This window comes from Diospyros lotus, chromosome 10 (assembly GCF_014633365.1).
Source record: "Diospyros lotus cultivar Yz01 chromosome 10, ASM1463336v1, whole genome shotgun sequence".
Taxonomy (NCBI): domain Eukaryota; kingdom Viridiplantae; phylum Streptophyta; class Magnoliopsida; order Ericales; family Ebenaceae; genus Diospyros; species Diospyros lotus.
Genome location: NC_068347.1, coordinates 4,546,753 through 4,618,841, shown reverse-complemented (window position 1 = coordinate 4,618,841; position 72,089 = coordinate 4,546,753). Strand labels below are relative to the sequence as shown.

The window sequence follows — 72,089 nt, the reverse complement described above, 5'->3', positions numbered from 1 at the left end:
GGGAAAGAGAGAAAGAGAGAGATAGACCAAAAGACAGCTAAATTCTAACTAGTTTGTCATATAAGGCGAGAAGAGAAAGAGAGGGTGAGGAAAAATTTCAGACTATTTTTGTCATATAAAAAATATTAATTAAATTAGAGAAAATCTGTCATTTCTCAAATATCATTGATATTTTAACATTTTAATCAAACTTCAAGATGTTAAGTGTAACTTACCTTAATGACTATAATGATAAAAATTAAAATAAATAATTAATTTATTATAAAATACAAAATTTAAAAATTAATGGAGTCAATTATTATACCCTACAAATATGAAAGCCAAGAAAAAAATGGATCCTAAAGGCCTGGGAAACGGTCAACAAAGCATTTGAAAATTGAAAATGACATATATATATATATATATACATATATACAGAAGTGAGTGGTCAAAAGACAAAGTGACCATTCCATTCCACTCAGGTATGTTCCTTGTTGTCTTGCTTAATGTGGCCCTTCTCTTCAACACCACGAATAACGCGCATTGACTCCCCAAGTCAACTCCCCCGCCGGCCAAAAATAAAGATCTTTAGACCAAATTTATTAATTAATAAATTAAATTAATTAAAAGTTAATACGTGTTTTACCAACAATCAAAAGTCTGTATCCTAAAAAAAAAAAAAAAGAAACCCTTTAATGTAATTCCCCTTAAGTCCCGAATTATATATTTTATTCTATCATATGAGAAAATATTAAAGTGTCGTAAAATTTTGTTGATTTTTTATTTTTTAAAATATTTTTATTTTAAAGAAAGAATAAATACTACCCCCGAAGAAATTGTTTCACGAGCAAATTTACTATTGCACTAAAGCATGAACTCATTTAAAATTTTTCTAAAACGAAATAAATGAAACTAAATTGCAACGAGTAAGTGCTACTTGATGAGTTTTTATTTAAATATTTTTTATTTGTCATATACCTTTCAAGTTTTCATAAGGACGAGAACAACAATAATCACATGCGTTAATCTTAAAGATGGGTAAGTTACATAAATTTTAGAATTTGTTTAGATTTTCGTAGATCTGTACCTAATTATATTATCTTAAAGTCATTATATAATACGTTATGTTTCGAACTTATTCTTTTATTATAATATACTAACATAGTTTTTGGGGCTTGTTTGGTTACTAAGGAATTAAATATTTTTAGGGCGAATGAATTAAGTGATATATGATGTTAGATGGACGTGGGTGATAATTAAATTACTTATATTTTAGGTACTTAAATTAGAGTTATATATTAACTCATTATAAGTCCTTGGGAGTTGGCTAGTCACGTAGGCATGACAAGCATAGATTAAACCTTAATTATTATATTATATAAAGCTTAATTACTAATTTATCAAGCATATATATATATGTGGGGATTTAATCAACAAGACATGAAACCATGAATTGGGTCTTGGGTATTAGTAAAATAACATTTTGGGCTTTGGCCCATTGGTCCACTGAATAATGGCCCATTAGCTGATTGTCATGCATCAAAATTTAAGTATAACCCATTTGAGCTCGTACCTTAGTAATTGGAGTAAGTACGATCCATTCTACTAATTGGAGTAAGTACGATCCATTCTACCGTGAGTATATGAGATCGTGTGTTGGAGTCCATTGAATCTCGTAATTGGTCAAATAATCATATGTCATACATTTCATGATAAGGAAATTAAATTATCCTACAAATTACTAAGAATAGATCCTAAATAGAGTATAATGATGACCTCGTGACGCACCGATAGTTGAGTTCCTATATCTTTGAGTAACTTCGAAAAATTATTAAGAAGTGTACATAAAGGAAGACTTAAAAAATGGGTTTCCAAAGAGTTGGCCCAAATAATAGGTCTCCAATGGGTTGCAAATGTGGGTTGTGGGCTGATCAACACTAGCATCACTGTCAAATCCCACATGTCTATCACTTCTTCTACCATTGTCACTCTCATTATCAACAATTATTTTTAGGGTAAATTTCATTCAAATTTTATTTCATATTATGTAGACATTTTATGATTTATGTTTAGTATTGCAAGATCTTGGGGCTACAACCATGACCATGAAACTTTATGAGCATCTGACACAGATAAAGGCCCCGTCCAAGGCAGCCTCTCCAAGTCAAGCCTTGGCCAAGACTGGGTCCCCGGAACAACCAACCTGTCATCCACCCGGGCACCTCCAACCCAGCTGCTGCATGCCAGCCCAATTAATTTGTTTCACTTTAAATTAACCCTTTTAACATTTTTAAATAAAAAATCAACAATTAAATTATTACAATTAATTTATTTCAATATATAATTTTTAATAGACACCATCGTCAATCTATTAGTATAAATTCACTAATAATAGAGGGATAACAAATATTGAAATATATATACAAAATTAATTAATAATTTAAGGGTTAATAAAAAAATAAAAAATATACCTGATAAGTCATATAACGGAATGATGGGGACGAAAATAAAATCGCTAAAGAGAAGACATAGTTGTGAAATCGATTGAATTGAGGACATACGCTTGTACAAATTGATGGTAGATGTCGATGACAATTGATGGATAAAAAATTGAGAATGAAAGAAATTGAAGAAGACGATGAAGTTGCGACTAGTGCCAGGTGCATGAAAATAGTCACTACAAAAAAATTAATTTTTTGCGAAGATTTTTTTGCGACTGTTTTAAAAATCGATTTTAGCAACGGTTTTGAGAAATCGCCTCTAAATTTAAAAATAATTAAATAATTTAAAATTAAATTAAATTAACATTTGACACAATTTTGAAAAATCGCCACAAAATTCATTAAAAATTGAATTTAGCAACAGTTTTTGAGAAACCATTGTTAAATTAAAAAATAATTAAATAATTAAAAATTAAAATTAAATTAACATTTGCGATGATTTTGAAAATTCGTTGCAAAATTCATTAAAAATTTGAATTTTACATAAGAAAATAATTAAAAATTAAATTAATTAATAAAAATAAAAATAAAAATAAAATATTAAAAATAAATTTTAATTTAAATTTAAATTAATCGCAAAATTAATTAAAATTTTTTATTTCAAAAAAATAAAAATAAAAAGTTATTTAACAAAATTTAATACATAAAATTTTAAAAAATATATAGAATCTTTTTTTTAATCAATTAATTTTTTAATTAATTTATTTCTAATTTATTCCTTTATTCTTTTAAAAAATAATAAATTAATTAATTTTTTAATCTATATTAAAAATATAAAATATAATTCTAAAAATAATGGTTGGATTAATATATAATTTATATGCACGAATATATAATAAGGAGGCTTAGCAGATAATACGGTTATACGTGCGCAAGCACATAGGGAGGTCCCGAGTTCGAAACTGGAGAAGGGGAAGACTGGAAATTTAATTTCCAGTATTGTCATGCGGTGCGTGGGTTTGGGCGTGGAATTAAAATTTTATTTATTTTTTTATTTTTTGCGACGGTTCTAAGAACTGTCGCTAAAATTAAAAATTTTAATTTTTTTTAATCTTTGAGGCCGTTCTAAAAATCGTCGCTAAAATTAAAAATTTTAATTTTTTTTAATTTTTACGATAGTTCAAAAACTACTGTTAAATCACTAATTTTGCAGTAGTTTAAAAATTGTCGCGAAAAATATAATTTGTGGTGGTTACTCCAGTAGTTGTTGAAAACTGCCACTAAATACTCCACGACGATTGATTTAATGGCGATTAAAAATTGCCTTAAAATGCTATTTTTTTTTTGTAGTGAGTTGTGCTACAATCATATAAGGGAAAGGTTAAGATTATTTAAAAATACATGAATAGTTGTGAGGGGAGGGGTGTCACCACCAAGTGCATGAGAATATGATTGATTATTAATAAAGAAATGTGGGAGATTGAGATTAATTAAAAATTTAGTGATGCTCATAAAATTAATTATTAATAAAAGGAAGGTGAGAGATTAAAATTAATTAAAAATTTACAATAGCTTGAAATGGGCATGGCCTTCAATTTGTAAATTTATTATTTTTAAGTAATTTAAAATCTAAAAATTGAAATGGACATGAGCCCTTTAAATGGTTTGAAATAGACATGAGCCCTAGACGAGTGCCTAGATAGCCTATGCCCAGGATTGGCCTTGAGAACAATAAACGCAATCATGGGCTTCTCTCCCATATGAGGGAAGACACGTTCGGCTATTGCATCTTTTGATAAATTCTGATGAAATATCAATTCTACTCTTCTCATCGCTTGCTATAAATCGTGTGTGGCGAATTCCTAAATCTTATCTAAGTGTGGTTGCTTCACTTAGTGGTGAGTTATACAATTCTATACTCAATTCCTTGTTATTCGACTGACTCGAAATCCTTCCCTGTCAAGTTCCCTACAATTCCCTCGATAGATTAACCATTGATCTGTCAGCATCTTTTCAATTTCTTCGAACCAAAGTACACGTCTAAGCTACATGCCATACTTTTCCCTTTAAAATGGGTAATTTATCTTAATAACTTGAGATAATAGTAATTATTCTATGTGGTTTAGAGAATCATGAAGGTAAAATGATTCGATTATTATTTTCATTAAAAAGTACTTATCACGTGTATCTTTTCCATGATGCTTTTTTATATTGTGAGACCATCCATCAAGTCGGTAAGCAAAAGATAATTGACTTTTGTTGTGTCATAGGTAAAAGTCTATTAAAAGGTCAAACAAGCCCAAAAGCCCAAAATATCCTTTTAGTCTAAAAAGTATAAATTTTTCATATGGGGGAGGGGGGTCCCGCACCAAGCACGCAAATATGATAAGTTCGACATTTAAAAATTCTTTCGAATATTACAAGAAAATGATAGATAATTATCTATAACGAATTCTATATTCTAAAATGGTTATAAAATATTTGAATAAATATAATCCCTAAGAAATTCTATCCCTAAAAAGGGTAAAATAAACGTCATTCATCAAGATAAACGTTATTTACAAGAATCATAATTTTGTTACATTTTGAATCACTCCATATTTCTCTATAAATATATAGGTATCCATTCCTAAAAAAGGGAGAGGTATTTGATATTAATTTCAATACAATTTCTTTCATCTACTCAGTGTCTAACTTACGCGTCGGAGTGTTTGCGTGGGAACCTCCCCCACCTTCTGACTATTTTCTTATTTTTTAAAGGTTCAGACGGCTTGAAAACGACGTTTCTATTCAACAAATTTATTGTTGTATCCATGTAACAACAATTGATGACATCTGTGGGAAACGTCCAAAAGAGCTAAGATCTGCTATCCTATTTTGCTGTTCCCTTTCTTGTCCAACCAATGAGAAGCAGCCACATCACCCATTTTTAAATGGTAATTTTTGCAAAAAAGTTATAAAATCAAACAAAAAAATTATAAATCAAATATATGTTGATTATATATATGTTATTATTTGATTTTATAATTTTTTTGTTTGATTTTATAACTTTTTCGCAAAAATTACTATTTAAAAATGGATGATGTGGCACTTCTCATTGGCTGGACAAGGAAGGGGATAGCAAAATGGGACAGCATATCTTGGCTTTGTCCAAAAAGCCTATTAATACTACAATGACTCTCACACAATCTCAAGCCGCATGAAGCCAAGTAAAATCAATTGAGAAAGAAGGCATTACATATTTGTGATAATCACATTAATGGTATGTTCTTTCACTTAATATTTTTACATCTCCTACTGTTTCGTTTTTCATTTATTATTTTATTTAAAAATAAAAATAATTAAAAAAGGGCAGAGAAATCTCTGTGTGTATATATATATATATATACATGTTGTATGAAGAAGCTTTGTGTTGAAGCTTGGCAGAAAAAGAAAAAAAAAATCAAGAGGCAGTATAAAGCTTTTCATGGAAGCTGGGGGAAAAAGATGTCTCTGCTTGTTATATTACATGAATATTATATTACATGAATATGTATATATATATACATATTATATTATTATTGTGAGAGCTTTTGGACACTAGAGGAAGCTTTTGGAGGCAAGGAAAAAGGCTAAACCACATATATTATATTATATATTATAAGAGCCTAGGGAGAAGCTTGGCTGAAAAAAAGGTAGAAACCCATTAAAAAGGGCAGCCATGAGCAGAACCCAGGGGAATTTTGCAAGCCCAACGCCACATCAAAGACATATGTTTCAAGTATGTGCATCACAGTGTAGTTGAAGCAAGGGCTGGACTTAGTCAGGATTGGTATCCCCAGTCAAAAGGAGCCTCTGCCCTCTGGCGCCGCCACATATCCTCCATTGTTGAGCTTCCCCTTTCTCGCTTTCTCGTAGTCTTCCAATAAGGGATTTGTTCGTTCAAATCATAGCCACTTCCTCTTCATATTCAAACATAGCTACGTGGCGACGTTAATGACTAATAGCAACGAAGATCGCAATTCGGCTCATCGTCCTATACTTCTTCAAGTCTTTTTAAATGCACCCTACTGCGAATTGCCCAATCGAAGCCGATTTAGCCACTGATTTGTGTTTTGGATTGGATCTAACTTCTAGATATCTCTGACTCAGTTTATTTGATTTGATGCACTATGATAATTGTTTGATTTTATGCATGCGTAGTCGGGGCCTCTTGCCTAATCGAGTTCAAATCTGTTGAGACTGCGAAGTTTGAGCCTTGAGTTGAAAGTAGTCTCTAAGATTTTCGCGGTGTTGGAGGTTAACGATTTTTTATCTAACTGGCATCTGGTGTGTTGACAATTGAAGACAAAAGAAGTTCGGGTGGCGAAAGCATGCCTCAGGAGTCTGTTTCACGAACTACTCAAAATCACACCCAAAAAGCACATGAATTGAAGCGTTTCAGATCTATGTGTTGAAGAAACATATTTGAATTGCTAATGAAGAAATAGATCGATAATATATTTTTTAAAAAACGGACTGGGTTGCTAGATCTGGGTTAAAATATATGTATATATATGGATAGTTTCTTTGATTGCGAACATAGGCATACGTCTAACCGTAAAAAAAAAAAAAAAATATTATTCTTTAATTGTGGACGTGGATGTTATGTCGAACCGCAAAAACAAAATATTGTTATTCTTTAATTGCGGATGTAAGTGTTACACTGAACCGCGAAAATAAAATATTATTATTCTCTGATTACGGATGTAGGCATTATACCAAACTACGAAAATAAAATATTGATATTATTTCAAATTGCGGACGTAGGCGCTACGCCGAACCGCAAAAACAAAATATGGATATTCTCTCTGAGTGAGGATATAGGCGTTACGTCAAACTGTGAAAACAAAATACTCTCGGAGGATGTAGGTGGTATGCCGAACTGAGAAAATAAAATATGAAATTGCAGATGTCGCCCACAATTATTCCAGCAAGCATATACACACGAAATTGGGGAGCTGCAATATTATGGAAAAAAACAAAAGGCCCGTTTCCTTGCACATAGCCCGACAACGAGAGAAAAATAACAAGTCCATTTTCCTGCACATAGCTCGACAATAAAGGAAAACATGCATGTTGTTTCGCTAGTAGCCTGATAATGAGGTAAGAATAAAAGTCCCGTTGCCTTGCTCGTAACTCGGCAATGAGGAAGACAACAAACCTGTTACCTGCGCATGGCCCGGTAACAAAGAGAAAACAAAGCCCATTACCCCGCGCATAGCCCGACAATAAGGGAAAAACAAATTCGTTAACCTACTTATGACCCAATAACGAGGGAAAAGTAAATGGCCCATTGTCCTGCGCATAGCCCGACAATGAGAAAAAAATAAAACTGTTGTTCTGCGAGTAGCCCAACAACGGCGAGGCATAATCAGTGTACTCTTCCCTTTGCCTTGTAGCCAAAGGCAAGAGTGGGGAGCAATTATTGTGTCGTAGGTAAAAGCCCATTAAAGGTCAAACAAGCTCAAAATGTCTTTTTGGGCTAAAAGGTATAAATTTCTCATATGTGAGGGGGTCCCGCACAAAGCGCGCAAACACGATAAGTCCGATATTTAAAAATCCTTTTGAATATTTCAAGAAAATGATAGATAATTATACATAATGAATTCTATATTCTAAAATGGTTATAAAATATTTGGATAAGTATCATCCCTAAGAAATTCTATCCCTAAAAAGGGTAAGATAAACGTCATTCATCAAGATAAACGTTACCTACAAGAATCATAATTTTGTTACATTTTGAATCACTCCATATTTCTCTATAAATATGCAGATATCCATTCCTGAAAAAGGGAGAGGTCTTTGATATTAATTTCAATACAATTTCTTTCATCTACTTAGTGTTTGACTTAAGCATTGGAGTGCTTGCGCGGGGACCTCCCCGCGCCGTTTGACTATTTTCTTATTTTTTGCAGGCTTAGGTGGCTTGAAGATGACGTTTTCATTTAACAAATTTATTGTTGTATCCATGTAACAACAACTTTGATTTCCATTAGTTTCATTGTTGATGTAATACCCCAAGAGCCTAGAGAAGGATAGTATATATCGAGGATAAGTAAGGAAGGAAACAACACCAGCTGGATACCTTTTAGGTTGAATGTAGACAAAGAACTCCCGAGTTAAGCATGCTTGAACTGGGGAAACTCAAGGATGGGTGACACCCTGGGAAGTTCGGGTAGGCCCATCAGGGTAAGTTGTTCCGGTCCTTCCTATTGCTCGATATGAGATGTTACAGGTGGTATTAGAGCTGACTCGAGCCTTGTGTTGGGACAATGTACTAGCCAAAGACTGGGTGTACTAGACTAGGAGGGAACTGTGTACTAGCCAAATGCTGGGGGTACTGGACTGGGGACACTGGACGAGGGAGAGTTGGGACCAGTTGTAAGGTCGCATGATGAGGACATCATGTGCTCAAGGGGAGGAGAATGTAATATCCCAAGAGCCTAGAGAAGGGTAGTATATATCGAGGATATGTAAGGAAGGAAACAAATACCAGCAAGATACCTTTTGGCCTGAATGTAGGTAAAGAACTCCGGGGTTAAGCGTGCTTGAGCTGGGGAAGTTTAAGGATGGGTGACCCCCTGAAAAGTTCGCGTAAGCCTATCATGATAAGTTGTTCCGGTCTTTTCTATCACTCGATGCGGAATGTTACAGTTGAGGTATGCAAATAGTTAATGCCACACATTTATGGGATAAAAACATGCAATGTAAATGCATGGTACTTAATTTAAACTCTGATTTTAGCAAAAATTGCAATTCAAATAAACATCTACTGTCATCAGTATAACACCTAGTAACTTGTATAAAGTTGAATCACTGTTTGTATATTCTAGTTACTAAATGCCAGAGATGTCTCTGGTTCAATTAGAAAGCAAGTTACTAGAAATAAGAATTGAATAATTGAGTTCTAACAACTAAACATATTCTCAATGCTTGTTGCTATTTATTGGGTCTGGCTTCCCTTTTAGTTGGAGGATGCCCTAGGTGGAGGATGGCCCAATAATTGTTGGGTATTTCTAAAAGGATAGCCCAGTTTCTTTCATTAATATTTTTTTTATCTCATGAGACTAAAATATTAGTGAAACATGTAGAATTGAAACATGGCACAAAATTTGAGGGTTTTTGTGCCTCTTGTGCTATAAAATTTGTGCATAATAGGTGAGAAAAGCAGAAGGAAAAACGAGAGGAAAAATGGCAAAATTTTTGGAGAAATTCGGATTTCAATTTCTACTAGTGCAGCTGTGATCAAATAGATGATCAAATCATGTTTGATGCTCCAATTGAGTTGAAATTTGGAGGATACATTTGATACTCATGGTTCTATGATCTGAATGGTGGAGATCTGATTTAGAGGTCGTGATCCTTAGGAATCGAGCTATTTTCATACTGCTTTGTGGTTTTTCAATTTCTGCCTATGCAGTTATAATCAAACAAACGATTAGATGGTGTTTTGCGGTCTAATATAGTTAAAATTTAAAAGGTATGTTCTAGACTCGTGGTTCCAGGATCTAGATGTGAAGATCTGATTTGGAGGCTAGGATCCTTAGGAATTGAGACGTTTTTGTACTGCCTTATGGGTCGGTCTATTCTTCCCTAATTCCTTTGTTATTTCATTGATTTGAAATAAGTTTGATTCTGTGTTTTATCTCTTCCCTCTTGTGATTATTGAGAGGATTTTGTAATCCATATTTGGTTATATTAGTGGAATTTTTGGGTAGATTTCGGTCTTGTAATTTTTACTCATCACATTAAGAGAGTTTTCCACGTAAATTGGTTACCTCTTATTTTTGTGATTGCACTTGGTATTTGCCTGGTTGCTTTGTTTTTTCATAGATTTTCATAAGTTAGAGATTAAGTAAAGTGATCCCAACACTATTTTCTTTTTCTTGAATGTAATAATTTAACTGAGCTATTATGACTCTTGTTAACACTACATGAAAGCATTAGGATTATATGGTCATGCCTGTACATGTAAGCATGCTCTAGTTGGAGAGAAGGATGCAAATATTGAGATAACTAGGTCAACACTGTTAACTAATAAATGAACGATATCTAGTGGCTAAGAAAGTGACAATTGTCAGTACATGAAACAATATCAGATGAGAAAAGTGAAAAGACACAAAAATTTATGAAACTCAGAAATCTGTCAAAGTAATGGATAAACCTGCAGAATTGGATCTCTGTGATAGTGGGTGAGAGTTGGATCAATGCTTTGACTCAACTTTGTGAAGGCATCGCTGTGTTCCAAAACTGATAGCATCTGAAAAAACATGATATTATTAGGGACAATAGAGTTAGTACTGACTACACTCACATAATATATCAAATTCTATCATGCATTAGTTCTAATGAAAGAAAACCTAATGAAAACTTACATAATCCACCAGAGAACAACGTTTAACATACTAAGTCTGAGAGCTTCCAGTATTTGCATCCCTACTGAGCGTTGGTAGGCCTGTCAGTAGTTCCATAAGAACCAACTCCAAAGGCATAAACATCAATCTTTGTGGTAACACACCCATCTCGGGCATATTTGATTTTCAAAAATGAAGAACACAGACAAAAATCTTGCATTCAACAAAATAAAATTACATCAGAAAGAAGCAAACTAATAATTTTTCTACAACTGGATATGAACAACAGATCATATAGATTAAAGAATGAATAAGGTGAAGTACTCAGGAGCAAGATAACCAAATGTTCCATAAATTCTAGATGCTGCAGTTCCAATATCCGGTGAATGCTCCAATAGTTTTACCAGCCCAAAATTGCAATCTGCCAGAAAGAAAATAGACAAAAAAAAGAAGAAGAGAGAAGTTGCACTTTTTACTAATAAAGAATCATCATCATCATAGTTTCTTCTTCTTTTTTGCTAAGATTCTCCTTCTTCCATACTTTCCTCCCCCTGTAACGCCCCGCTCCCACCTATGGGTGTTACTCACGAACAATCAGCTTATTATTCACATGCTAGGGCAAAGATGAAGAGAACGGCTACGTTTCGATGAGAAACGACCTAGGTGGGAAACTAAGCTTCGCCCTCTCTTCGCTCCACTCAAGGATTCGAGAAGATAACGAAACGACCCCGCGAAGCTAAACCTGAAACCTCGAGAAGTGCCATCTTCTCAAGCTCTTAATGAAGAGCTAATGATGGCTTTCTAGGATCGAAGAAATAACTCGCTCACTAAATTTATACAAATTATGGCATAAGCCTTAATTATAAGAAAATAGTAATTTCTTTGCCCCAACCATTAACCCATTTATCTCACTTCCAATTTCTTTGAAAAATATTTGAATTAATACTTCTTTGAAAAAATTTAATAAAATCTTTCTTATTAAATCTCCATTGATTTTTTCCTTTAATTATTTCAAAAATACCGTAATTTTTCAACCATTAGGAAATTTAATTTTCGAAATACAAACCTCAAGGCATCCTCAACCAATTTCAAAATTTAAAGAAAATACTCCATTATTTAATTTCTCAAAATATAGAAATTTTTCCCACAATTGCCTTAAATTTATATTAATTTAATAATTAATTTAGAGGTTAAAATACTCATTTATTTAAACATAATTTATTTCAGAATTTTACAAAATATCAGCAATAATTAATTAAACAGAAAAAATAAAATAAAATAAAAAAAAGAATACATCACAGTAGCAGGGGGGCGTGCGGTAGCCAGCCGCGCCCCCCAGCGTGGGCCGCGCGCGCTGGCCGCATGCCATGCGCGCATGCTGGCGCGCGGTCGCACCCGGCTGCGCCCAGGCGCGCCCCCTGGCCAGCACATTGCCTCAACCTATTTTTAAAAAAAAAAAATATTTTTTTTTTCTTTTTAAACTCAAAATTTCCAGAATACTTTTACACTACAAAGGCTTCCAAAACATTCAAGTTTGCCACAATACATGCATATTAAGCATTCATTACACATTTAACAAAATAAATACAACATTTAACCACAAAATGCATAAACACTACTACACTTGCTTTTCTTCCTTGCTTCCAACCCTTAACCTTTCAAAACTCCCTTTCCTTTTGATGGCTCTCCACCTACATTGAGGTTAAAGGACCTTATGAGCCAAACCTCAGGGTGCTATGCAAATGTAAATGAAGTATGAGAAACATAACATGTAATGCAAATGCAATGTATATTAAGGGTAGTTCTCCATGCCCTCATAACCACTTAGGTTAAGGCACCAACCAACCCCTCACTCCCATCACAAGTCCTCCTTATGGCCATAGGTCCACTAGGGCACAAAACATGCAAAGAACCACCACATGCAACTCATACAAACCATGTACAAATGCAAGCAAAACCCCACCACTTGGGGCTATCCCTTACCTTGATTTCTTTGAAGCTTCAACACTTCCACAAGCCAAGAATCTCTCTTAGACTTTAATCACCCTTAAAGAAAAATAATAAAGGAATTTTTAGCTCTTATACATAAGCATTCAAACTATATCAAGAGAGGGAACTAGGTTTACCTTGCTAGCCTTTCTCTTCCTTCTCTTAGTCTTGATTTCCTTCTTGCTTCTTTCACTTCACATGTGGGGAAAACTTTGAACCAATTTCCCCACTCCCTATTTATAGAACTTTTCTTCTCAATCCATGCCAAATCTCAAGATTGCATCCTAGCCATAGATTTCTTCTTAATTCAAGAGACTAAATCTCCACCTTTAAACACTAGCACAATCCTTGTGCTTCTCCAAAATTTAATCCTAGCCATTGATTTTAGGAGAACACTTCTCTAGACTCAAAGAAACACAAATCCAAGAGACTTTGTCTCCTTGAATCTCATCCATTGATCTTTCTTTGGAGACTAAATCTCCTCCCTTGGATCAATCCTAATTTCCCATAATTCTCCTATTTTCCAAATAATTAAAGATGACTAATTTCCCAATTTTCCATTTAAATCCACAACTTTTCAAGCATTTAATGGAGACTAAAAATAATTTCTTTTTGATTTAAATTTAAAGGCTTTTGAAAGACATAATTCATTTACTTTAGCATTTATTTAAATCTACCATTTTCCCACATAAATGCATGACTAATTTCTTTTTAATATGGATTTTCTTTTAATTCCCTCCACATGGCTCTCATTTAATGCTTGAGAGACTAATTTCTTTTTCCTTTTGCATTTATTTTAAACATCACTCTTGATTCATAAGATCATGCCACGTGTCACCAAATTCTCTTAATTAAATAAATCATTGTTCTCCAAATTTAATTAAATCTCATTCCATAAGATTTTGCCAAGTGTCACAAATCTAGCCATACTTGGTTTTCCAATTTAATTTCCTAATTATCCATACACTTAATCAAGAATTAAATCCTCCAAAAATCAATTCTCCAATATAAATAATTTATCCTTTTTATGAGATGAAACTCCAAATTACCGTTTTGCCCCTCTTAAGGCATCCTATCTATTATGTGCCTTCTCATTATTTCAAGGGCAATTATGGAATTTTCCATATACCAATATTCCCTCAATTGATAAAATTTATCATAACTTATCAAGGGTATTACACCCCCCCCAACCCCTCACCCATAGAAGAGAAAACCATTAGTTGTGAAGTAAGATCGCATTCACCTACAACAGTTGCATTAGTAGTGATTAGTGATGGGTAATGGACAATGAGTAATCCCAAAATGTGAACATAGAATAAGTTCCAAAAGAAACAAAGAATCCTCCCACCCAACTGATGCTAGACGTGTAGCACATGCCCAAGAAATGTTTAGGATTGTGATTGACATATAGTTTCAAAGTTTCACTTTATTTTGCTTTCCATTTTAAATTTGCCTACATGTGTAAAAGGCCATTTGCTGAGTCAAATAAAGTGATTATAGTGTGTAAAATGTGTATTATTTATTTTTTTTACAAAAAAAATTAATACTCTTAAGAAGGCCCTAACAAAATTTTTCGCCTAAGGTCCTCAAGTTGGTTAAACTAACTCTACATTTAGACTATTTTGAGAGACCTAAAATCATTCAAAATATCCAACCATTGGATTAGGACAGTCGATTGTCCTTACCCATAGTTGACTATCACTTGAATAAGAGTCAATTGTCAATTAAGCAGAAGTTGACTACTCAAGATAGGCTCTTGGTTAAGTAGACTTTGCATAAATTGCTCTTTGTTAGGTCGATTGTGGCTTTGCTAGAGTTGACTGGCATATCAGGAATCGACTAGCCACAGTTGGGAGTCGATTCTTGGTCCAAATTTTTAGAAAAATAGACCTTTTTATGTCTTTAATTTGATTGAAAATAATTTTTATGAAAAATAACATTTTTGATAATAAATATAATATGAAAAATATTTTATAACTTTAACAGAAATAATTAAGGGCTTCAATTAATACACTTTTTAAAAATATTATTTTTGTTAATCATCAAAACTTGATTAGAGATCAAATGGAGTAAGTTGGTTCAACAACAAGAGGAAGAACCTAGTATGGATGAAAGTCAACAACATATGAAGGACAATCCAAGACTAAGAACCTAATATGAATAAGATTCAACAACATATCAAAAAGTAAGTAAGGTTATGAATGAGAATTTGTTGAGCTCAAAAAAAGTAATCAATATTTTAAATAGTTTTGACATAAATAAAATAAACAATAATGTATGAATTGTGAAAGTATGTGTTGTATCATATTTTTTTGGTATATGAGAAAATGTGTTTGATGAAAAACTATATGAAAATCTCATATTTCGAAATAAGTTTTTCGTATTTCGAAACATGTATGATTAGTGTTTTGGCGCTAAAGGTCAAATGTTTTAAAAATCCATTTTTTATCTCATCATGTTTCGAAACTATGTTTCTATGTTTCGAAACATAGTTCTGTAATGTTGATTCGAAATGCTCTTCAATATGATGTATTTCAAAACATAGTTTCCATGTTTCGAAACATCAGTATGCCATGTTTCTAAACTTGTTTCAAGATGTATATTAAAAAGGGTTCAAGTTTTGCTTAATCTATATGATGTATTTCGAAATCTATTTGAAATCTAAGCCTATGTTTCGAAACCTGTTTAGTATATTTCGAAACCTTTATCTGCAGTGTATCCTTGTTCAACATGTTTTGAAGCATGTTTCCGAAGTATGTTTCGAAACCTACTTTTCATATTTCAAAACATCTATCTCTGTCAGAAGAATTTCAAAAATCTGTCATGTCTTTGCACTTTATTTGAAAAGCTATTTTAATAATCTATTTTTGAAATTATACCCATACCCCGATGTTCAAAATACAGGTATGTTTTAAGTGGAGAATAAAACCTAATCATTTTGTTTTTTTAAAGAAAAGTCTTCCACTCATTTTGTCTCTTGGTGCATATCCAGCTGTAAAGGTTGTATGTTTCGAAATATGTTATGTGTGTTTCGAAACCTTTGTGTAAAAATGAGTTGTTTCGAAACCTAATAAGTATATTTCAAAACCTACTTTGTTATCTTGTCTCTAACGATTATAATTAGCCAAAAGTGTATCCGTTTGTTATATATATCATCTTTTTGAAGACAAGAAGACTCTCTCTCCCAAGCATACACATTTTTACATATTTACAAGAGATTTTTTCCACAAGCACAAGTTGAAAAAAGCTCTTCTATCTAACTCTCAAGAAGTTCTTTTCAATCATTCCTTGGTGCGCATTGTGGCACAAACAGGAGAAGCAAGCAAAATCCAAAGCTTTCATCTCTTTAAGCTCTCCTCACTCCATACCAATAGGCTTGCTATAACTATTTGGTAAGGTGTTTTAATTACATTCAAATTGTTGGGTTGTATAAGATAAGTGTTATTTATCTTGTTGTAAGGTTTGAGTTGAGCTCGTAAAAACTCAGTGTATAAGGTTTTAGGGTGAACCGTGGTAAAACCCTTAGTGTCATTGATTGCTAGTAAAAGTGATTGTGGTTTGCAAATCCTTCAAGTGAGTAAGCTTGAAGGTAGTGGAGTAGGCAAGTGCCGAACTACTATAAATCTTATGTGTACTTGATTTCTCGTTCCTACTTGTTGTTTATGTTCTTAAAAGAATCATTTTTGAAAATCTAAAGGAGTTTTGTTATTGGCAAATCAGTGAGTAATATTTCAAAAGACACCTTAGTAGGTTTCGAAACATACCTGCCAGTAAGTTTGATTTCGAAACATACTCATCTATATTTTGAAACATACTTAACAGAACGGTTAGTTTCGAAACATACCTCCTCAAGTTTCGAAACATAGTATCCCGCAAGCCAAAGTTTTCAAGTTATTTAAAAATTTACCCAAATCCCAATTCACCCCCCTCTTGGAATATACTTGCCATTATATAAAACTAACAATTGGTATCAAAGCGCAAGGTCTCTAAGTGTTTTGTAGGTTTAACCACCATAGAGCAAAGATCCAAATGGCACTCAACACCGACTTCAAGTTGGAAGAACAAAACACCTCAAGACCACCCTATTTCGACGGTTCAAACTACACCTACTGGAAAACAAGAATGAGGTATTTCTTGATGCAAAATACTGATCTATATACATGTATATCTAGTACGATTACACTTCCGGAACCTCCTTCGGCAACTTGGAATGAACAACAAAAACAAACAAATGAGTTAAATGCTAGAATTGTAAATATATTACATTGTGCATTAAGTCCAGCTGAGTTTAATAGAATACTTTCATGTACTACGACAAAAGAAATTTGGGATCACTTAGAAGTAACACATGAAGGAACCAAGAAAGTGAAAAACACTAAAATTGCAATCCTTACTAGTGAATATCAAAATTTCGTAATGAATACTAGTGAATCCATTAAGGAGATGTTCACAAGATTTAATAACATTGTAACGAACTTGCAAGCTCTAGGAAAAACAATCACCACAGAAGAAAAGGTTCAACAGATCTTAGGATGTCTACCATCTATTTGGGAACCTAAAGTCATGGCCATAGAAGAAGCTAGAGACACATCTACACTTACAATGGATGATTTACTAGGCTCACTATTGACTCATGAGATTAAACTCAACAGAAAAGAATCAAATGAGCTCAAAATGAAATCATTAGCATTCAAAGCCAAAGAAGAAGATGAAAGTGAAACAAACGATGAAGATGAAGAACTTACTCTACTCACAAAACCTTTTAATAAGTTTATGAGAAAAGGGAAATTTCCTAAGAGAAAACCATACGAAAACAAGAAATTCTCTAAGGATACTCCTTATGAATTAAAATGTTTTGAGTGTAAGAAACTAGGACATATCAAGGCAGATTGTCCTCAATACAAAAAGCTGAAAAGGAATAAGAAGAAGAAGTCACTAGCTACATTGAATGAAAAAGATCCCCTCTCCTCCAATTCAAGTCAACAAGAAGAAGCTGCAAACTTTTGTCTTATGGCACAAGAAGAAAATGAGGTAACTCCATGCTCATCTAGTAGCAACTCTATTTCATTCAATTCCTTACAAGATGAATACAACTTATTGTTAGAAACATATAACAAAATGTTGGATAAAAACAAAGCTTTGAAAAATGTCTCAATAATCAAAGAAAGAGAATGGAATGATCTTAAGATTGCATATGATGACTTAGAGCAAATTATTGAACAAAAGAATAATGAAAATGCAAACTTGAAGATCAAACTTTCAGAATTAGAAAAGAAGAACAATGATCTATTAGACTCATTTGAAAAGTTATTAGAAGGAAAGAAAAAGATGGATATAATTTTGGGAAATCAAAAACCATTTGGGGATAAAAGAGGTCTTGGATACATAGATGATATGCCATCTACCTCAACAACTATATTTGTTAAAGAAAAATCTTTGAACAAACCCCATTCACTTAGAAAATATGTTGTTCAACATAATCAAGATCTTTATAAAAGAACAAGTTTAACTTGTCATTATTGTAACAAAAAGGGACACCATATCAAGCAATGTTTTTATAGAAAAAATGCTCATAGATTAAAATTGAAGTGGATTCCAAAAGTTAACAACGATGTGTTTACTAACATTGATGGACCCAAAAGGACTTGGGTACCAAAAGTACCAATATGATATGTTTTTTGTAGATAAGTTTGGCATCCAAAGAAGGAAAGAAGAAGTGGTATCTTGATAGTGGGTGTACCAAGCACATGACGGGAGACAAAGATCAATTCATCTATTTCACCTATAAAGATGGAGGTAATGTTGTCTATGGAGACAACTCTAAAGGTAAAATTCTTGGCTATGGCACAGTTGGTTTATGTAAAACAAAGATTGAAAATGTATGCCTAGTTGAAGGTTTAAAACACAACTTGCTGAGTATAAGCCAATTATGTGATAAAGGACATAGAGTCACCTTTAAATCAAGCAAATGCAAAGTCTATAACTTGAAATCAAATAAACTTATTTTTTCTGGAAATAGACATGGTAATGTATATGTTATTTGGCTTGATGATGTTGTGCTAAAACATGAAAATTGCCTTATTACATCAAATTCAAACTTGTCTTGGTTATGGCATAAGAAATTAGGACATGCAAGTATGAGTTTAATTGACAAATTGGCTAGAAAACAACTAATTCAAGGCTTACCCAATATCAACTTTAAAAAGGATCATGTATGTGATATGTGTATGAAAGGAAAACAAACTAGAGCCTAATTTAAACCTATAAATTCAGTTAGCACAGCTAGACCTTTAGAATTGCTTCACCTAGATTTGTTTGGTCCTATGAGAACTCAAAGTTTAGGAGAAAAATCCTATACCTTAGTTATAGTAAATGATTTCTCAAGGTTTACATGGGTGTTATTTTTAGGAAATAAAAGTGATGCTTTTAAAGCATTCTCTAGATTATGCAAAAGAATTCAAAACGAACAAGAACTAAAGATAAAACAAATAAGGAGTGATCATGGTGGAGAATTTGAAAATCAAGCATTTCAATCCTTTTGTGAAGAAAATGGAATTCATCATAACTTCTGGGTCTCTATAACTCCTTAACAAAATGGTGTCGTTGAAAGAAAGAATAGAACTCTTATAGAAATGTCTAGAACAATGTTGCTAGAAAATAACTTGCCAAAATATTTTTGGGCTGAAGATGTAAATACAACATGCTATGTTCTAAATAGAGTATCAATAAGACCTATCATCAAAAGAACCCCATATGAACTTTTCAAACACAATAAAACCAATATTTCATATTTTCATCCTTTTGGGTGCAAGTGTTTCATTCTAAGCAATGGAAAAGATCAACTAGGAAATTTTGATGCTAAAAGCGACGAAGGCATATTCATAGGTTATTCATCTCAAAGCAAAGCTTATTGAGTCTTTAACAAAAGAACACTAGTTGTAGAAGAATCAATTCATATAGTGTTTGCTGAAAATCCAAAAATAGACAATAATGATGATGATCTAGAAGTCATTTCAAATAAAGTAAATTAGATTCAAATTAATGAAAAAGAAGATCATTCTATTATCCAAGCTTCTAATATTCAAAAAGAAGTTTCACTTCCAAGAGAAAGAAACTATGTTAAAGAAAATGAAATTCTAGGAGATCCTAGCAAAGGAGTATCAACTAGATCTTCCCTTAGATTAAACACAGATCTAGTTCTAATCTCTCAAATAGAACCCAAAAATGTTCAAGAAGCTTTAAATGATGATGAATGGGTTAAAGCTATACAAGATGAGCTAGACCAATTCGAAAAGAATGAAGTTTGGTGTCTTGTATCTGAACCTCTTGATCATCCTATCATTGGAACAAAATGGGTCTTTAGAAACAAGCTTGATGAAAGTGGTGACATCATTAGAAATAAAGCTAGATTAGTTTCTCAAGGTTATAGTCCAGAAGAAGGCATATATTATGATGAAACCTATACTCTGGTAGCAAGATTGGAAGCTATACGAATCTTATTATCTTTCTCATGCTATAAGAACTTCACTTTATATCAAATGGATGTTAAAAGTGCATTCTTAAATGGTTTCATTTCGGAGCAAGTGTTTGTAAAATAACCACCCGTCTTTGAAAATCCAAAATATCCAAATCATGTATATAAGCTTACTAAAGCCCTATATGGTTTAAAACAAGCTCCTAGAGCTTGGTATGAAAGGCTAAGTAAGTTTCTTATTGAAAATGGATTTCAAAGAGGTAAGGTTGACACAACACTTTTCATTAAAAAGAAAAGAAATGATATGTTGTTTGCCCAAATTTATGTAGATGACATTATTTTTGGATCCTCAAATCTTAAGTTATGTGAAGAGTTTGCCTCGATAATGAAAAACGAGTTTGAAATAAGCATGATGGGAGAATTAACATACTTCCTAGGTCTTCAAATTAGGCAAACACCTCAAGGAACTTATTTAAGCTAGGCTAAGTATGTAAAAGAAATTCTAGCAAAATTTGGTATGAAAGATTGTAAACCTATATCAACCCCTATGAGTGCATCTAGTGTCATTGATAAAGATGAGAAAGGAAAAGCAGTGGATCAAAAGCTATATAGAGGGATCATTGGCTCTTTGCTATATTTAACGGCTTTTAGGCCTGATATTGTATTTAGTGTTGGTATATGTGCTAGATACCAAGCCGATCCAAAAGAATCTCACTTGAAAGCCACTAAAAGAATTTTGAGATATATCAGAGGCTCTAAAAACCTAGGTCTATTCTATGCAAAATCAAAAGATTTCAAACTAAATGCTTATCCCGATGTTGACTATGGAGGATGTAAGATTGATAGAAAGAGTACAAGTGGAATATGTCACTTTCTAGGAAACTCTTTAGTGTCTTGGGGTAGCAAGAAACAAAATACCGTTGCCCTATCCTCAACCGAAGCTGAATATGTAGTAGCTAGCCTATGTTGCACATAAGTCCTTTGGATTAAGCATCAACTAGAACATTACGACATCTTCTTAGAAAAAATACCAATCAAGTGTGATAACACTAGCACAATAGCTTTATCCAAAAATTCGGATTTCCATGCAAGAACCAAGCATATTGAAATCAAACATCATTTATTAAGGGATCATGTTCAAAAAGAGGATATTACATTGGAATTCATAGACACAAATAATCAAGTAGCTGATATCTTTACTAAACCATTGGATAACAAAAAGTTTGAACACTTTAGATCATGCCTTAACTTGCTAGAAATCAAGTTCTAGATTTAGTTTATCAAAATTTTGAATCCAAGTGTTTCTACTTAAGGAAGTTTCGAAACATCGTTCTCATGTTTTGAAACACATGCTGTATCGAGAAAATCGTGTTTTGAAACTCCCTGTTATCCCATTTCGAAACACAATCTCTAGAGAGTGTTATTTCGAAACATACTTGATCTATATTTCGAAACCAGTTTTCCAGAGAGGTATATTTCGAAACATAAGCCCCATGTTTCGAAACCTAATGTCGGGATTATAAATACCCGAACCGTTTCAAATCCTCATTTCTTCCAAAATTTCCTTCTTATTTCGAAACCCTAGCCTTCGAAACCTCTCTCCCTCTCACTCTCACTCAAAATCTCTCTCAATCTCTCACTCCAATCTTGCAAATCAATCATGCTTAGGTCAAAGAGATCCGCTGGAAAGCATCAACGCACTCATGTCTCGCCATCTCCTCCTCCTCAAAAGTTCAATGATGACTTTCCTACTCCTCAAGCCTACAAATCCTTCAAATTACTATTTGAAAAACGTGAGGTAAATCCCGGTCATCCATTTGATATTGATGTTTTAGAAAAAGCCAACTTCTCCTATCTATCCTTGTTAAGAGATAGAAATTGGTTGCAACACTTAGAGTGTGTTTGATTGCACATATTTTCCATGGAAAATATGTAATTATTACACATTTTCTATGAAAAATAATCAAACACTCTTAATTTTTCTATAGAAAAATATGTATGGTATAACCATTTAAAGCTTCTTTCCATGGAATTCATTTTTCAAGGGGGTGAGATGGTTTTTGTTTTCTAGGCAATATTACCTAGAATTAAATTCTAGGTAATGCAATCAAACACACCTTTAAAGTTTAAATCCCCAGTTTTTCTAGATTATGTTCAAATTCTCTACTCAAATGCTCAAACACATTTCGATGGGCATGAGTACAGTGATCGTTTTCGAACTTTTCTTCAAAACACTGAACTTGAACTTAGCCCTAGTTCAATAGCTACATTTTTGGACATTCCTGCTAAAGGAGACATCTACATTCCCTATACATTCAAGTCTTTAGATGCTTGTAGAAAAATTTCTGGAAACCCAAATCTCAAAGAAGCTTTCACCAACACAAATGCCTTATCATTTGATTTTCGTATCCTTCATATTATTATTTGTCAAGTCTTACATCCTAGAAAGGGAAACTATGCTAAGCTTTATCCCGAGGATCTATGGTTCATGGAAAAGCTTATGGAAAATAAACCAATCAATCTTCCCTCAATCATGTGTAATAAAATGCTAAATGCTCACGCGCATCATAAGCAATCACTTCCTTACGGTTGCTTTCTTTCAGCATTTATCAAAATCAAGTTTCCATCTATCCAATCCTCATCCATTTTTCTGGTATCCAAACTCACTCTGTTTGATCATACATCCCTAACAAAAATGGTATATAAATATGATGATGTGAACAAAAGGTATACCAAAATGATCCATTGCCACCAAAGATTTAGTTTTGAAATGGACGCACAAGCAGAAGAACAAGCAGCAAAAGAAGCTGAGGAAAAAGAAGACGAAGAAGACGATGACGCTCCAGTTTCTGACGCTGGACCCTCCTCTAGATTCACCCTTGACATGTTAACATCGCTTCAGTTTACTATAGCTGAAGGCTTTGCATCTATGACTCGAAAATTCGATGACATCTTAGCTATTCAAGCCACTTTTGGGACTCAGCTGCAAGCGTTAAACGACAAAGTCAATGACAATCACCGCCAAATGAAAGACTACCTTGACAGTCTTAGGGATCAACTAGAAAACTTAGAAGAGTTGATCGCGAGTCACCCAAGTCCTAGTGCTCCTAACTCCCCATCTCCCTAGTTTATTTTTGAGTTGAATTCTACGTTTTGTAATTGACTATCTATGCGCTCTCATATTGCATTATGTTTTTTTGCAAAGTATTGGATGTTTGTTTCCTATTCAGTTACTCTTGATACTTTGCTTGTGTTCATGAATGTTTTATCTTGATTACCATATTTTTTGTTTATGATAAAAAGGGGGAGAAAAATGAAAAATGTATTAGATGCTTGAAATGTATGTGTGAAATAGATGCTTACTTAAGTTGGTATCAAACATTCAATTTTAAGCCTGTTGGTCTTATGTTAAAACACTAACTCTTGGTATCAAGGAAATTCTTATGTTATGTAGTTTCAAACAAATGCAAAAGAGGATGTGCCATTTCAAGGTTGTATTTCTAACTCCAATGTACGTTTATGGGGGAGCTATGTAAATGTTGTATGCATATTGTTTTTTCAAAGGGTTTTCATCATTATCAAAAAATAGGGGGAGAATTGTTGTATCATATTTTTTGGTATATAAGAAAATGTGTTTGATGAAAAACCATGTGAAAATCTCATATTTCGAAATAAGTTTTTTATATTTTGAAACATGTATGATTAATGTTTTGGCGCTAAAGGTCAAATGTTTTAAAAATCCATTTTTTATCTCATCATGTTTCAAAACTATGTTTCGAAACATAGTTTTGTAATGTTGATTCGAAATGTTCTTCAATATGATGTATTTCGAAACATAGTTTCCATGTTTTGAAACATCAGTATGCCATGTTTATAAACTTGTTTCAAGATGTATATTAAAAAGGGTTCAAGTTTTGCTTAATCTATATGATGTATTTTGAAATCTATTTGAAATCTAAGCCTATGTTTCGAAACTTGTTTAGTATATTTCGAAACCTTTGTCTGCAGTGTATCCTTGTTCAACATGTTTTGAAGCATGTTTCTGAAGTATGTTTTGAAACATCTATCTCTGTCAGAAGAATTTCAAAAATTTGTCATGTCTTTGCACTTTATTTGAAAAGCTATTTTAATAATCTAATTTTGAAATTATACCCATACCCTGATGTTCAAAATACAGGTATGTTTTAAGTGGAGAAGAAAACCTAATCATTTTGTTTTTTAAAGAGAAGTCTTCCACTCATTTTGTCTCTTGGTGCATATCCAGCTGTAAAGGTTGTATGTTTTAAAACATGTTATGTATGTTTCGAAACTTCTGTATAAAAATGAGTTGTTTCGAAACCTAATAAGTATATTTCAAAACCTACTTTCTTATCTTGTCTCTAATGGTTATAATTAGCCAAAAGTGTATCCGTTTGTTATATATATCAGCTCTTTGAAGAAAAGAAGACTCTTTCTCCCAAGCATACACATTTTTACATATTTACAAGAGATTTTTGCCACAAGCACAAGTTGAACAAAACTCTTCTATCTAACTCTCAAGAAGTTCCTTTCAATAATTCCTTGGTGTGCATTGTGGTACAAATAGGAGAAGCAAGCAAAATTCAAAGCTCTCATCTCTTCAAGCTCTCCTCACTCCATACTAATAGATTTGCTATAACTATTTGGTAAGGTATTTTAATTACATTCAAATTGTTGGGTTGTATAAGATAAATGTTATTTATCTTGTTGTAAGGTTTGAGTTGAACCCGTAAAAACTCAGTAAGGTTTTAGGGTGAATCGTGGTAAAACCCTTAGTGTCATTGATCGCTAGTAAAAGTGATTGTGGTTTGCAAATCCTTCAAGCGGGTAAGCTTAAAGGTAGTGGAGTAGGCAAGTGTCGAACCACTATAAATCTTGTGTGTATTTGATTTCTCGTTCCTATTTGTTGTTTATGTTCTTAAAAGAATCACTTTTAAAAATCTAAAGGAGTTTTGTTATTGGCAAATCAGTGAGTAATATTTCAAAACATACCTTAGTAGGTTTCGAAACATACCTGCCAGTAAGTTTGATTTCGAAACATACTCATCTATATTTCAAAACATATTTAACAGAAAGGTTAGTTTCGAAACATATCTCCTCAAGTTTCGAAATATAGTATCCTGCAAGCCAAAGTTTTCAAGTTATTTAAAAATTTACCCAAATCCAATTCACCCCCCTCTTGGGATATACCTACCATTATATAGAACTAACAGTATGAACCCAACAAACAACAACATATCAAATCTCATCCCATTACGTGGGGTCAACATTAAGTATGAATCTAAATAGGGGCTAAAATCAAGATCCACAATGGTAGTGTCAATTTTGGAGGCGTTGCTAGATTAACAAAAACCCAAATAGCCTTTACTAGAAAGAGAGAGAGAAAGAAGAATAACAAAGAAAAAAAGAACAATTAAAAAACAAAGAGAAGATCAGAGCAAGCCACATTACCACTGTTGATGGAGAGTGTAGAGAGAACCTTATTGTTCATTTGCAATGGTTTGCTGATTGTTTGTGGTGTTTCTTTATAATTGCAAGCAAAGATCATTTGCAATGTTGATGGTTTGTCCATGGTTAGAAATGGTTTTATCAATTGATGAAGAAAGCATAGAGTAATTGATGTGATGCAATAGATTACATATGTCCCATCAATATATGCATTTCAACATAAACTAGGGGTGTGACTTGTGCTATACATGTGCAATTTAAACATACATTTGGCAATTGAAATTCAGTTTCTTAATTCCTTTAACCAATATTTTTATGAATATGAATCTTGGTTTAGTGGTATAATTGCTTTTATGTTTGGTGTGAAATGTCATGATTTCAAATCTTGCACTTGCATGGTATGCTTTTGTTTTTTTTTAAATGAAATATTCCAACGGTATTACTAAAGTGTTGAGAGTTTCACAAAACTTTAGAAAAATGGAACACTAGTTAAGGTAGTGTTTGTTAAAATGATTAAGATAAAGTTGTATCAACATAAGTTTAAAATGCTTTTAATCGGACCAACATATGGAATTGTAACAACCCTATAATGGGTCTAGAGTATTTATTAAAATTTTATTTCGTATGTCATATTTTGGGGGAATCAATGGAATTAATTATTTTTATATAAGGATAGTAATTGTTGGATTTAATATTTGAAATATTGGAATTAAGAGGTCATTAGCAAAAAAGTTACATTAATAAAAAAATTATTTTTGGAATCAATATATGGTGAATAGTTAAAGAATGATTGTGTGCAATGGGTTGGGCCAAGGGTTTAAAGTCCCAATGAACTTAAAGGGTGGAAATTTAGATGAATTGGGTTGGGCCAAGTATAGAAAAGGCTCAACTAAAGTGATGGTTGGAAAGATACACAATTGGGCCCATTATGAATTAGGCTTGGGCCAAGTGCATAAATGTTGCATTTTAACTAATTAATGGATTTTAAATAAATATATTTACATGTACTATGTGGGTGAAAAAGAAAATGAAAATGAAAATGAAAAAGGAAAAAGGAAAAAATAAAGCAAATGACCAATAAGGGTTTAATGCACGTGTTTGAAAAAGGTGAAAGCAAATGGGAAATTTTATAATTGGAGAGAATAAAGAAAAGAGGAAAGAAAAAACAAATGATGCAAAATGGCTAAAATGGGCATGAAATATTATGTGTATGTGTGTGCATGGAGTAGGGGCAAAAGGGGAAAGAATGGGGGGTGGTTGGCAACCCACTCCTTCCCCCTCACATCTCCATGCTTTTTCTTGTTTCATTCTTCATTCTTCCATTTCCAATCTCTCTCTTTCGTTGCTCTCCCTATCTTCTTCTTTTTCTTTTTCTTTGTTCTTTCTTCATTTGCATTTTCTTCTTCCTCCATTTTTCTACTTGCTTGGAGCTTTAAGAGTGAGGATTTCAGTTTCAACGGAAGACTTCTCTTCTTCTTCTTTAGTTTTCATCAACAAGACAAGTTCCTCTTGCACTTTTTTTTTTTTTGGTTTTATTGTGCAAGTTTTCCCTTTTTTTTGGTTGGAATGTCAAAATATGTCTTTGTTCTTCAACAAATGACATTTGTGGGTTAAGAAGCTAGTGGTGGTCGTTTTGGGATGCTTTGGGGCCATTTTTTGCTTTCTGTGTGTGTCGAGTCTGTTAGGTTTGAAATGCTATGGCACTAATATTCAAGATTGGAGTGCATTGGGTTGTTTTAAAAAATTGATTGAATTTGAAAATCCTTTTGAAAAAAAATGAGATTTTAATGCAAGTAAGGATTATTGAAATGTTTGGAACAATAAATGAAAGAAAAAGCACAAACAAATAAGAAACACAACGATATATAGTGGTTCGGCTTAAACCAAGCCTAATCCACTACCTTAACTCCTCACTAAGAAATTTTCAATCAATCCACTAAAAATCTCTTATCTCTCCGGATAATCCCTCTAGCAACAAGTTAGGAATTTATAACCTCTTGCTTAGAAAAGCAAGCCCTCTAGTACCAAGCTATGTATCACAACCTCTTACTTAAACAGCAAACCCTCTAGCAACAAGTTAAGAAAATCAAGAATAATAAAAGGAAATGATCTAAGAGTAGACACTCTTAGTTATAAGATCTCTCAATATAAATACAAAGTTTGAACAAGATAATACAGATGATAATCAAAGCCTTTAGAGAGAAAAATAAAGCACAAATGAAACAATTAAGCTCTTGAAAGAATGAACACTTGAAAGCTTGAAATCAATCATCTTGGTTGATTTGAATCACCCATTTGTCTTGTATTTATAGTGCCTTGAGAGCCCATTTATGAATCTTGCCATTAGTAGTGGAAAATCCACTTTGGGTGAGTGAAAAAACTAGCCGTTAGGTGTTTCTATGACACAAACAGTCGATAGATGCAATACATCGATCGACAAATGAGTAAAAATTCAAAAAGTGGTCGACAGATTAAAAAAAACGGTCGACAGATTCAAAACTTGCATTCTGCCGGTCAACAGATGGTTTGGCCGATTGACAGATGGGATACAGTCGGTCGACAGATTATATACATTAGATTTAGCATGTATATATTACAACATATTTACATTTCTTTAGTTTAAGTAAATGTTCATATTTTTTTTAATTTAGTAAAAATATAAATTAAAGAAAATGTGGACATTTACTTTAATACATAAATGTAAATAAGAAAGTACCCCTTCACTTGAATTCAATAAAAATATCTAAAAAATCAAAATCCATAACAATAAGAAAATAATTTTTTTTTTCCAGTACAAATTTAGAATTTTGCAATTTTACTTCTTCCAAAATATATACCTTTTATTTCTTAAAAAATCCATTAAAAATTATTTTAACAACAATGAATATTAGCTATCAAAATACTAGAAGATAGTTTTTCAAAATAAAAACATTTTCTTATATATCTCCTTATAATGTGCTAATCTTTCAAACTTAAAGAAATAACATTTGTTAGTTCATTTTCATATACAAAATACTATAATACTTAAAAAATATGTTTTCCACTATAAGTCATAAAAAATCCATTAGGGGAGTGGAGCAATTGGACTAAATAATACGGTCTTTTGCTTTTGAAACATTTTGCTTCATTTATCCAATGAATCAAAACCAATTTAAAAAATTATTTAGGAGATTCCTTTAAATCTTAATATTTGTTTGTGCAAATCTCCATCTATAGAAAGCTATTGATCATTTGGTTTTCATTTTCAAAAAGGTATTTGAAATTGATTTTTGTTTCCAAAACATATACTTGACTTAAGATATAAATTATTTATTTTTCATCATCAAAACCAACACAGGAGTAAAATATCAGAGTTGACTAATCTTTGGCTTTAGTCGACTCAGCAGAGGCTAGTTTTCTCATATTTTTGTGTCATCCCTTGGCCCAGTCGACTAAGCATTTCTTTAGTCAACTAAGCTTTAGTCGACTAAGCCCTTTATTTCAAACTATACATTTTGTGCTCTTTTGACCACAACTTTTTGTTTTAATATCAGAATTAAGATTGGCTTTTTGCGTTGTAAACCTAACTTGATAAGCTTCATTTTGAGATAGGATTTGAATCATTTGGATTCAAATTGAGCCTATAGTTCCCTTTTTAATCCGAGCCTAAAATCTGGAAATTTTCAACTTCTTAAATATTTGTAATCTCTTCCCCAAACATCTTGTAAAGTTCAAATGAGTATAAAAATGCTTCTTGATGATATGTGGGTGTCTTAAGGGGGATAAATTTATCATGTGTAATAAGAAACGAAAACCATGAAACTATTATGATGAATATATGTAATCAATTTAATTGATATTGATAAATGATATGAAAATGAAACCCAATGAAGGATGTTAAATATTGTGGATGAAAATACCATGGGCTCATGAATGAGAATGATATTGAAATGTTTAAATTTGCATGATGATTGTGATGTGAACATTTCTATAATGGAGCATGCATGTTATATTTATGTGAGACCTCATGAGAATTGCAAGCATTATTTTTGCGCCTCTATTATTATTTTTGTGCGTCAATTATGTTCCGCAAGATGAGAAAGAAGAGGATATCTTATGGAGGGTCTGACGCGGGTGAGGTGGCCATATAGCCCGGTAGGCAATGCTTAAGTCAAGTGAATGGCTGATTGATGTTTCTATATATATATATATATGTATACATATATGCATGCATGTGAATGGAAGACTATGTGAGCTGATATGATTCATGTGAATGGAGGCTTTGAGAGCCAATGTGATGCATAGAAATCTATATGTTTATGGGAAATGGAATGTTGCGTAAAATGCATAATGATGATAACATGTGATGGTATTAATGATGGGAAATTAATAATGAATTTGTTATTGTATTTTGGGGAGTTAAGTATATTTCATTTGGTTTATCCATGCCTTAATTTTACGATCTCACTTGTTGATTATATATACTTATTGAGTCTTGTGACTCACTTTGCTTACTCTTGTCATTCTAAGTAAGGAAAAGGAAATTGCAAAGGGTGAGTTCAGTGGGGCTAGAGCCCAGGTTTAGAGATGTACATAGACGTTCCCAACTAAAAGGTTCAAGAAGTATTTTGTTTAAGCGCTTGTAGAATGAAAAATTTATTGTTCAATTTGCAATAGTGCCATTTTATTTTGCATGGTATGGCCATTTGGCATAAGGGATTATGTAAGTCAAGTTATGAATGAAATGTATTATTTTTGGCTTATGTTATTTAGTGAGCAGGAAAAAAAGTTGAGTATTTTATCTAAGTATTGTTCTATATCATTTTTGTGACAATCTTTTTTCGGATTTTCCTATGCTAACGGGATAATCCGGGAGTGAACCGCTAAAGGAATGATCAAGATAAGGTTCGAAAGTATTTTAAGATTTTTATCAAATTATTTGTTAAATTTTTTAAAATGCACTAAAAGATATATGTGTCATTTTTTTTCTTATCTGTAAAGATCAAGATAAATTTATCCGAATGAGGAAAGATAAATTTATCTAGAAAAATCTAGATAAGAAGTCACATAACTTCTTCTTCAAGAGTTATCAGATAAATTTAACAAATACAGTAAAAAATATTTTTATTTGAAATACTTTTCATATCTCATTTTTTTTTTTTGATCTATATCTTACTTAACAAATACTACATAAAATACTTAATTTTATGTCTCTAACTACTAAGCAGATATGCCCTCTACCATATCCCCTAATAAGATTTTTTTTTCCTGTTCTTCTTGCAACGAAATTATCAGTGTATTGTGTAGCATGTGAGTTAACTACAAGAAATTCATTTATAAATTAAACAAGTATATAGCTATAAAGTAATAAACAAACTTTTATTTAATTGAACAACCGACCTAACATTCCCACATGCCATGTCATTGTTTAACAACTATAAATACATTAGATAACATTTAAAAGAGATAACTGCCAATTTTTTTATTTTCTTTAATTTAGTTTAAAACTAAATAATTGATTACACTCATAAAATAACCATTAAAAGAATACAACCATGAGTTAGGTTGCACCAAAAAATAAAAAATAAAATAAAATAAAAAAGGAAAAACAACATTTTCCAAAAAGGGGATTTTGTTGGGTTCTAAGAAGAACATATTGTTAAATTATAATTTTGTTCATGAGATCGAGTAATATAATTAAAATTTTCCAATATACTTGTAATATGAAATTAAGTCATTACAATATTATTTGACAAGAGTTGGTAAATAATGACAAATATAGAAAATAGTCCCAAATCTCACCCTTTCCAAACAAGGCTTAAATTCTAATTTTTTTTCAAATGTAAATAAATAATGACAGGGGTTTGTTCTATTTTATAAATGAGAAGGTGAGCGGCATATAAGTCTTAAAAACCTTATTTCACTAAGGTAATGTTTGTTAAAATAAATAAAATAAATTTGTATAAAAATAATATTAAAATATTTTTCGAATTTACTCATATTTTTGTTAATAAACACTACATAAGTAAGGTAGAGTATTAAGAGTTGTTCTCTTTGTATTTTAATTTTCAGTTTTGAATTCATTTCTAGTTTTATGTTTTGAGTGTTTTTTTTTAGATTGCAAAAAATACGTTATTTTTGTCCGTAGCATTTTTCGCATTTTGAAAATTTTGAATTCATTGTCATGTTTATAATAAAAATAGTTAAAACAATTTTTTGTTATTTTAATTTTTCTTTACAATTTTTTTTCTTATTTTTTAAAATATGAAAGTAAATACATTTTCACTATTTTAGAAAATTAAAAACTGTAAATGTCCTGAAAATAGCAACAAAAAAAAAAAAAAAAAAAACATGACTTTAAAATCCTTGGCATTTTATGCAACGAGTTCTAAATTAGGTGTACACTACCACTAGGTCTTAAACATCATTTCAATGTTGCATTTAGATAGAGGGATTTCATTAAACAGCTTTCTTAACCTTTGAGGTCTTATCTTGCTCGTGAAAGTAAAATGATGCTCTAATGGACGCGGAAAACACAAAAAAGGAAGAACATGCATGTTATATATACTAATAATCCCTTTTGGCCTTCAGGGCTTGGCATCTGTCGAGGATGCAGGGCTCTTTGCCTGAGAGGAGTCAGTCGAAGTGTTGCTCGGAGGTTCAGAGCTCTGGCCAGAGGATGACTCTGTGAAGAAAACTATATTTTCCTGGTTGTCAACGAAGAATTGGAGGGATCGTGGAACCGGAGGTGGGTTCACATCCAGAATCCCTTCCAGGATCTGCACTACCTGACCCATTGTCGGTCTATGGTTCTCATCGTCTTGGATGCACCAACAAGCAACTCTACAGATTCGCCTTAGCTCTCCTGCATCTGCATTCTTGTCCAGTCTGGGGTCTAGTAGGTCAAGGACATCGCCTCCTTCTACGACAACATTTGCAGCCCAGGTTGGGAAGAATTTTTGTTTCCCTTCTTCGGTGTGCTCAGAATTTCTTCTTCCCGATACAACCTCAAAAAGCATCATACCGTAGCTGAAAACATCAGCTTTGGAAGTTATGGCTACTCCAGATATCCACTCTGGTGCAAGATAGCCTCTTGTTCCCCTTACGGTTGTCAAAACCCTGCTGAATTCTCGCCCCATAAGCTTTGCAAGTCCAAAATCAGCAACTTTTGGACAGAATTCAGCATCTAAAAGAATGTTTTCAGGCTTTATGTCACAGTGTATGATACAGTCCCTGCATTTCTCATGGAGATAAGCCAACCCTCGAGCCGTCCCCAGTGCAATTTGGTACCTTGTTTTCCAGTCCAAAACCTTCTCATCCTTTTCATGGAAAAGATGGGAATTCAAGGAGCCATTCTGCATATAATCATACACCACCAACTTCCTGTTGCCTTCAGAGCAGAACCCACGAAGCCAAACAAGATTGACATGTTGGATAGTTCCAATTGTGCTGACTTCTGTTCGGAATTGCTTCTCTCCTTGGATGATGCTCTCAAGCTTCTTCACAGCTACAACAGTTGAATCAGGTAATGTCCCTTTAAAAACAGAGCCAAAGCCTCCTCCCCCCAGTTTCTCAGAGAAATTCTTGGTTGCATGCTGCAAATCTCTGTATCCGAATGCAATCAATGAACCCTCTACAGCTTTTGTCGATCCAACTGACCTCCTTTGCCGCCGCCAGAAAACCGCAAAAACAACACCCAGGAGGGCTATCACTACAATGGAACCAGCAACCGCTCCAATAATAGTACCCTTGTTACTTTTAGAACTCGAAAACTCAGAGGCAGCGAGTTTAATATAAAGAGTTTTTCCATTTCCTGAGAGTAGTTTCACGTTCACAAGCTCGCCAATCCAAATCGAACAAGCATTTCTGTCATAAGCATAAGCTGTGCACGAACAGTTACCCAAGCATGAAGTTTCGCATTCTGCCTCACTGCCAACAGCCACAGTTTGTGGATTTTCAGGCGAGTTCATGTTGGGATACTTCCAAAACCTATCTCTTTCTTTATTAGCAGCACCAGAAGTCTCGCACTGTAATTGGGAATTCCTCACACACCCACCAGAATGATCATTCAAATTCCAGTCACTGTCCGACCTAGGTCTGAAACCTTTCAAACAACTACAAGCTTCTTTTGTCGTCTCATCGCAGGTGCCAAATGCCCCACAGAAATCATAAACTTCACATTGTCGTTGCGGCTGAGACCAAAACAAATTCCACGCCTTGCTGTTCTCCACCCATGTGACCATCTTTATTTGCCCGGATATATCCATGATAAATCTAGAAATTAATGAAGGATCATCGAGAGAATATGTGAAATAACTCTCATCATTTTTGTTGTTGATAAAGCTAAAATTATAATTATAACCAATAATGTTCTTCATTTCAGGAACATTGTTGAAAAACTGCCCATTCCATTGACCACTAGTCCAGTAGGCTTTAGTCCCATTCCGCATTATATGATACTCACTATTAATTTCATCTAGACTAAGAGAGAATATCCCTGGAGCAGGATCTTCAGAATTCTTCCATGAAGTAAGGCGTTGATTGGTTTTAGTAACCCAATTATATCCGAGCTTGGCACCAGGCAACCAAGTACCGCTTGGGTGATCAAAACTTTGCCAAAGTGGTTCTGTGGAATTGGATTTGGACCCTTCTGTCAAAACCAAATTACCATCATCCCCAAGAACTGCTACAACAGAATTCGAAATTGTAGAGCTCTGATTGGTGGACCAAACTTGGAGTTTCCGCTCATTGAGAAGCACCAAGTTGCCATCTATGATTTTGAGTTGTGAGGAACGGTGATCTGAGACGGCTGATTCTCTATTAGCTACCCAAGCTACAGTTCTAGTGGACACTTTCTTGTACCACATGCATATGTAATACTTGGAAGGGTTACCTGGTGCGTAGAAACCCAATTCGAAATTCCCACCTGCAGAGACAATTGTCTGATCCCCGGACAGAGATTGGTTAGCAGAGATGGTGTCAGCTCCAAAAGAGAGACGCGTGTTGAGGGAGAAGGCCAGGAAGAAAACTATCAGCATGGAACCCATTTCTGCTAAGAAAAATTCGTGCAGGAGCTGTGATAATAGAACTAGATATGATTGAATTACAGGAGAGAGACAGAGAGCGGGCTTTGATATTTTGATTAAGTTGGGACTCAAATGCAACTAGGGTCATGGAAAGGAAGGAGTTGCGGTCTATCTTATAAGAAGTCTATTAGGCTTCGCGAATTGACCATTAGGCCATTTTTCAAACTTCTCTTTCTCTATTGATCTCCAACACGCACCATTGGAAGTCCAGTTACTGTTAAATCATCATCGGATTGCTAATTGTTGCCAGAATGTCTAGTCTCCCTTTCTCTCTTCTCCCCTCCACCTCTATGGCCGTCTTGTCGTCCCAGTACTATGGTCTATGGCCAAGGCAAAAAATGAAAAAAGAAAAGACTTCCACTGGCAAATCAACTTCTGAAATATAAAATTGAATTTTACAGATGAGAAAGAAGAACACTGCCTGTCACCTAACTACATGAATTCCAAAACATGATTGGCCAATACAGCCACGCTGCCGCCTAACTGTTTGGGTCTTATTAAATATGGGTCACTGGTGGTAACATGGTTTTTAGTCCCTACAGGAGACGGTCATTGCCCTTTTGAAACCGTCACCGGGCGCTATTATAGCCCCCAACTGGGGGCAACGAAAATCGTTGCTAATCCAACCGTAACGTAACCCCTGATCGACGGAAATCTATAGGAGACGTTATTTTAATGTTTCCAAATCGCTTTCGATTTTGAAACTCTAGCGTGTATTTGATAGCATATATTTATCATAAAAAATATTTAATTATATATAATTATTATAAATATTTTTTATAAAAATAATTGAATACCCTTAACTTTTCTATAGAAAATATGTGTATGGTACAAATATTTAAAACTTATTTTCATGAAATTTATTTTTTAAGAGGGTGGGGTGATTTTTGTTTTCTAGATAATCATTACCTAGAATTAAATTTTAGATAATGAAATCAAACAATTGGAGAATGGAAAATGGGGTGGAATTTCAATTCTATGGAATTCCAATTCCTTGATTTCAAAAAAAATCTCCACTTTTTGAATTAAAATGAAATTCGAATTCCATGGGAAAAAAAAAAAAAACTGTTTGATAGAATTTCTTGAAATTTGGGTGGAAAATAAATTCCAACCTCATTTTCCATACCTATCAAACGCACCTTAAGTGTATTTAATTGAAAAAAGATGGAAAAAGAAAATATTTTTTAATTCCATAGAAAACAATTCCCATCTCCCCCTTAGTTGCAATTTTCTATGAAAAATGAGTCAAAACATGCTTCAATGTGTTGTACCATGAAAATTTTCCATGGAAAATGTTAATCAATCAAACATGCAAGTATGGAAAATTTTTCATTGATGTAACATTTTCTATGGAAAACAATTACAATCAAACATGCTAAATAATCGTTTCAGATTATTTTTGAAATTTTAAAAAATTTTCAAGTCTATTTTGTAATATTAAGAAAATATCGAATATACATTTTTAATTTAAAAATACATTTTCATCCACGAAGAGATTAGAGAATGAATTTTTTTCGACACAAAAATGTCCCTCAACTTTAGGTAAAAGGCTATTTGACCCCCCTCAACTTGAAGTTGAACCTATTGTGTCCCTCAACTTTCAATCTTGTAACAATCACATACCTGAGTCTAGCAAGTATTGCTCGTGAGTGACACGCATAATCTAATGTGGGCCCCACATTGATCAGGCCCATGAGAAGGCTCCACGTGCCTCGAAATTGCAAGAGAGGAGGCGAACTGGCGACAGACAATCATCGAAAGAGGACCGATGAGAGTGCAACAACCTCTAATGACACACACCTTCTTATCAACGACGAACAAGGAAGACAACCACCGCCCACGCTGCTGGACCGACCGATGAGGGTGCAATAGTATCCAACGGGACACACTTCCTTATTGGCGATGAACAAGGAAGATGACCGTCCACGCTACTAGACCGTTGATGCCCGTCCACCTCCCATGCCGTCGGATTGACAGACCATCCACCTCCCACATTGTCGATCTAGATTTGCCCGACCACATCGTTACTATCGTCAACCTCGATCGACGTTGTCGTCAGCCACTAACATGAAGAAGACAAGCAACCGACCGACCGCTTGCCTCCTACTTCACCTGCAACCACCGATAGAGAGCGAGAGCGAGAGAGAGAGAGAGAGAGAGAGAGATAGTGACTACCGATAGAAGAAGGCAATATCGGGGGTTGGTCGGCGACAAGGAAAGAGGGACCAGGGTCGGTCGACAATGAAAAGTGTGAGGGGTCGCATGGAAGGCAAGAGGTTGCTAGCAATGAGCAAGGAGAGAGGTTGCCAACACTGGGAATAAGGAAGAAGAAGATGATGGTGCTTCCTTCACGCACCTCAATCGCGCGTGTACTTTTAACATCTCTAATTTTTTAACAAATATTTCATATTGAAAATTATTTTTTTATATTTTTAACATTTAAACACATTTTTTAAAAAATTTTAAAATTATAAAATAAAATTAAAAAAACTAAAATCATTTTCCACAACTAAACAACCCTCTAGTCTTTGTTGTGCCATCCCATCTTGCTAGAAATAATTAACCAAAAACTAGTGAAAAAATATAAAAGCAAAAATAACAAACCCAAATAATGGGATTTTTCATTTTAGAAGGTTGGGATTGTTATCTTTTTATTGAGGTTTATTTTTACTTTAGAAATATATAACGCAACTTATCACAATTGTAATTTTATCCTAACTAGGCTAGTTCTATAAAGTAGACGGAAGCATAACCCACAAATTGGACCTTGCGTTCCAACTATTGAACTTGAAACTATTAATGAAGTGTTGCTGCCTGTGAAATGATACAATAAAAGAAAGTGTACTCACCTCATCAGGTGTTGCAGACATCTTGGGTTTCTGAAAACATGTAAATGGAACTGCTTAAGATGGCTTTCCAACTACATAAATTAGATGAAATGGTAAATGGGTAGAAAAGAAAGTGCCACTTTCTGGAATGTTTCATACTGAAGTGACTAATAAAAAGACAGGGAAAAAGAGACAATATCACTTGCATTTCCTTACCTAATCAGGTAAACAAGAACAAGCTTTCTTGATGTCTTTGTGATCATTTGCACTAATCATTCTTATCGTACAAGATTCAATTTATTGTGTGAAACACGTCGACTTCACCGTTAGCAACTTAGCATTGACATAACAAAGATGGTTAGTCCAAAAATCTATGGACGTAGGACATCTTTAAAACACCAACTATACAAAATTGTTCCTTTCGGCCTAAAATGATGTTCAGAGGTGGGCTTGCAATGCCAAAGAATGGGCTCTGGCGATCAGTCCATCGAGGGGAGGGGGGTAGTGACTAGCACCTACAAACACTTTGATGCTCAAGTGAGTAAGAGAGTAAATTGACAAAGTATTGGTAGGGTAGAAGAGAACATACCTTGGCTCTAGAGAAAGTTAGTTTATATAGAAGGAGGAGAAGTCCTCTTGCATGCATGCATCGTATGTTTACAGGGTAATGGAACCGGATATCCGGCACCAACGAGCTCCCTGATCTATAAATTAAATATTGGATGTAACTAATTCTTGGACTTGAGGTTGTCACGGTCATCTCATAAGAAAACCAGTATGCTTTGACATCATTTCGATAGGCTAGATAAAGGCTGCATGTGGGCGATCATTGGGCATATCGTAAGGCTTATGGAGATGGGTGTATAACTAAGATGGGACTCGTCTATCCCTTGATAGAGGATGATGTATCTAAGGCGCCTTCGGTGGATATTCACTTTAAATCCATGGCCATGGTGAAAGAGATCAATAAGGAGTTATTGATTCACTTTCTATTAAGTGAAGATATCCGGATGATTGAAGAAAACTTATGTGATCGTAATCAAGCAACATATCACCAACTTGAGATCACATAAGATACATTGATGAAATGATCGAATTACACGGTAATCATGCTCGTGAAAGGTTATTTACGGATTATGAATCCTTCTGAGTAATTGGGTAGGCATGACGCCTTACTAGAGGCCAATCTTATTTTTTGTGTTCGTACCGACACATTGCCAATATATTCGAAAGCCTAATGAGTCATGCGCAATAGACACGGTCTCTGGCTTAAACCAGGAGAGCGGACGTATGGTTAAGTGAGACATTTCGGCAAGAAGTTATGCTGTCGTAGATTCTCACGAAAAATGAACAAATAGACGTAATGACGAGGGGTTGTCATAATGGAAAGAGTTTCCTAAAATGGAAATTGATTAAATTAGGAATGAGTTTCTAATTTAATAATTTTCTATTTGTTAGAGTGGTAAATAGGAAATAAAATATATTTGGGCTTAAGTTAATATTTGGACTAAATTGGATTTGGGCCAAATATTAAATTAAATATTATATTTGGACTAAATTAGATTTGGGCCAAACATTAAATATTATATTTGGGCTAAATTAGATTTGGACCAAATATTAAATAATAAATATTTGGGCTTGAATTATATTTGGGCTAAATATTTTATAAATGGATTTGGGCTACTAATTATATTTCTAGTTGGACTACAATAAGCCTATTTAAGATTCTAGTTGAACTAGGATTAACGGGGTAGCCCAATTCATTAGGATTTAAGAAACCCTAGAATGTAACTCTATAAATATCCCTTTATGGGTTGCCCAAAATTAATGGTTGGTTGTATAGTTTTTCAAGAGTTGAAAAACAAATGCCATTCAATCTTCCCCGTTTCTTTTTGGCATCGATTTGAAACGTGGGCGTTCTTTTCCATCCGTACACAAGTCGCAAAAAAGAGAAGGAGCTAACACTCCTATTCCGCTCTCCTTGCTAACGGACGCGTGTCGTGTATCACGAGTTAAAGGCCGGACGCTTAGACGGCTCGAATCAGCGAATGACTCGAAAATCTAAAGGTTAGATTTATTTTATTTGTATGTGAATGATTTAATTTTGACGTTGATCCAATCCCCGGGATCGGGGTAAGATTCAAAATTTTTTGAACTACGCTACTTGCCCCATAGCGATCTCGCTTTACTTTCAGGTGACATGGTGCCGACGAGACACTCATTAATATGGATGGGATCCGTCATCAATGAGAATGAGATCTGCCATTAATAAGGATAGGATCTTGAGTAGGCGCGAGAGTACCAGTCATGGGGCTGTAATGATGTTGTTGTAGTAGGCTGGGGCAAGGCCAAGATTGGGCCTCAGGTCGGGGGCTGAGATTGGGTTGTGGGCGGGGTGTTGAGATTGGATCGAAATAGTCCACATCTCCCCAGGTCGGTTGGTCGCAAAGCGAGCATTCAAGCTTAAGTATATGTAGTTAAACAACATTTTTGTTTCAATCGCCCCTGGTTGGAGATGTGGGGATATAATCCTTAGGGCTGAAGTGTTTCGACTGATGATGTATGAACATTCTTTGGGTGACGTCATGACCTGAATGGTTTCAGGCTTCAAAGGCCGTCATGCCTGGTTGAGACGGTAACGGGGCTAAGCTATCGAGGGTTACCTTGCTATAGTTTAAGGGTGGCCCTGAAGGAGTATAGCTTTACAAGAAGCTCAGCATGAGGCCGTGTTAATGATTATTTGCCCAAATCTCGAAATTTGAAAGGATGGCATGTGCTCAAGGGACAGTTGACCCATTACCCGATGTGGACATTTTGCTAGTGTATTAATTGTTAGACTGGTGGTATGATCCGAGGGATTGTCTTGGTGACGAATAGTCTCCATCTGTTAGATGCATCCAACGATTTTCATAAATACTCATATCTTCCCGTTTGTTCGTATCATTTTAAATGCCTTTTGTGATCTCTTTTGCATTTTGGCAATTTTCACCTTCAGGGGTTGCAACGCTTTAGTCCCAATTTCTTCCCTTGCTATGTTGCAGACCTTCACTCTTTAGGCAATCAGTAATGGCTGAATCGTCCTCTCATCCCCCCACTTTCAAATGGGTAAGCAATGAAGTATCCAAAATTGCCTCTAAGTTCGACGCTCCTAATTGCGTGGTTGAAATGAGGCAGCAAATCTCCATATCTAGTACCAAAGAGGGAGATGAGTTGTTCGTGTGCCGACATTGCGAAAACGAAGAATGCATGTATATGGAATCAAACTCTGTGGTAGACGGGTAATCGATCTTCATGTACAAGGCATTTTTCTCGCGTCTTCGATTGCGGTTGCCTTTGTTCGAATTTCACGACTCAATTCTTTCAATGTTGCACGTTGCTCCGACCCAGTGGAAAGGAGTAGGCAAAGGGGGTTAGTTTTCTTTAAATAGTCTTCGAGGAAATGGATGGTTAAAGCTATATGACAGCTCGTATAAGCACTTCAAGGCCGGCTTCTTCAAGGTATCTTCGACGGAGAATGAGTTTTCCTTTTTCCTAGATGCTAACACACTTCTGAGGTATCCCTTGTTTTGGCAACTGGAGCTGACCGTCATGTCCAGGATTAACTACGCGAATCAAGATCTGGAAGGGCTGGCCTAGGTGGATCTCTTCACTTCCTTTCCACAGTTAAAGTCAGTTAAACTCGTCGAGCTTGGAGATGACCCAGATACGTTAGCATAGTACATGAGTAAGTTTCTTGTGTCTTTGGTTTACGTTTGCCCTGTACGGTTCTTGTCTATCATTGCTTATGCCGACTTATCTTGGTCATCTTAGGTACCATGGCTCCAAGTTTGACCAAGGAGAAGGTTCAATGCCGAGTGCAGCATAAGAAGGTTGCTGGCCCAATTTTTGAATAGGGTCTAAAGGGGATCGAGAAGGCTTACTAAGGGGAAGAGCGTCCGACCACCTAAAAGTCGCCTAATAGGGGGCACAGTGGCTTCCCCAACCTCTATCGAGCTTACTGCATTGGATACTCCAGTGTTTCCATTAGAGGAGGAGCATGTTGATGTCGTGGAAGCTCTGTTAGCGTCGCGAAAGAGGTAAAGGCTAATTGGTGGGGAACTTACTGGAGTTCTGGCGACCCCAGCCTTGGTCACTAATCAAGAGGCGCAGGAACTTTTAAGGAACTTGAGCCAAGTCATCGAGGAAAAGACGTTGGGGAGTCCAAGGACTTCGAGACTTGGTGCCGAATCACTGTCTTTCGTCCCATGGCCAACGTCGGACATTACCGAGCCATCACTGGGTTTGGGTGAGCATCCCTCGAGTGTGAAAATTTATAGGAGACATTATTTTCACATTTTGAAAATGCTTTTGATTTTGAAACTCTAAATAATAGTTTCAGATTATTTTTCAAATTTTAAAAATTTTTGAAGTCCATTTTAATATATTAAAAAAATATCAAAAACATATTTTCAATTTGAAAAAACATTTTCATCTAGGAAGAGATTAAAGAGGGAATTTTTTCCTGGCATAAGGCACAAAAATGCCCCTAACTTTGGGAAAAAATCCATTTTGGCCTCGCAACTTGAAGTTAAATCTATTATACCCCTCAACTTTTGATTTTGTAACTATCACACACCTATGTCCAGCAAGTATTGTGCGTGAGTTACACACACAGTCTGATGTGGGCCCCACATTAACTAGGCCCATGAGAAGACGCCACGTGCCTTGAAACTACAAGAGATGAGGCGGGCTGGCGACAGACAACTGCTGAAAGACAATCGATAAGGGTGCAACAGCCTCCAACATCACACACCTCTTTATCGGCGATAAACAGGGAAGATGACCACTGCCCACTCTGCCTAACCGTTGTTGCTTGCCCACCTCTCACATTATCGAATCGACTGAGAAGGGTGCAACAACATCCAATGTCATACACCTCCCTGCTAGTAACGAATGAGAAATATGACCGCCCACGCTACCGGATCGTTGTTGCCCACTCACCTCCCATGCTGTCAGACCGAATGACCACTCACCTTCCATGTCTTTGACCTAGATTTGCTGGCCTATACTGTTGCTATCATTGACCCCCCGACCCCGATTAACCACCAGCATGAAAAAGGTGACCAACTGACTAACTGCTTGCCTCCCATGCCGTTAGAAACCATCGATAAAGAGCAAGAGCAAGAGAGAGGCAATGACTACCGACAGAAGAAGGCAAGACCAGAGGTTGGTCGGCGGTAAAGAAAGAGGGACTCGGGTCCGTCAGTGGAAAAAAAAGCGAGAGGTCGCGCGAAAGGTGAGAGGTTGCCAGCAATAAGAAAGGAAAGAGGTTTCCAATATTGGGAATGAGGAAGAAGAAGATGATGGCGCCTTCACGCACCTCAACTGCTCGTGTACTTTTAACATCTCTACTTTTTTAACAAATATTTCATATTGAAAATTATTTTTTTGTACTTTTAACATTTAACACAGTTTTTAAATTTTTAAAAATTTAAAATAAAATACTAAAATAATTTTCTACAACTTGTTTTGGATCCGACTAGATTTTACGTTGGTTGTCGGTTACTTAATACAACCGTCCTCTTTTATCCAGGCTTGGAACCGTTGGGGCATAACCATTCATAGCGACACGCTGCACTGCCCGCGTGTAGTGTCAAGTGAGTTAGGGCCGCTGCATCGGCGCTCGGATGTAGTGACAAATGAGCAAGGCTCCTCGCCTTTGCTTGGACAGATGCGGGTAAAGAAACTAGTCCAAAATGAAAACCAAAATCAAAAACAAAATCAAATTCAAAGTCGAAGCCGAAATCAAAATCATAGATTAAGGATTGGGTCATGGAACATAGGAATATTAACAAACAAATCTATGGAAGTGGTAGATATGATGATTAGGAGAATGATTAATATTATGTGCCTTCAAGAGAAGAAATGAGTAGGGAAAAAAATAAAAACTTTATTAGAAACTGAATATAAAATATGATACACAGGAAATGATTGAGCGAAAAATGGAGTAGGGATTATTATGGATAAAAGCTTAATAGATGAGGTGGTGGATGTAAAGAGAATAAGGGATATGATTATTATGGTGAAGGTTGGTTTAGGAAGAATAATTATGAATATCTTTAGTACATATGCACCATAAGCGGGGTTAGGTGAGTTAAATGGTCATGTGGGTAGAGACGGAAGCGGCTATAGAGAGGTACATGGAGGGTATGGATTCGGGGAAATTAATAATGAGGGTAAGTCTATTCTAGATTTTGTTATGGCATATGAGCTCATCATAACCAATATAGGTTCAAAAAATAGGACGAACACTTAATCACATATAAAAATGTTACATCAAGCATCCAAATAGATTATTGTCTCATGAGTCAGGAGGATCAGTTATGTTGTAGAGATTGTAAGGTAATACTGAGGGAGTGTTTAACTACTCAACGTAGACTTTTGGTACTTGACGTCCAAGTAAGAAATTGAAAGAGAAAAAATGACATAAAACAAAATCCAAGAATTAGGTGGTGGGATATAAAGGGGGAGAAACAATTAATTTTCAAAGAAAAATTAAGGGGTAGAAGGGAATGGAATGGAAAAGGATAGGAAACCAAATGTAGAGGGAAATGGCTATTGCCCTAGGAAACACAACAAAGGTAGTTCTTGGAGAGACAAATGGTAGAACCCCAAATCTTAAGGAATCTTGGTGGTGGAATGGAGAGATACAATTGAAAATTAGAAAGAAAAAAACTTGCTATAAGGCTGTATATCAATGCAGCAATGAAGAAAACCTAAAAAACTATAAAGAAGCGAAAAGACAACAAAAAGAGCTATTAGTGAAGTAAGATCAAAAGCATATGAGAATCTATATAAACAAGTTGATACAAAAGATGGAGAAAGGGATATATATAAATTAGTTAAAATAAGAGAAAGAAAAACAAGGGAACTAAACCAAGTGAAATGCACAAAAAATGAAAACTAAAATGTATTAATGAATCAGGGAGCGATTAAGGAGAGATGGAAGGAGTATTTCACAAAATTATTCAATGATGGTTGAGACACAAGAATTAGGTTCGGACATCTTAGTAACTCTGAAGGGAATATGAGTTGTACATTTTATCGATGCATAAGTTCAAAAGAAATAACGCAAGTATTAAAAAAGATGAAAAATTATAAGGCGGTGGGACCGAATAATATACTAATAGAAGCATGAAAATGCATGGAAGAAGAAGGCATCTCTTGGCTAACAAAATTATTTAACGCGATCTTTAAATCAAAAATGATGCCAGATAAGTGAAGGAATAGGACTTTGCTTCCTATATACAAGAACAAAGAAGATGTTCAAAACTTTGAAAATTATAGAATAACTAAGTTATTGAGTCATATCATGAAACTCTGGGAGAGAGTAATAGAGTAAAGGCTCAGAAAAGAAATAAACGTCTTAGAAAATCATTTTGGTTTCATGTATGGTAGACCAATAATGGAAGCTATATACCTACTGAGGCGCCTAATGAAAAGGTATCGGGATCATCAGAAGGACCTACATATGGTGTTTATAAATATAGAAAAAGCATATGATAGGGTCCCTAGAGAAGTATTATTGAGGGTTTTAGAGAAGAAATGAGTTTGAATAGCCTATATACAAGCCCTTAAGGACATGTATTGTAATACCCCATGTTGCAAAGTGTCAAGTAAGTTCAAGCAACTGAAAATCAATTTGAAAATTTAGTTAACTAACTACCGAATCGACCGGAAGGAGTACCATGGACCCTAGATTTTTAAGGGAAATAGTATGGTAATGACAAGTAATACGAGTTATGATTTTAGGTATCAAAAGAAGTTGGATCGGGAACAGTTTCTAATATAGTTATCTACCAGGTTGAGAAAACTAAATGATCGTAACGGATGTAACACTCGAGATTTTTAGATTCAGATACTTGAGGAAGTAGGATATTTTAAAGGATTGTGGACAAGATTTGGATAAGATTTGATTGGATATGATTTGATTTGGATAAAGATTTGATTTGAATAAGATTTGATTCAGATATCAATGATTACAAAAAATCTTAGAAAATTTAGAATGATTGCAGAAGATCTTAGAAGTTTTGGAAATGATTATATAAAATCTTAGAAGATTTAGAATGATTGCAGAATATCTTAAAAGATTTGGTAATGATTATATAATATCTTGGAAGATTTAGAATGATTGTAGAAAATCTTAGAAGATTTAGAATGATTGTAGAAAATCTTAGAAGATTTGGAAATGATTATATAAAATCTTAGAAGATTTAGAATGATTGCGGAATATCTTAGAAGATTTAGTAGTGATTATATAATATCTTGAAAGATTTAGAATGATTGCAAAAAATCTTAGAAGATTTAGAATGATTGCAAAAGATATTAGAAGATTTGAAAATAATTATATAAAATCTTAGAAGATTTAGAATGATTGCAGAATATCTTAGAAGATTTGGTAATGATTATATAATATCTTAGAAGATTTGGTAATGATTATATAATATCTTAGAAGACTTACAATAATTGCAGAAGATTTTAGAAGATTTGGAATGATTGGAAAAGATTTTGGAAGATTTGAAATGATTGTAGGATATGTGTTTCTTGGTGGCTAAGTTTCCAAAACCTATAAATAGGGGGTTTATGGCTAAGGATTCTCTCATTTGAAGTTGTGATAAATTCGTGCTAGACGAGAGTGCTTCGGGTTTAGTGGATAAAGAGCATTTAAAGCATACGCGAGGCATCACACGCACAGAACACTTGGGCAGCGTGTGAGGGCGTGTAAGGAGGTGGTTTGGTCAAAATACTTGAGGAGTTGCATAAAAGTCGAGGTTGGGCACAAGGTTCAAGTGTTCTGAGTTTCATTCGAGGTGAGTGTTCGCCCCCAAAACTTGGTTTACTGCTGGTGCTTCTACCTTAAAAACTTGGTGTTTGTTCTATCTAAATGTGTTGTGACTTCATGCAAAATGGTTTTATTGCATGCAAACGATAACCGTGCTAGTGTTAATACCTTAATGCTAGATTTAGATGGCATCTGGCATTTATATTTATGGGACTAATGATGTAATACTTACAATATATAATAAAATATGTTTTCATATTTAAGGCCATATCTTCATTCATAGCTCTCCAATCATTAATATGAATGAGTCCTTAGATTTCCTGTTAAAGGCCTTATTCTTAAGTGTTGAGAATATGTGACAATTGACCTTTGTAATAAGGATGTCTTAATGGTTATTCGCAGTCCCTAGACTTCTCAGATGAGGACTATGATTAGTCGAGTACGGACTGACACATGAGATACTACATTTGATTAGTATGAGATACTAATGATAAAGAATGGCGAGTCGCATGCCATAATCCATGAGATGGATATAGTACACATGTGGGTAGGTGTTAGTGGAACGCTTACTGAATGTGACGCACGTGATAGATCACATGGCTTGAGGGATCTATGATCTATCACAAGCTTCGATCGTGTTATTGGTCCTTAGACCAGAAGCAACACAGTTGTCTTGTATGTCGGTGTCAGGAATTTGCCATTGCTAAATACCATTCAGTTACCGGGTGGGAGATGCACTGCGTTGTTCCTGTGCAATGGCATATGGAGATAGGTGATTGCTAATGGAATCCGTCGACCTCCGGCGTGAGGTGAACATCCTATGCGATCAAGGGTGGTTATGGTTGTATAAATCCCTGGCCAAGGTACACATGATTGAAAAGGTGTTTCTAATGTCGAAAAGTGTTTCGATGTGTCATCTCAATCACACCACACTAGATCTTGGCATAGCTATCGAGTTAGTGAGTTTGATTGATCCATGACTCTCACTCGATCGCGTTGTTAATCGATGGAAGGATTATAGTACACGGGAATTGGAAGCCCAAATAGCTTCTTAAGAAGTATGACTTCATTACTGGTAGGATCGCCCTAACATAATGCTAGTTGTCACTCAGGGTCTTTCGAGTTACATCGGGGAAATTGAGAGATCCTCATTGTAGACTAAAGTGTTTGGTTGACGTCAAAGAGTTTGACGTGTCTCGATTGCTACTTAGTGGTGAACCTAGAAGGTCACATGCATATCCAAGTGTAGTGGTTAATTAAGTGATGAAAGTTATAATATTCATTAAGGGTTAATGATTTTTACTGGGATATTAATAATGAGAGTGGTTCTTATTGGATAATTAATTTTTATATAATATTTTATGTATAATAGTTATACATATATTATATTATATTGAGAGAATTAATTTAAAATAAATATATGAAAATTTCCATTATCTATATAATATATATGATATATTATATAGATATTAAAAGAGAATTTCCATTCTATATGATATATTATATAGATATTAAAAGAGAATTCTCATTCTATATAATATATATGATATATTATATGGAAATAGAAAATAGCATTTTTATTATATATATATAATATATATGATATATTATTGAAAAGAAATATGCACTTTCATTTTATATAATATATTATATATTTTATTAAAATGGAAAAAGCACTTGAAATAATATATATGATATATTATTTAAAAGAAAAATGCACTTCCATTTTATATAATATATAATATATTTTATTAAAAATGGAAAGAGCACCTCAATTTATATATGATATATTATTGAAATGGAATGATCACTTCAAATAATATATATGATATATTATATTGAAAAGAAAAGTGCACTTTCATTATATATAATATATGTGATATATTATATTGAAAATAATATAGCCATCTCCTCCTATAAATAGGTGATCATTGTAATACCCCATGTTCGTATGAAGTTGCCACGTAATTTCGATGAGTTTGGAATACCAAAAGATCAGTTTAACGATAAATTAAGTTGTCGAATCGACTGCAGAGAATGTTTCGGAGTAGAATTATCTAAAAAAAATGATATGGTCTCGATATACGTTTCGAGTTAGGATTTATGGTATCGAAATAAATCGGATCGGGAACAGTTTTCGGTACAGCTAAAATACAGCTGCCATTTAGGCTGAAAAATCGAATCGTTGTAGGAGACTCCCGAAAAATTAACAGAACCCTAGGGGGGCTTCCGTTTTGCGTAATGAGCAACCCTTCAGTGGTTTCGGAATGAAACAACAGCCCGGTAAGGACACTGGGGCGAAATCATCCTTTTCAACTAAGAATTGGATTATTAATTTTGCGTTTTCAGTATTGTAATGCAAATAGATTCAAAATTTAAGGGCATAGTTGCAATTAGAGAATTGTTCTAATAAATTTATGATATAATCTGAGGTTTAAATGTATAAAATTGTTGTTAATATAGTATAATATATAACATTATATATATATATATATATTTACATGTAGCTGGGCACCTCTGCAAGAATTTTATGGCCAAGATTTGTGCAAGACTGAAGGGATTTTAGCAGGATTTAGGGAGAGATATGGCAGCTAGAATTAAGGAAGAGGCAGCGAGATTTGAGGGAAAAAACTACGAGATTTGTGGAAATTTTCTGATTAAGTGCGTGATGGCCAAGCATTCAATAGTGATATATATGTACATGGGTGGATTGGTGGCCAAGACAAGGGATCTATAAATTGGATGGTTTGGCCGATTGAGAAGCATCAAGAGAAAAGCCGAGAAGAAGAGAGAGAGAAGGAGATTGCGAGAGGGAGAGGTGTTCGGTGGCAGCAAGCGGCCATGGCCGCGAGCTCAAGAGGGGTAGGGGTGGCCGACAAGCTTCCAGCAACGAGCGGAGCAATAACGGCAATTCGAGGCAGCGGAGAAGGTCGGCAAGGCGAGGCCGAGGGCAGTCGAAGATGGCTGCACAACCGCGGTAGCCATGGCCAACGCACAGTGAGCTGGGCCGCGAGTAGCAGCTGGACGCGGGGCCGTAGGTGGCCGCGAGGAAGACCCCCAGTGGTGGCAGTCACAATGTGCGGCGAGGGCGGCTGCGGCTGGTGTTGGCGAGGGCAGCGGTGGGCATGGCGGTTCATGCAAAAAGGAAGAGAAAGAAGAAGGGGAAGAAAAGAAAGAAGAAGAAGGAGAAGAAAAAAAAAAGAAAAAGAAGAAGAAGAAGAAGAGAAGGAAGAAGAAAAAGAGAAGAAGAAGAAAGAAAGAAAAGAAGAAGTTGTAGGCTCATGGCAGGGGAGGCGCGAGGAGGAAGAAGAAGAAGAGAAGAAAGAAGAAGAAAAAAAAAAAGAAAAGAAAAAGAAAGAAAAAAAAGAAGAAAAAATAGGATTTGGTGATTTATTATTATTCCGGAGATTTTGGCAAAGAAAAAATTGTTCGGGCATGCGTTTTGAGAATATGGCACGCATACTGAGAAAGTCGGAGAGGCTAAGTCAAGGTAAATAAAATTTCTTAGAAAATTCCAAAAATTCAATAATATTATTTTATGAATTTTCGCAGAAGAATATTTAAGAAAATATTTTAGAAATATTTAGTTTGGATTTATTGAGGAAAATTATGAAGAAATAGAAAGAAAATTAAAGAAAATGCCAGAAATTATGGAAAAATATTTTTTAATGTTTATTTAAATAATTATGGTGATTAGGATGCTTTGAGGTTTAAGTTGAAGAGACTTGTGCAAATTTTGAGGTTGACACGCAAATCGAGGTGATGCACGAATTTCGAGACAGGTGCAAATATCAAGGTAGCTCGATAAGCTTGAGAAGGTAAGTGGTACTCCCCAATTAAAGTTAGTACTTTGTTTGTAAGTGATTTATGTTCCTCGAAAATATTTTCATCATATTGACATGCCCTGATATGTATCCATCACGTAGACTGCATACATGACATGACTATGAAATGCATAAATACACATTGATATCATTGATCACTCGCATTGAGGCCGTAGGGAGTACGAACTGGCACCGTTGCTTTACCAAGGGTGCACCCATACACCTCGGCTTCGAAAGAGGTGGCCGCTAAAATGATAGGTAGCATGAGGGGTGCAATTGATACCTACGAGGTAAGACATTGCATACACACATGACATAGCATTATGTACCCTTACTTAGATGATTCATCATCTAACTTGGGTTTTACCCCTGGAATATTCAAACGTTCCAGGTGGAGATTGTAGTAGATACGAGGATGAATGAAGCATGAAATGGCACTTAGCAGAGTGCATAATAAATGAAATGTATGTAACGTAGCCCCTGTATTTAAGTTCTGCTACTTTAGATTCTGAACGTTTTGAGGAATGTTGAAGATGTAAGAATTTATTTATGACTAATGTTAAGATATCAGGTTTCGATCTTTGCTTCCGCATTTAATATGTATAGTGATTCTCTTTCGAGAAAAAGGGATTGGAAGTTCTGGGACGAATTCGAGGTATGACGTGGTTTAGCTTTAGTGTTTGAAAGAAAAAAAAAAAATTTGTCCCGGAATTGTCCCAAGTCATAACGTGCCTGGAAAAGCGGGGTGTTACAATCATGTAGAGAAATGAAGGTATGCGAAATCATTTGGCCATAAGCTCTTATGCTTCTCATTCTTATTGGAATTCTCTTAGCCATTACTCTCAATTTTTCTCTTGATTCCATTGTTGCTAGTGTAGCAAGTCCAACCTAATAGAAAGTCTATTAGTTTTTTGAAATCTATTTATCTTTCATCTCCTACACTTAGATTGGCTAGCACATAAACTAAGTTGTAGGATTTATTCCCTACTTGGAGTCACTACAAGAATTTAGGGGATTTACCCACACATAAATTACCCACACATATTATACGTGGGTATTTATCCACACATAATGTTAATATATGTGGGTGATTAAATTAGACAAACTCGTTATATTATCCACATTTATTATGTGTAGGTAAATTGATATACCCACACTTATTTTGGTGAAAAAAATTCCCTCCACTTTTAAAGGTTGGTGGGATAATTCTCAATAAAAATTTATCTGATGTGGCACTTTTTTTGGATTATATTACCCACACATATTAATAAATGTTACTCATGTGTGGGTAATGATTTAAAATTTTACCCACACATAAGTACAAATGTTATATATATGTGGGTATTCACGTATTAGCTGATGTAGTAGTTTTTTTAGATTATATTGCCCACACATATTAATAACTGTTATGTATGTGTGGGTAATTATTTTTAAACTTACCCACATATAAGTTACCCACACATATTATGCGTGGGTATTTACCTACACATAATGGTAATATGTGAGGGTGATTAAATTAGACAAACTCATTACATTATCCATATTTATTATGTGTGGGTAAATTGATATACCCACACTTATTTTTGGCAAAAAAAATTCCCTTCACTTTTAGAGGTTGGTAGGATAATTTTTCGAAAATTTTTTTAGATTATATTATCCACACATATTAAAAAATATTACGTATGTGTGGGTAATTGTTTATAAACTTACCTTTTAGCTTTGTCCACACATAATATGGTTTTTAGCTACATGGAAATTATCCTTTCATACAAAAATTATTTTTTATATTATTGCCCACACATAATATGTTTGTTACCCACATTATATTTTTTTTAGCCACACATTTAATTTTTTTTTAAATTATTATCCGCACATAATATTTTTTTTACCTACACATAAAATTTTTACCCACATAAAAAAATTATTTTTAATATTATTACCCACACATAATCTTAACTTTACTTACACATAAACAAATACACGTGTCACGCCACATCATCATCCAATTAAAGCCACATCATTAGCCACGTCATCAGCCACATCATTAGCCACGTCATTAGCCACATCAGCAGCCACGTCATCAGCCACGTCACAATTATAACTTCCGGATATAAAAATACCTACACATATAAAAATATTTACCTACACATATATGTGTGGGTAATATATTAAGATTTACCCACACATGAATATATGTGTGGGTAAAAGTTATTTTCTAACCCCCATTTACCCACACATCTTGACATTTGCATTATGTGTGAAGAAAAATTATAATTGACACATAAGGTGATTTTTACCCACATTTACGTGTGTGGGTAAATCCCTCAATTTTTTGTAGTAAGTGTGGACTAACTAGGCCCCTCGTGCTTTTGAGGGACGGTTCGGTCTAACTAGTTAACTGTTTGGAAGCTGTTGGTGTGCAACCATTGCTATCTTGAAAAGTTCCAACCTTTACACCGAACTTCAAACCATCATAAGGTATATTTGGCATGGTTTAATTTTTGTATTGCATATGGTCATAGGAAACCAAGTCTTGCAAGGTGGTCTTGAATTTATTTCCGTTGCGTTATTATTTATGTTTTTGAAAAAGTTTTAAAAACAATAAAATCCTTGCATCGATACACCAAGAGTTGGGGTTTCCTTTCAAATTGGTGATAGTTGATTTTGTGAGAGAGGTTCATCCCTAAATGTTTTGAATTTGTGCATTGCATTTTATAAAATATTGTTTATATGATGCATTGAATTGTGAAATATGGCATTGTCTTACGTTTTGTGTGTTCTTATGGAATGTTAGCCTAAGATGTTGTCTGGATAGTGTAGCCATAATTCTCTAAGGGCGTGACGAAATAATACAGGTATTTGATGCTGGTGTGCATGTCAGGATAGCCACCTTGGTTTCCGTGTTGGGTCGTTTGATCAGGGAAGTTGCACTAGGATGACTAGGCGGTCCATACTATGTTGTTCATGTGGGATGTCAGCCTAGGATGTTGTCTGGATAGTGTAGCCGTAATTCTCCAAGGGCGTGACAGAATAATAGGGGTATCTCGTGCTGGTGAGTATGCTGGGATAACCGCCTTAGTTTTCATGTCAGGCTGTTTGGCCAGGGAAGTTGCACTAGGATGATTAGGTGGTCCATGTGAAATCTTAGAGTTGGGATTGTATGGTGGTTCCTAGATGTTAGAGTGGGAACGTAATTTGGAGAGATGTGTTGGCTTGCCCCTCTTAAGCGAGAATTGCGTCGTGTCGTCAAGTCGGTATGGTGGCATAGCTTTTAAGAGAGATTGCTCTTTTCCCGTGGTAGGGTTAAGCGCTAGGGATTCTCTTAGGCTAGGGCTTATCGGGTGTATTGATTTATTTCATGTCTTGCATTCATTCATGAAAACGTGTTTTTGAACTCTCACTTAGATGATTCATTATCTAATATGGACTATGTCCTTGTAATATTCAAACGTTCCAGGTGAAGGCAGCTGTGCAAAGGGAAAGGAAATTGCCGAGGAGTGACGACGATTAGAAGATGTTTTATATTATGTCATTTCAATTATGTTGTTTACTTTGATGATGTCATGTAAACATTGGTTAACTTTATGATATAAATAAAGTGATTTCAGTTATGGTTTATTGAGGTTTCGATCTAGCTTTCGCATTTGAGTTAATGAACCTATCTTAGTTTATTGATGATTCATAGTTGATATACTGAGAAGGTGTAACGGGATCTTCGGGGAACGATTTATGTTGGGTTTCCGTTATTTGGAAAAAAATATCTCCGGAATCTTATGTTACGTATCGCCCCGGGAAGGCGGGGTGTTACATGTATCACGGTATAGAGACAAGAGTCAAAACATGCGAAGGGGATATTGAGACTTTTAAAATTATAATGGGACTGCATCAAGGTTATGTACTAAGTCCATACTTATTTTCTTTACTAATGGATGAACTCATTAAACACATTCAGACAGAGGTGTCGTGGTGTATGCTATTTGCAAATGACATAGTGTTCGTAGATGAAACAAAAGAGGGAGTAAACACTAAACTTGAGTTGTAGAGAAACAATTTAGAATTTAAGGGATTTAAATTAAGTAGAAAAAAATAGAATATATGGAATGTAAATTTAGTAAGAATGCAAGAGTGGGGGATGTTATAATAAAATTGGAAGACCAAATCATACAAAGAAAAAATAATTTTCAATATTTGAGATCAGTGATTCAAAAAGATGGAGAAATTTGCGAGGATGTCACGTATAGAATTAAGGTAAGTTGGCTAAAATGGAGAAATATATCAGGAGTGTAATGTGATGGTAAAATCACATTAAAACTGAAAGAAAAATTTTATAGGACAGCTATGAGACCAGTCTTGTTGTATGGCTCAGAATATTAGGCAGACAAATACCAGCATGGGCAAAAGACGAGCGTAGCGGAGATAGGAATGCTAAGATGAATGTGCGATCATACAAGAAAAGATAAAATTAAAAATGAAATTATTCGTAATAAGGTAGGAGTAGTGCCAATCAAGGAGAATATGAGAGAAACTAGGCTAAGCTGGTTTGGTCGTGTGAGAAGAATATCAAGAGACGCTCATGTGAGAAGAGTTGATGAAATAGAATAATTAGTCAAAAATAGAGATAGAGGCAGACCTAAAAAGATTTTGAGACAGACATTAAAGTTTGATATGAAATATATGGGCTTAAATGAAGATAGGACAAAAAATAGAAATATATGAAAATCTAGAATTCATGTAATTAACCCCACATAGTGAAATAAAACCTGGATATGTTGTTGTAATTTTCTACAACTAAACAACTCTCTAGTCTTCCTTGTGCCATCCCATCTTGCTAGAAAAAATTAAGATACATAAAAACTATTTATAATAATAGTAATAATAATAATAATAAAATAATACATATTTACAAAAATGGACCACGTAATATCAATACATCACCTAGAAAATATAAAACAATCAATCTAAAACTTTATTATTTGGCAATCATAAACATACACACACATGTAAAATCAAATTCTGAAATTTAGTGAAATCAAAATAATACGTAATAGTATACTATTTTTAATTACAATTCATTTAAGTAAACGTTTTTTAGGACATAATTACTAATAAGTCATCATTTTGTATAAAAAAAATAGTAATATATAGTAACCCCAGTATGCATTCGTCCATAAATCTTTTTGCAAATTAGTAAGTATTTGGGTAATTGGGTCATTTTAACATGCTTGAAAGAAGGTTGTCTGGTTGTCCCACTACTGTGGCCGAGGCTAAAAGACAAAAGAAAAGTCCTCCACTTGCAGCAAATCAAACCTCCGAAATATAAAATTGAATTTTACAGATGAGAAAGAAGAACACTGCTTGTCACCTAGCTCCATGAATTCCAAACCATCATTGCCACCGCCTAACTCTTTAGGTCTTATTAAATAATAGACTTTGTAATGGTTGGATTTGATTTTAATTTTTGTTAAAATTATAATTAAATCAAAGTTAAATTATTAAAATTAAAACCAAATCATTATCCATTGATTTTAAAAATTAAAAACTATAACCAAACTATTCGATTTCGATTTTAACCATAATTTTTTTAGTTTGATCTATACCAACAAATAAAGATAAACTCTTGTAAATAACATTTATAAAAAATTTTGATAATTCCACAACAAATAAAAACAAACTCTAATAAAATTATATATATATTTTTTTTTGCATAAAGTTACAAATTAACTTCAAACTTCTTAAATATAATTATTTAATTGATAAAAATAAAATAATTTAATATTATGTTTTATTTTTATTTGTTAATTACTTTATAAATGTTAAATATTTTATATATTTGTAATGCATTAATTAAAATACTTGTAAAAAATACATTAGTCAATATATATATTATGTGTATATATAATATATTAATTAAATAAATATCTATTATATATATATATTCGATTCGATTTGGTTTAGTTACCTTCACATTTTGTTCGGTTTCAGTTCGAATTTTAATTTAAATTTTTTGAAAATCATAATCAAACCATATCCATTGAAATAATATTCAATATTTTTTCAAACTAATCTATTGCCCAATCAAATAATTTTGAACTATATTGACGGATTCAATTTTGATTTAATTTTCTACTATTTCAATTTCAATTGGCATCTCTAGTTGTGGATGGTAACAAGGTTTTTAGTCCCTGCAGGTGACGGGTCATTGTCCTTTTGAAAGAGTCACCGCACGCTATCATACTCTCCAACTGGGGTCAACAGAAATCAATTAGAAAAAATTAAATTATTTTTAAGTCCGGCCAAATTAAAAAATAATTGAAGACCTTTCAGAACTATCTTGTGGTGGAAAATAATTTAATTTTTTAAATTCAAAAGTATTTAAAAAAATAAAAATTAGAAAGTTTATTGAAATACAAAAAAAATTCAATTAGAAAGTGAAGATTTAAAAAATATAGTTTTTTTTTTCTTAAAATTGAACTTAAAAATTTTTTAAAAGGAATTTTCAGTTTTTCTTATTAATTTAGGGATATAAAAAAAAAACTATTTTTATAAAAATTTCTCAAATCATCTCCTTATCCTTCTCTAATATAAATTATATAAAATAAATGAAAAATCTCTACTTTTGTAACAAATATTTCATATTAAAAATTATTTTTCTATATTTTTAACATTCAAACACAGTTTTAAAATTTTTATAAAAACTAAAATCATTTTCCACAACACATTTTTTAAAAATACCTTATGACGAAATATTGTTTCGTCGCTAATTTGCATTGCTAGTCAGTTTCTAATTCTGTCGCGGTTCCGTCACAAAATAGCGAAGAAAATTTTCATCGCTAAAAATTCGTCACTAAATCTCAAATTTCTTGTAATGAGAGTGGGTTTTCTGTTTTTATGAAAAATTGATTCAACTCCCTCGTGAGAAAATCAATTCTAGCAAAAGTGATAAAAGAGCATCACGTGACTGCAAGTTGAAAATTATTTTTTATAGAAAATTTGATCAATTAAATATCTAAAAAGCTAAAATTTAAACAAAAAATAATATAAAAAAGATAACTAATTAAACACACTCTTAATGAAGGATTGCATGTGAAATGATACAATAAACGGAAGTGTGCTCACCTCATCAGGTGTGGGTTGTAGACATCTTGGGTTTCTAAAAATGTGTAAATGGAACTGCTTAAGAGGGCTTCCTAATTGCATGAACCAGATGAAATAGTAAATGGGCAAAAAAGACTGTTAACTTTTTGGTATGTTTCATACTAAATTACCTAATAAAAAGACGGGAAAAGAGACAATATGTAATGACCCGTTAGTAGACTTAAGAGTTTATTAATATTTTATTTATGGAGATTGAAAAATTTTGCCTTATCAAATTAAATGTTAAGAAATATTTTTATATGACAAAATTTATGTAAATAAATTAGATATTAAATTAATGGATTGGGCTTTGGAAGCTTGGGTTGAGCCTAAGAGGAGATTTTGTATATCTTAATTTTTATAATGTTGTGAAGCCCATTGGGCTTAAGGATATGTTGAGGCCTTTTGAGTAGGCTAATAGAAATGGGCCATTATATTTAATTGGGCCAATGAGTTGGGCTTAGGCCCATGTGTATAATAATGAGAGATGGAATTATATAAATGGGAAAAGAAAATGAGAAAATGCAAATGACCATTAGGGGCTTGGATATTTGTGTGTGTGTTTTATGTGAGGGGTATATTGGTAAAAGCAAAGAGAAGAGTAGTTGGCAAGCCATTCCCCTCCCCTCCCCTCACCTCTCCATGCCACCTTAATTGTTTTTTCTTCATCTCCCAATCTCTCCCTCTCGTGAACCTCTTCTTCATTCTCTTCATTTCTTTTCCTTGATATTTTCTCCATTTTCTTCTCTTGGGTGAAGCTTCAAGAAGGAGGATTTTCATATTTAAGAAGAGCAAGCTTCTTCTTCTTCAGTTCAAGTATCATCAAAGGCAAGTTCTCCTTGCACTCTTGATTTCTTTTGTGCAAGCTTGTCCTTTTTGTTTATTGTGATGTCAAAATGCTTTATGACTCTTTACCTTCTCATGGTTAAAAATATTGTTGGTATTGGTTGTATATTTTCGCCATTTTTCCTTTGATCCGCATGTTACGTATTGTTATGTCAAGCCTTTGTTGGGTCTTTTTGATGGTTTCGTTGGGATTTGTTCACCCCATTCTTCCTTCAAGGAATGACATTGATGGGTTAGGAAGCTAGAATGGAAGTTTTGGAATGTTTGGTGGCCATTTTGTGGGTTTTCGGCCTTTTTCCGTTGTTCTCAACCAAGTTGACTCGTCCAGGAGGTTAAGTCAACTCAGGCCGAGTTGACTCAGTTTTGGGCGAGTCGAATCGAGCCAAGTCGACTCGAATTTCTGTCGAGTCAACTCGGCCGTGGTTTTGACTACTCTGCGCATGTTTCGCTTTTTCAGCCATAACTTTTGACGTAGAACCCGGAATTGTAATCCGTTTGAAGCGTCTTAAACTAAAGTTTAAGGGATTTAATTTTATATATAATATGATATATTTTGGGTATGTTTTGAGTAGTTTAAGGCTTCCCTAAATCTATATTAACAATAACGATCATCTTTTGGGAAGTTGTTACGTTATGTTTTTGGTGGGTATGTCCACGAAAATCTCTTATCTTGTGTGATGCATTGCTATCATTATCTTAGTGCCTCTTAATATTATTTTGGCGCAGCGGTTAAGTTTTGCAAGTGTAAGACGGGATATCCCATTGAGCGCTTGGCGCGAGTGAGGTGGCCATAAACTCGACAGGTGATGCTCCTACCGTTGTGGTGGCTGATGAATTTATATATATATATATATGTAAGCATTATAGTCATTGATGTAGAGGCCTAGAGGGCCAATGTGGTGCATATATTTTCATTATTATGTAAAATTGCATGAGCATGAATTGGTGACTTCTTGTGTTATGAGTCACATATGGAAAAAGATGGGTTTTATGTGTGCCTTGTTGCTTAGTAAGGAGATCTATGTATTCATGAGTAATGAAATGGTGCATAAAATGCATAATGAAAATGGCATGGGAATGATTTTATTGATGGGAGCTAGATGGGAAATGCTAATCGTACTCCGGGAGTAGGGTCGATTCCACTTTGATTTACCCATGCTTTAACTCTATTTCTCCCTTTGTTGTAATATATGTTTTCTTATGGGATGGTTTTATAAATGGGAATTGAAAGATGGGTTAAATTGTATGGGAGAGTCGAGTGTACTCTATTTTGTTATGCATCCCTTCCTTCTCGCTTTGTTGATATATATATATTTGCCGAGCCTTATGGCTCACTTTGAAATATGAGTTTGGCAAACCATAAGCAAGTGTATTATTTGAGGATGTTATGTTAATGTCTAATCTAGAAGGCATAAACCCAAGGGGTGTAGATGTCGGGTAATGATTTTCTTTGACTCTAAGTTATTCATGCCTTGATGTATCGTGCTATTGATAATTCCTTTGCTATATACTTACTGAGCCTCGTGGCTCATGCTGTTTGTTTTTTCATTCCAGGTAATGGAAGTTAGATGTTTTTGTGGCGAGTTCAGTTTAGATGTGTACAGAGATGTCATGGCCTCAAAGATTCGTGGGTGTATGTTGAGGGCAAGAATTAGAGGGCTTATTATATATATTTTTAAAAGCCTTAGTGCCCTTTTGTTTTGAAAATATATGGGCGGTAAGTCCAGGATGATAAGGTATTGAATATTATTGTAATTTATTCTTGCTCCTATTGTTAGTGAGCAGATTCGAAAAAATAAATTTTTCCTGAAAATTTAGAATATTTGTATCCATCTTAAATGGACCTTCCTCGGACTTTCTGTGCTAGTGGGAAAATCCGGGAGCGGGCTCTGACACAATATAACTTGCATTACCTAATTACCTGATCAGGTGAATAAGAACAACCTTTCATGATGTCTTTGTGATCATTTGCACTGATCATCCTTATTGTACAAGATTCAATTTATTGTGTGAAACGCACCATCTTCACCATCAGCAACTTAGCATTGACATAACAAAGATGGTTAGTCCACAAATCTAAGTACGTAAGACATCTTTAAAGCACCAACTATAAATTTCAAGAGCCACATATCTATTAAAGATTACAGTATCGATCTACCAACATTTCACAGCTCCTGAAATGATACCATCTGTAATACCCAGGAATGATTTGAGACTATAAATAATATTTGATGAAGGGTACAAGTGGAATTATCGAAAGAATAAGGCTATAGAACACACTATCGCAGTCTTAAGTGACCGAAACAGTACCTCGGACCCTAGATAGCCAAGGAAAATGGTATAGTATTGACGAGCGATACGAATTATGATTTTTAGTGATGAAAGAAATTGGATTGGGAACAGTTTTAGGTACAGTTGTCGACCAGGCTGTGAAAACAGAATCGACGTAGGAGACGTTCGAAAAGGTAATGGAGCATGTCAAGGACCTATATTTTATGTATAGAACAACCCTTAAGTGATTTTGGGTTGAAACCAATGGATTTAAGGTCAAATCGAGTGACCGGGCCTAAGTGTAATTTTCTAAATTTACCCGAGGGAGGTTAAAACGGTAATTTTTTGGAAGTTTCGAGGATCAAATGAAGAGTGCTAAACTTGTGGGCCTTAGTGATGGTGTTAGATAGGTCAGGGGTGTCATGAAAAGGGTATAAAAGTCATTTGAAGAAATCAGGAGGCTGAAGTGTAATTTAGCGAAAATTGCAAAGTGTGAACGCAAAGGAAAATCGGCTACCGTACTACCATCGCACGTGGCTGCCATTTCTGGCGATGGGATGGCCGAGGGATGGCTAGGGGAGGTGATATCAGGCAATAGGATGCTTGGGGACCAAGACTTGGCCAGTGATTGGCCGAGAAATGGCCGGAATTCGGGTATAAATAGAAGCAAAGGGGTCGAGGGTTTTTGCAAAAATAGAGCTTCAAATCGGAGGGGTTAGAGGTTGAATCGAAGAGAGTGAATAAGGGGCTATTGATCTTTGCATCACAGGGAAGGTATCTGGAGCATTTGGAGAATTTTTAGCAACGTTTGATGGCCGTTTGAAGCTCGACTGAAGGTTCGAAGCGGTCCGCCTCGCCGAACCTGCAACTGGCCGTTTGGGCCACTTTCCGGTGGCTTTTCGGCCTAAAACCGGTGTGGTTGTGATCGACTAGACGAGGGCTTGAAGAGGGTACCCTCAAATCTTCCATCAGACTCGTCGTCGTCGGCCAGAAATTTGGGAAAGAAGGTAGTGCGTGGTTGCACGCGCCACACACCACTCGCACCCACGCGCCAGGCTCGTGAGGGCGCGTGTGATAGGTGTATTCTAGTATTTTTCTTTCAGTATTTTTATTTAATTATTTTAGGATTTATTGTGTTTAAATATTTGAAAAAATGGTTAAAGAGATAATTATTTTTGAATTATTAAGGAAAAAAATGGGAGAAAAATAGAGGAAATTATGAAAAAATGAGGAAAATGGATTTTAATGCCTTCTTAATTAAATATGGTGTTTAGGAAGTGTTGTGGCTCAAGGTTGAGTGTAAGTTCAAGTGATTGCGATTTGGCACGCAAATCGAGGTGTTGCACGAGGATCGAGGCATTCCGAATGAGTTTAGGTGAGTGGTCTGACTCTAGTTTTACCCTTGTTTGGAAATGTCTTGGTGTGAGTGTAGTAAGTTCAGGTGAGCGGTCTTATTAGAACTCGGGATGCTATGCTTATGCGTTTTATTTATGTATATATGGCATCATTTGCATATTGATCATGTGGTATATTGCATCAACTATTTTTACTTGCAAAAGAGTTGGTGCATGGCGTGTGATTTTCATATCATTAGGGTATTGGTTTTTGTGTCGTTGTTGGGTCCGTGTGGGACGGGATGGGGTCTTATTGAGAATGAGATAAGGTTAATCCAAGTGAATGAGTGGCACAGTAGGGCACTCGAGAGATTAAGTATGTCGCGGCAAGGTCAACCCCAACGGTGTGTGGAATGTGTTTTCCACGGGAGGTTGAGTATGTCAGGGAGATTTCTCAAGTTAGACGTGTTGCATGTTGTCGTTGTCTTTGTATGCCATGCTCGTATGTCTTTCATGCATTATGTAAACTGTTCATGCCATCACTTAGATGTTTTATTATCTAACTTGGGTTATGCTCTTGGAACATTCAAATATTCCAGCCAGGGACTGTTGCAAGGGCAAGGACGTGGCCAGTTGAGGGCCAATGGTGTTTAGTTTGATAGTCATTGTATCTTTCTGGAGGCTTTAGTATGTAATTCGGTTTATGTATAAACAGTTGTGCGATAATAATGTTATCATTTGGTAGTTTGTAGTATGTAGTTCGGTGTAGAAACACCTTGTATGGAACTCGTGGTAGGCCACGATACTGATGTTAATATATCCGCTGCGTTATGAAATGTCTCATTTAGTTGTTAAGATTATTGATCTTGTTAGTTAAACGGGCAAGACTGGGGTTCTTGGGATTCGATATCTGCGTGCAAAGATTGTTCTTGAAATCACTATGCGTGATGAACTTGGAAAAAAAAAAGTTTCCCGAAAATACCCTTATAGTGACACACCCGGCGAGGCGAGGTGTTACAATTGGTATCAGAGCCGTAGGTTAAAACCCTATGATGGTTAAGCTAGGTTGTTGAACTTAGCATGGTTAGAACTGTTGAATGAGAATCTAGAATAGGATTATGGATTCTAAGAGACATTCGAAACATAGATGAAAATGGTATGGAGATGCTTGAGAGACGAGATTTGAGGTTTTTAACTTGAATATACGTTCAGTGACGAAAGGAATTAGACAAGTTCTATTCACATCTTTTGGAAATGAGGAAGCCAGTAATGAGGATCATTGAAATGACATAGATATATGAATAACGGAATGTTAATATTTTGAGGTGTTGGTACATCTGGAAGCATAATATAAAATCTCTTTTAGAAGAATTTTAGTAAATCGTGTTAGTAGCTCCCGATTGGGACAGGTTAGCAATGGTGATGTCGTGCCCTGACAAGATAAGTGAAACGACTGAGGTTACTAAGAGAACTCATCAAGGGACATAGGAGAGTAAGAATGACTTACAGCTAATATAAATTTTAAGGTTGAGTTAGATACCCGAAGTAGGGACTTAAGAGAAACGGATTCAATTAGAGCCAATTGGTTGCAAAAGGCTGCCCAAATAGTATAGGGGACTGACATAAGAAGGTGATGAAGACACAATGCCCCTCAACTTGGATGGCTAGACAAGCTTAACAAACTTCTTAATCTCATCAAAACAAATATGGAACTCCATATATGTAGTCATGATGCGGTCATTGATTAAGACTGAGTCTAAGGCTGACCTGAGTATGTCAGAATAGTAGCGCCATAACAATATTTTAATACTTCATAAGTTTTAGGATTTTACTTGATTTAGAATTCTACTTCATGTTTGATTAGAATTTATTTCTATTAGGATTCTAGTTGAATTTTATTTATAAATATTAGATGGATTTGGATTAGCCAAACACTATATATACGCCTAGAACCTAGAGTTTGTAACCAAGATTTTCTCAATATAAATTTTAACAACCTATTTGGGTTTTCTTAATAAAATAGTCTTGTTTTTGCATCTTCTTGAAAGCTAAACTTCTACCATTGAAGTTTGTTCTTTTGAGGGTTTATTTTGGTGTATTTTTTAACACTCGCGCTACACGTTACATCAGGTGGTATCAGAGCAGTTCATCAACCAATCAAATGATCAATCTTGAAAGTAACGGTAGAAACTAGCCTCATGATGATGATCGGGGGCTGCTCTAGGTTTGGAGAGAAATCGAAGAACAACGGGAAATAACTCGTACAATGCAACAACAATTGGAGAGAATCTACAACCAGTTGGGTGTTTTATAACGAGCTAATGATAACCGGAACTTAACTAATGACGTGAATCAATCCGGCTGCGTTAAACCGGGAAGATAAGCCATTAATATTGTCCTTGTTAATCCTAGAAGACCAATGATGGACGATAGTGACGATGAGGATGATCTTTGTCGTATGATAGACAACCCTAGTTGTGGAAGGGATATAAAGAATGTGCAGCAACACAACCATTGGGGAAATGATGAATATAAACTAAAGAATGGCTATTCGGTGAGTTTGGAGCTTGATCTCGAACATTATGTTGTCCCAACAACCTCAACGTTTGCAAACTCAGGTCTGGTTCATGCTACTAACATGATAGAAACTCCAAGATTGTTGATTCATACTGGGACATTTTTTAGTCCCAAGGGCTTAGGTATTGCTTCGCAATCCAATGATGGTGGTGTTTCTTCTGATCGACCTGCAACTGTAAAAAAGATGGAGGCCATGGTAGTAGATCCTTTTACAGTTTATTCCGGCTCTAGTATGGTTGAATTGAAGGCAATAGGAACCTATACACCTTTGCGATTGCAAAAGCAAGATAGTCACAGGGGTCTTTTTATGGATATGGGTGTTGGATCTCCCAGGCCAATTAACTTGGGTATTGCAACTACTTTCGGTATTAATTTGAAATTAGATTTCAAAACTAAGAATGTTGTAGTAGTTAATGCTAAAGCTAATCAAGTGCTTGGACTAAAGGAGGATTCAAGCATCAATATTTTAAATGATGGAGAGACTACTGGTAATTATGAAACAAGTCTATATTCGAAACAGTTGCAAAAGAATATTTCTTCAAATAAGAAAAATCTACTGATGAATTCGGAAGGTGTTGAGGAGTCAAAATGAAGAAAGCTGATGAGAGGAGAAGAACATGTAATAAGATTTATCAGATTAGAGAAGCACTCAAGATGAAATGTTCAACGTCCGCAGTCTAACAATAATAATACAATGGAGGCAAAGAGCAACAAACATGGTGATGGTTGGGCCTATGCCAACGAAAATAGAGCTAAGAGGGGAATGCATGTCTTTGTTCATATTTCCTCAGTAGAAAAGTTCAAGTGGTTCAGGAAGATGTCAAGTAAAAGTTGCAAAATAAGAAGTATAAGGCGACAATTGACAAACATAGGAAGTACAAGGTTTTTGAGGTTAGAGATGAAATCATGATATTCTTGAAGAATGAACGAATTCTAACAGGAAAACAGAACAAGCTCAAGCTAAAAAAGTATGGTTCTTACAAGATTACAAAGAAGATCAATGATAATGGTTATGTTGTAGATTTGTTTAATCAATAATAATGGTTATGTTGTGGATTTGTTTAATCATATGGTTATTTCTAAAATATTCAATATTGCTGATATTTCTTTGTATTTGTCGAATGTTGAGTTGTCATACCTAGATCATAATTCGAAAACGAATTCTTCTCAAGTGGAGCTGAATGATGCGATCACTGATCAAGACCGACTCGACCACGCCAAAACAGTAATGACAAAATAATATTTTAATATTTCATAAGTTTTATGATTCTACTTAATTTAGAATTTTATTTCATATTTGATTAGAATTTATTTCTATTAAGATTCTAGCTTAATTTTATTTGTAAATATTTGATGGATTTGAATTAGCCAAATACTATAAATTTCGAGTTTGTAATCAAATTTGTTTCAATATAAATTTCAACAACTTATTTGAGTTTTTTAATAAAATAATTTTATTTTTATATCTTCTTGAAAGTTAAATTTTGACTATTGAAGATTGTTCTTTAAAAAATTTATTTTAGTGTGTTTGTTTTGCACACTCCCTACACGCTCCGCCAATTCATGATATTTTCCACAAAACTGAAACTTTCACTCGGTTTGAGCTTGTCAGTTTGACTCATAGCTTTCGTACACAATTTGCTACGACTGTGATGGAGATTTGAAGGACCAGAACCAAAAAAACTGCTTTTTCCTTCAAGGGGCTTCAATTGCCATGAAAGACCAGATGGCATGATCCCAATAGTAGGGTTCATGGTATTTAGTCCTTCCAGAGTATCAATGCTAAAACTGTAGCGAGGGACGGCTCGCACTCTAGTTAAAGAAGTGTTGGCAGTGAAGATATCGTGGAACCCAAGAAGATGCATGATTTGTAGGCGTTCTGGCCACACCCAAAGCTTAACAAGAAAACAGGAACCAGAACTCATTAAGGGTTAGAGAGAGAGGGGGGGGGGGGGGGAGAGAGTTGAGAGTCAACACCGAAGCAAAGGGAAGAAATCTCGATGTATATTCCCAGTCAATCACCGATTAATTATGTCCGCAAAGCTAAAATATAATCAAATCTTCTTAAAAAATAAAAAGATGAAATCTAAATTCTAAAGTAAAAACAAATCAATAAAATAAGATAAGTCATATTTTCTATCACCTGAGTTTAAAAAAAGAATCGTGTTACATGTATTGATGAGATGTACAAATTTGATGACTGAATCAGACTTCATTTGATGATGAAATCTAACCAAACTTTATCATCAACATTGGTCTTCATTAATCATGAAGTCTGACCGGACTTCATCATGAGATGAAGCCCGATTGAACTTATTTCATGAAGTTTGATCGGGTTTCATCTAAAGGTGACAACGACAAATTAGGTAAAGACAAGAAGGGAAAAACAACATTTTCCAACTAGGAGATTTTGTTGAGTTCTAAGAGAAACATATTGTTAAATTATAATTTTGTTCATGAGATTGAGTAATATAATTAAAATCTTCCAATATACTTGTAATATGAAATTAAGTCATTACAATATTATTTGACGAGAGTTGGTAAATAATGACAAATATAGAAAATAGGCCCAAATCTCACCCTTTCCAAACAAGGCTTAAATTCTAAAATTTTTTCAAATGTAAATAAATAATGATAGGAGTAACATTTGTTAAAATGAATAAAATAAGTTTATATAAAAAAAATGTTGAAATATTTTTTGAATAAAGATATGGAATAATTAAGATAAGGTTGAAAAATATTTTATGATTTTTATCAAATTGTTAAATTTTTTTAAATGCATTAAGAGTCATATAGGTTATTTTTTCTTATCTATAAAGTTGAAGATAAATTTATATTGAGGGGAGAGAGATAAATTTATTTAAATAATGCCAGACAAAAAGTCACATGACTTTTTATCAGTTGGTTATCAGATAAATTTAACAAATATAATGAAAAAAACTTTTACCTACAATGTTTTTCATATTTCATTTTTTTTTCAACTCCTATCTTTGTTAATAAACACTACCAAAGTAAGGTAGAGTATTAGGAGTTGTCATATTCATATTTCAAAAAGTCACATGGCGTTATTTTTATTTGTAATGTTTTTCAAATTTTGAAAAATTTTAGAGTGTTTATAATAAAAAAAGTCAAAACAATTTTTTTTTTAAAGTTTTATTTACAAAATTTTTCCTTATTTTTGAAAATGCATTTTTAAAAGTATAAAAGTAAATACATTTTTATTATTTTAAAAAATTAAAAACTAAAAATGAACTGAAAACAGTAAATAAAACATGACTTTAAAATCCTTAGGCATTTTATGCAACGAGTTCTAAATTGGCGTTGTTGTCCATATGGAGATGGCCTTAAACATCAGTTCAATGTTGCATTTAGACAGAGGGATTTCATTAAACAGCTTTCTTCAAACAAACTCAGCCCACTTTCAGATCTAGCTTCCAAAAGCCTTTGAGGTCTTATTTTGCTTGTGAAAGTAAAATGATGCTGATGGACACGGAAAACACAAAAAATTAAGAACATTCATGTTATATATACTAATAATCCCTTTTGGCCTTCAGGGCTCTTTGCCTGAGAGGAGACAGTGGAAGTGTTGCTCGGAGGTTCAGAGCTCTGGCCAGAGGATGACTCTGTGAAGAAAACTTGGAGGGATCGTGGAACCGGAGGTGGGTTCACATCCAGAATCCCTTCCAGGATCTGCACTACCTGACCCATTGTCGGTCTATGGTTCTCATTGTCTTGGATGCACCAACAAGCAACTCTACAGATTCGCCTTAGCTCTCCCGCATCTGCATTCTTGTCCAGTCTGGGGTCTAGTAGGTCAAGGACATCGCCTCCTTCTACGACAACATTTGCAGCCCAGGTTGGGAAGAATTTTTGTTTCCCTTCTTCGGTGTGCCCAGAATTTCTTCTTCCCGATACAACCTCAAAAAGCATCATACCGTAGCTGAAAACATCAGCTTTGGAAGTTATGGCTACTCCAGATATCCACTCTGGTGCAAGATAGCCTCTTGTTCCCCTTACGGTTGTCAAAACCCTGCTGAATTCTCGCCCCATAAGCTTTGCAAGTCCAAAATCAGCAACTTTTGGACAGAATTCAACATCTAAAAGGATGTTTTCAGGCTTTATGTCACAGTGTATGATACAGTCCCTGCATTTCTCATGGAGATAAGCCAACCCTCGAGCTGTCCCCAGTACAATTTGGTACCTTGTTTTCCAGTCCAAAACTTTCTCATCCTTTTCATGGAAAAGATGGGAATTCAAGGAGCCATTCTGCATATAATCATACACCACCAACTTCCTGTTGCCTTCAGAGCAGAACCCACGAAGCCAAACAAGATTGATATGTTGGATAGTTCCAATTGTGCTGACTTCTGTTCGGAATTGCTTCTCTCCTTGGATGATGCTCTCAAGCTTCTTCACAGCTACAACAGTTGAATCAGGTAATGTCCCTTTAAAAACAGAGCCAAAGCCTCCTCCCCCCAATTTCTCAGAGAAATTCTTGGTTGCATGCTGCAAATCTCTGTATCCGAATGCAATCAATGAACCCTCTGCAGCTTTTGTCGATCCAACTGACCTCCTTTGCCGCCGCCAGAAAACCGCAAAAACAACACCCAGGAGGGCTATCACTACAATGGAACCAGCAACAGCTCCAATAATAGTACCCTTGTTATTTTTAGAACTCGAAAACTCAGAGGCAGCGAGTTTAATATAAAGAGTTTTTCCATTTCCTGAGAGTAGTTTCACGTTCACAAGCTCGCCAATCCAAATCGAACAAGCATTACTGTCATAAGCATAAGCTGTGCACGAACAGTTACCCAAGCATGAAGTTTCGCATTCTGCCTCACTGCCAACAGCCACAGTTTGTGCATTTTCAGGCGAGTTCATGTCGGGATACTTCCAAAACCTATCTCTTTCTTTATTAGCAGCACCAGAAGTCTCGCACTGCAATTGGGAATTCCTTACACACCCACCAGAATGATCATTCAATTTCCAGTCACTGTCCGACCTAGGTCTGAAACCTTTCAAACAACTACAAGCTTGTTTTATAATCTCATCGCAGGTGCCAAATGCCCCACATAAATCATAAACTTCACATTGTCGTTGCGGCTGAGACCAAAACAAATTCCACGCCTTGCTGTTCTCCACCCATGTGACACCCTTCACTTGCCCGGATGTATCCATGATAAATCTAGAAATTATTGAAGGATCATCGATAAAATATGTGAAATAACTCTCATTTTTGTTGTGGATAAAGCTAAAATTATATTTATAACGAATAATGTTCTTCAGTTCAGGAACTGAGCTGAAAGTCTGCCCATTCCATGGACCACTAGTCCAGTAGGGTTCAGTCCCATTCCGCCTTATAAGATACTCACTTTTATTTGCATCTAGACTAAGAGAGAATAGCCCTGGAGCAGGATCTTCAGAATTCTTCCATGAAGTCAGGCGTTGATGGGTTTTAGTAACCCAATTATATGAGATCTTGGCACCAGGCAACCAAGTATCGGTTGGGTGATCAAAACTTTGCCAAATTGGTTCTGTGGAATCGGATTTGGACCCTTCTCTCAAAACCAAATTACCATCATCCCCAAGAACTGCTACAACAGAATTCGAAGTTGTAGAGCTCTGATTGGTGGACCAAACTTGGAGTTTCCGCTCATTGAGAAGCACCAAATTGCCATCTATGATTTTGAGTTGTGAGGAACGGTTATCTGAGACGGGTGATTCTCTATTAGCTACCCAAGCTACAGTTCTAGTGGACACTTTCTTGTACCACATGCATATGTAATACTTGGAAGGGTTACCTGGTGCGTAGAAACCCAATTCGAAATTCCCACCTGCAGAGACAATTGTCTGATCCCCGGACAGAGATTGGTTTGCAGAGATGGTGTCAGCTCCAAAAGAGAGACGCGTGTTGAGGGAGAAGGCCAGGAAGAAAACTAGCAGCATGGAACCTATTTCTGCTAAGAAAAATTCGTGCAGGAGCTGTGATAATAGAACTAGATATGATTGAATTACAGGAGAGAAAGAGAGAGAGAGAGAGAGAGAGAGTGAGCGGGCTTTGATGTTTTGAATAAGTTGGGACTCAAATGCAACTGGGGTCATGGAAAGGATGGAGTTGCGGTCATTCTATCTTATAAGAAGTCCATTAGGCTTCGCGAATTGACCATTAGGCCATTTTTCAAACTTTTCTTTGTTTGGGAGCTGCAACATCCAGTCAATTTTTAATTAGTCTTATGTTATATATTTTTGTGAAACACCAAATGAGACTCAAAGGTTGGGGGGCCATTTTGGCAACCGTGGGCTGCACATTTGGGCGCCCACTGGAGGGCCATTTGGCAGCCACCATTGGCTCAGCCCAAGCCCTTTGGCTTTTGTTGCGTAGTCTGCAGCTGTTTCTTTTTCATGAATTCATCTAGGCCGTTGCAGCTTCTTTATCTTGTGCGATCTCAACCATCCAGTTGCATTATTTATCTCACGCCTCGAGATTGATGATTTAATCGGGTGGAAGACGAAAGAATAGAGGGGTTGGCCGAGAGAGTTGTCATTTACGATTTTTTACTTTCTCTCTCCCTCTCTCTGTAAATTTATGTACAGTTCGTCTTCCTCTTGTCCATATGTGTTCATTTTTTGATCTGAGGTAAGCTCTTAATCTGTTAGTGATTCTGAGCATTTTGTATAGAGAACCAGGGTTGTTTTCGTTTTTGATTTCGTTGTAATCGGATTGAATATATATAGTGGAGTGAGCTCTTCTCACCGGAGCTCAAGTGGACGTAGCCCCTATTTGGGGTGAACCACTATAAATCATGTTCCTCTTGTTTCGTTTATGCTTTTAAAATCTACTGTGTTGTCTTTATACTCTCGGTCAGATTTGTTGATATCATCAGTGCTTGATTTTGACTGTGTGTGTGGAGATTTGCTATCTCTATTTATTCGTAACAGTGGTATCAGAGCCTCTGGTTTGCATATCCAAAGTTTTTGAGTCAAAATCGTGTTCGATTCTTTTTCCCGAAATCTAGGGTTTCCTTTCTTTCTCTGTGTCGGTGTTGTTTTTAAAAAATCCTAGGTTTTCTGAGAGACTCTGTCAGCGGGAGTTTGCTGTGCAGGTCTCAGTCAGTAATCTAGGGTTTATTTTTGGGCATTTTTCGTGCAACACGAAAATGACAACAGCCCGATTTGAAATCGGTACATTCAATGGAAAGGGGGATTTCGGAAGTTGGAAAAAGAAGATGAGGGTTTTTCTCTCTCATCACAAAGTGCTTATAGCACTTGAGCCAGATGACCGCAAATGGTTACCTGAACAGCTAGCTTGAACTGATGAAATCAGAGAAGAGGCTTTTAATCTGATATTCCTCCATCTCGGTGATTCTGTAATTCGTAAGGTTGATGGTATATCTCTACCTTTTGATCTTTGTAATAGATTAGAATCTTTATATTCTGTAATGTCTGCTCCAAATTTGGTTTATTTAAAAGGCATGTTGTTTAACTTTAAGATGAATACCTCTAAATCTATGGATGAAAACATAGATGAATTTACTAGACTTACTTTGTTTTTAAGAGGTACTGATCAGGCTTTAGGTGATACTGGTGAAGCCATGATTTTGTTAAACTCTCTACCTGATGATTATGATGTAGTGAAGCATGTTTACGTTATACTAGTATAGTCCC

At 34.8% G+C, this 72,089-nt stretch overlaps 1 protein-coding gene across 4 annotated transcripts; it reads right to left on the bottom strand.

Moving 5' to 3' along the window:
- Positions 1-32,105: 32,105 nt before the first annotated feature.
- LOC127811005 (G-type lectin S-receptor-like serine/threonine-protein kinase At2g19130) lies at positions 32,106-70,503 on the bottom strand. Of its 4 annotated transcripts, none has more exons than XM_052350678.1 (2): positions 68,124-70,503; positions 32,106-32,491 (listed from the first exon to the last, which is right to left on the bottom strand). In XM_052350678.1, exons 1-2 carry the CDS (start codon positions 70,368-70,370, stop codon positions 32,291-32,293), a joined length of 2,448 nt encoding a protein of 815 aa, XP_052206638.1. In that variant the 5' UTR covers positions 70,371-70,503; the 3' UTR covers positions 32,106-32,290. The 4 variants fall into 4 exon arrangements, with proteins under 4 accessions (XP_052206638.1, XP_052206642.1, XP_052206639.1 ...); XM_052350682.1 differs by having other exon boundaries at positions 32,106-33,362; positions 68,995-70,503; XM_052350679.1 differs by having other exon boundaries at positions 32,106-33,807; positions 69,440-70,503.
- Between the last annotated feature and the right edge of the window lie 1,586 nt (positions 70,504-72,089).

What these genes read in the sequence shown, in the direction of transcription:
- LOC127811005 (XM_052350677.1), bottom strand. Translation starts at nt 70,370, where the DNA reads ATGCTGCTAGTTTTCTTCCTGGCCTTCTCCCTCAACACGCGTCTCTCT. An exon ending in TCAGACAATTGTCTCTGCAG is followed by an intron (nt 34,630 to 70,258) that starts GTGGGAATTTCG and finishes TTGTCTCTGCAG; the next exon opens with GTGGGAATTTCGAATTGGGT.